This window comes from Lagenorhynchus albirostris, chromosome 8 (genome assembly GCF_949774975.1).
Source record: "Lagenorhynchus albirostris chromosome 8, mLagAlb1.1, whole genome shotgun sequence".
NCBI classification, from domain to species: Eukaryota; Metazoa; Chordata; class Mammalia; order Artiodactyla; family Delphinidae; genus Lagenorhynchus; species Lagenorhynchus albirostris.
In genome coordinates, this window is record NC_083102.1 from 49,551,470 (window position 1) to 49,623,558 (window position 72,089).

The 72,089-nt window shown below is 42.0% G+C and overlaps 1 long non-coding RNA gene across 1 annotated transcript; it reads right to left on the minus strand.

Moving 5' to 3' along the window:
* Positions 1-10,807: 10,807 nt before the first annotated feature.
* On the minus strand, positions 10,808-41,075 carry LOC132524214 (uncharacterized). The gene is made up of 3 exons (XR_009541823.1): positions 40,817-41,075; positions 11,367-11,780; positions 10,808-10,855 (listed from the first exon to the last, which is right to left on the minus strand). It is a non-coding gene; the product is annotated as an uncharacterized LOC132524214 (long non-coding RNA).
* Between the last annotated feature and the right edge of the window lie 31,014 nt (positions 41,076-72,089).

A 72,089-nucleotide genomic window follows, 5' to 3' on the forward strand; every position in this document is an offset into this window, starting at 1 on the left:
TGCATTTATTAAAAAGCATTATTTGATATTGAAATAACTATACAGACATAATAATGACAACAGCTGATATCAAGGGCTGACCATGTGCCAAGCACCATTCCAACACAACTTAGCATATGGTACTCATTTCATCCCCAGAATTGGCCTGTTATTCCCATTTTACAGATGATGATACCGACATATAGAGGGGCCAGTGGAATGCCCTAAAGTCACACTGCAGTAGCAGCTAGTAGCCATGAGGTTCAAACCTCTGACCCCTAAGCCTGCTTCATGGCACAGCCCACATACTTAACTATTAAGCTTGATTGGTTGCCCCTGGAATGGTGTTTCTCAAAGGGGTGATGTGAACCTGCCAGCATTTGCCACTGTGATTCTCTTTTCCTTAATCTATGACTGATCTACTCTTCATGAATGATGCCCTCATTCAGTCAAACTATAGAAAAAAGTATGAACAACTTACAAGGCAAAAGGGCCTAATTTGTATTTAGATATTTGTCAGCTGGTCTTAGAGAGATTCAAATGGTTCTCTACAGTGAGACATCTTTAGTTTTAACTTTATCCAACGTCAACTTTCCTGCCTTGTTTTGCCTCTGTCCACTCAAATTTGGAAATATTTAAGAGTACTGTCAGTCATACCACTCAGGAGTCTAAATCTCTGTGAACATATAAGAATATTTTATTTCATTTTAGAAAAATGAAGACAAGAAGCAAACATTGGAAGGCAAAATTTCCACAAGGATGTTTGTGACACTGGAATTTTTCGAGAGCACTTTGTATTTATGAAGTATGTGTAATGGTCACATAGGTGGCTGAAGATTCATTGATACCCAGAAGATAAACCACAGGAAGAGAGGTCAGGGACATCTCTATGCGGGCCGACTTTCCCCAGGCCCTGGGTGTCTTACCTGGAAATTTGTGCTTTGACTCAGATCCTAGTTCTGAGTGTGAAATCTCACAATAAAAGAAATTAATCATTAAAATTCTATGTGATGTTCTAGTCTTTTTTAAAAATTATTATTATTTATTTATTTATTTTTGGCTGTGTTGGGTCTTCATTTCTGTGCAAGGGCTTTCTCTAGTTGTGGCAAGCCGGGGCCACTCTTCATCGTGGTGCGCGGGTCTCTCACTATCGCGGCCTCTCTTGTTGCGGAGCACAGGCTTCAGATGCGCAGGCTCAGTAGTTGTGGCTCACGGGCCTAGTTGCTCCGTGGCATGTGGGATCTTCCCGGATCAGGGATCGAACCTGTGACCCCTGCATTGGCAGGTGGATTCTTAACCACTGTGTCACCAGGGAAGCCCGAGTCTATTAACATCTTACATATTGTGGCTACAGTGATATAATTCAGGATCTTCTTAAGAATGTGAAACTTTTGCAAGAAAAAAATATTTTTTTCTCTATCTAGTGACTGGGAACTTTCTATTTTCAATCTGATGAGGTGTCATTTGAGGTGCTATGAGCTTTACATACTCATTTACACATCCCCTGACAATTAAAACGAAAAATGTAGAGGAATTAATCAAAACACAAGGTTGATTTTTTTTTCTTCTTCTGAATGTCAGCTTTGAAAAACTCTTACTGCTAAAGGCCAGAATAAATGTTAATGATTCAAAAGAAGGAAGAAAGAGTTGACACTTTCATTAATTAGGTTGTATTTGTAGCTCTACTGTGAAAAACACTTGTTAGTTTGAGTGATATCCTTAACTTGTCACAAGTTTTTTCTCTCAAAATGCAAATATCTTTTTCTTTTTGCTAATTTTGAAAAGTGATATAGTACACTCTTTCTCAATCCTCCCAGAGTTTCAGAATCACCTTGAGAAGTAGTAAACCTAGTAGTAGATTACTAGTCCCAGAGTTTCTGATTTAGTAGGTCTGTAGTGGGACCTGAGGTTCTGGATTTCTAATAATACAAAATGATAAAGCTCCAAATGATACAAAAGAACATAAAGGAGAAGGTTATAGATCACTTAGAATACTATCTCTAAAGACAAACGTTGTTAACTGTTTGGTGTACGTTCTTTTGATACACTCCTGGGGCAGACACTGCCAGGTACCTGGTCTGTACCATTGACTGCATTCAAAACAACAACAGTGTCCAACTGAAAATCAAATCACACAGCCTCCCTTGCAGCTAATCATGTCACAACAGTAATGGACACAATTTTGGCAGTGAAGTATAAGCAGAAGTGTACATGGGGAGGACCTTCTGGAAGCACTGTCATCTTCCTTGGTTAGAAAAAGAAAGATTCAGCTGGTCTATGCTTTTCGTAATTTGCCTTTCCTTCTTCACACTGCCTGGAGCTTAGATGTGAAGCCTGGAAGGACAGCTGTCATCTTGTGACCTTACATGGAGGATGATGGTCTGGGGAGATGGAAGGTGGTTGGTTCTTTGAGCAGCTGCACCAGCTCTATACTGCCTACCCTTTGCATGTGAGAAAAATACTTTCCACGTCAATTCAACGATAACTTCTACATTTGTTTTAATGTCTACATAGTACTTTACTGTTTGGATTTACTATAACTGAATTTTTTAAACCAATCCTTCATTGATAGATATTCAAGTTCTAATTTTTTCTTGTACATATGAAAAAGAACACAGTTCCTGAGGTTTGTTCTGGGAAGAGGAAGACTTGATCATTTTCTGCCCCTTCTGCTCACAAAGATTGTCTGAGGTGTGTTCCCTTCCTGTCCCAGGATGATCAACTACAGGAACAGGGAAATATGCACCTGCAGTATATGGTCTTGCTTTTTTGGCTTGAATAAGGAAATCCCAATAATTGATTATATCTAAAAATTGTGATATACCTGAATTAGGGGAGATGTGGAGGGGGGGAAGGGTAAAATGATAAAATTCTGGGTCATTTTAAGAACAGTGTGTGTGTCCCTTGTAAATTCAGTCCAGACAAGTTTAGTCCCTTTTCACAATCTGGCATAAAGAGGTCAGAAGGATAGGCCTCCTGGCAACATCCAATCTTATCTCTCACAGGAGCAAATACTTGTACAAGAAGACAGACATCCATCCCCAAAACCAATTTTCAGAGATAGTTTATTCTAAACCCATATAGAAAGGAATTATAATTTAACAATTCTCCAATAACATGATATTACTTAAAATGAATCCAATTTCCCTCCCTAAACACACCACTTAATCGAACAGCATTCAGAGTTAATGGCAACCTCACAGGGTGTTGTTTTAAAACAATGAGTGGGTATTGCTTTACATTTGGATAAAGGGATCATTTTGGTAATTTTTACCCAAACAAAGGAAGCAGACTACAAAGGCAAATTGATCTTTTCTTCAGAGAAAAGTTTTGCCAGCAGTTAAATAGATAAAATGAAATTTCTTCAGTTTCAAAACATTTTAAGCCCCACTGGGCACCCCAGTAAACTTAAAACCTTTTCTTTTTCACTTTGGCTTCTATGAACTCAAACCAAACTTGCATCCCACTTTTGAATAATCATATGAGACTTTGTGACACAAGATTCTGTAGACTAATTAGCCCTTAACTACATGTAAGGAAAAATTTTGAGACTTTCAAATGGGCAAAAGCGATTACTGGATATCCTTTCAAAGGAACACTAAAACCTCTGGGATTATCTGATCCTATAGGAATGTATATCCCTGTTTATCTTTGACTGGGCTTATTTTACAACTCCTTAAAAATTTATAGAAAACTGATAGGAATGTGAATAATTCTTGTCCATAAAAATATAAATAGTTTGTCTGTAGAATGTAATTGATTCTTGCTCTATGGAGAAACCACTTTTTGCAAATTCATTTCAACAGTTTTTATTGCATTTGTAGTTTGTAGTTCTTTGACTTCTCCTTTGAACCAGCTGTAATATCTTACTGGTTCCCTCATTTAATTAATCTTTGACATGTGTCATTTTATATTTTTATAGGAGTCATGATTTTACCTTTTTTGGAAAATCATTTTTTAAGCTACATCAAACTACACAAACTTTCTTTTCACTTATTTTTATTTCATTTCAAAAATAAAATGTACTTTCTAAATTATAAAAGTAATACATATTATTTATTAAAAAATTGGATAATATAGAAAAGAATCCCGAAAGAAATTAGAATCATTCGTAATCATACTAGCCACATATAACCGCTACTAATATTTGAGTTATTTCCCTCTATTCTTTCTTTTTTTAAGTTAAAATTTAATTTTTATCAAAGTAACAGATATATGTGATGTTAAAAAGTCAAATAGTACTAAATGAAAAACTAGAAATTTCCTGTTTTGTCTCTCCCCAGCCCACCAGTCCCACTTCTCAGAGGAAATCACCTTCAGCTCTTTTAGCTGCATCCCCAGGTGTTTATCTCCATGTTTAGAAATAACTTGTTCTGCTTGCTATTTCTTTAATTGTCAGTTTTATATATGAACTATTGACTTTAACATCTTGGTAAATGAGGACTGAGCTCTCTCTCTCCACTCTAGTCTTACCCCTTCCCTTCTCCCTATTTCCCTAAGTCAGTAATATCACAATTTTTAGTTAGCATTTACATCATTTTGCCTATACAAATCTTATTTGCTTCTGAGCAAGCAATGACTATGACTATGTCCCCTTTCTTGTATGAATGACTATGACTTGTCCCCTTTTTTTTTTCCTGGAGTTGAAAGCTGCTTATTCTTTTGAATCTGCCTGATTTTCTGTTTTTACATTCCCTCCCTTCAATGAAAAATTGATCAGTAGTCAATCTAAGAAAGAAACGGAAAATTTCATTTGAGCCAACTTGAGGATTATAACCCGGGAGACAGTCTTTCAGAAAGCTCTGAGGACTGTTCCGCCTGTTTGAGGTCAAGGCACAGTTATATAAGTTTTCGAGACAAAGGGTTATACATCAAAGTAACATATTGACAGTTTACATAGTCCAACAAGGCAAGTAGTGGATTATTCTGACCCCTTACAGGATTGAGAAAGGAATGTTATCTCCTAAGGAGTTACCTTGCTGGCGCCAGGAGAAAATTTTGTGTGTGTGTGTGTGTGTGTGTGTGTGTGTGTGTATGAATTCCTATGTCTTCTAACGGGATCTAGTTAATGTGTAATGCAGAGGAGGGGGTTAGTGGCTCAAATGGGCAGAGAGAGATTTTATGTTTAAAAATTATTTTGTCCTGCCTAAAAAAATTTTTATTTCATCAACCACTCCCCTGAATGCTCTGTCTCTACTGCATGCTTATCAATAATATTTTCTATATACTCAATTATATCAATTCAATTTTTTCCCCTTGGGGTCTGTCTTCTAGAGCCCATATATACGGAAGGATTCTTGTTATCTCTATTTTAGAGATGGAGAATGGAGGCAAAAGAGGTCAAGTAACTTACCCAAAGTCACACAATTAATAAGTTGGGTTACATGTCCAGGTAGCTGTCTCCAGAGTTTATACTCTTAACTACACTACGTTACCTGCAGTGTCATTCTCTTTCCAATATTTTCTATGTGGCCTGTATTGTCTTTCTGGGAAAATTTAGGTCTCCTCTTTAGTTCTGGAGGTCTCAAATTGCAGAATGATGAGCCTTGGTTGTGAGTATTTCATTTGTCGTGCTAGGTTTTCAGTGGATCATTATTACCTGGAGACATGTTTCCTTCAGTTCCAGAAAAATTTCCTTGATAATTTTTATTACTGTTATTATTGCTATTTGATAATTTTCTTTCCTCCATTTCTCTTATTACTATTTGGCAACTCCTACTATGCAGATGTTAGAATTCCAAATTGATCCTTTTCTTTTCTCATCTCTTTATTTCCTTATCTCTTCTTTCCTATTTTCTAACTCTTCAAAACTTTGTTCTACTTTCTAAAAGATTTTCTTGTCTTTATCTTCTAATGTTTTGAATGAGTCTTAATTTGTTATATTTTTAATTGCCAAGAAGCCTTACTTATTCTCCAGTTGTTTTCTTTCTATCAAATTCTGTTCTTAATCTCCCTGAGGATATTAATTACTGATTTTTAAAAAATGTTTTTTGGTTCCTTTCATTTTCTCTGTTTCCTCCTGGTGCCTTTGTTTATTCATGTCATGTCCAGCTTTCATAGGTTTTCTTCTAGTGTCTGATTGTCCTTTTGTATTTAAGAGTGAGATGTTAAAATCTCACTTAAGTTCTATAAACACGGGCAAGAATTGGTGACTGGTAGGAATCACTACAGTATAGCCAGATATGAAGACAATCTTTTGTTGGGGAAACTTAAATATCATCACAAGATATTCCCCTGATGCTGTTTGGGTCTCCAAGTGTAGAATCTTCCAGCCTCCTGTCTTTGTATTTATATTTCCAGTTGCAGGTGTTCTAAGATCTGGGTAGGGGAAGGGGACTGATAGTTCACAGGGCCTATGGGCTTTCACTAATATCCCTGGTTTTAGCTCTGTGCCTACCCCCTATCCCAGCCCTCTGATAAGCCTGGTGTCCTCTGAGTTGGGCCTTTCCATCTCGATCTCTCCAAAAATAAATCTCCTGGTTCTTTTAGGAGGCTGCTTGGGAAACATGGTCATCTGGCTGTGTGGGGTGGGGAAGAGGCCCAGTGCCTCTGAATCCAGACTGTAAACCCACGTCTGTGTCAAGCATCTCGCCTGACCCCTGCCTTCCCCGGCATCTGGCACCTCCCAGTACAGGGTCTCTGGAATGCTGTGGAGTGATAAAATGCCTCACATTTTATTGGCCTTGAGTTGTAACTTCATTCTTTTCTGCCAGGTCAGTTCCCTCTCCTCTCTCTGCTATCTACCCTCCATCTCCTATCGACTGTTGTCTTCCCTGGAGCTTCTTTCTGCACATGGATAAATAACTTTTTATTTTCACTTAATTAATTTAGTGAGGTTTTAGGAGGATGAATAGATAACTGTGTGTGTTCCATCTGCTGAGAATTCCCCCATGCTTTCTTCATTTCCCTTTTTGTTATGGGTTGAATTGTATCCCCTCAAAATTTGTGTGTTGAAGTCCTAACCCTCAGTACCTCTGAATGTGATCTTATTTGGAAATAAGGTCATTGCAGATGTAATCAGTTAAGATGAAGTCATATTAGAGTAAGGTGGGTCCCTAATCCAATATGATTGATGTCCTTGTATAAAAGGGGAAATTTGGAAACAGACATGCACACCAGAAGAATGCCATGTGAAGATGGAATTATGCTGTCAAAAGCAAAGGGGCTACCAGAAATAAGGAGAGAAGCCTGGAACAGACACTTCCCAAGCTCCTTCAGAAGGAACCAACCTTGCCAAAACCTGATCTCGTACTTCTAGCCTCTGGAGCTGAGAGACAAGAAATTTCTGTTATTTAAGCCACCTAACTGGTGGTACTTTGTTATGGCAGCCCCCAGAAACTAGAACACTTTAAATATCTTATTTGATGTATGTATCTTATAGGTCACCACAAATCTTTTGTGGAAGGTGGGGAAAAAATAAATTAAAAAAAGATTGAGGCTTTGATTACATCCACCAGCAGTTTCTGCTCCTAGCTGGAGAGCGTGCCAGGTAGTGTGTCAGCTGTTTCATAGGTTAGCATGGTCCCTGGAACAAACTGTGTTCAATATATTTTAATTGCCGTTGGTGGTAGTATTGTTATTATAATTAATGTATTTGGTAGTTTTCAATTTCTTTCAAAATTTAATTTAGAGAATTGTTATAACTTCTCTGAAGGGACTATTTCATTCAACAAATATTTGAGTCTCTGGGACAAGCAGGCACTGGGCTAGATTCTTGACTATGGGAAAGGGAACTTGGGACAAATACAAATCGGGTGTGGTTCTTTCCCTTAAAAGGCTAATAAATAGCATTGTTTTCTCGTTGGTTTTGTTAAGGGCCTCAACTCATCCTGGGCTGGGTGACAGGTTTTAGGGAGACAATACAAATCAGAAAACGATAGCATGTTGCCATTTTCTCTGCTAAAGCACCCCTCAAAAGGAGAAGGTCTGGTACACTTAGACATAGAAGGTCACTCTAAAAATTCCTACATTAGAGCTGCTGTATGGTACCTAACAACTGTACACATTGGTTATTGGTGATTTCTTAATGCGTCTTTGAAACCAGCTCAGTGGTTGGGACACTTCCACAGGCAGTAATACTGGAAGCACAGGCTCTTTAGGGCAATTGTTAGGGGCAGTCTTACGAAGGCTTACTACAGTGGTGACCATCCTCTCCCCACTCAGTGGGTCTCCCCTCTGGATGGCAGCCCCCGCCCCTCTGTGAGCTGTGGGATGAGCCAGGCAGAATTTGGGTGGCAGGAACGTGTTGTGTGTCAGATGCGCTCCAGTCCTTTGCTGGGCAGCTGAGGCCATTTGCATAGGCCTGTGCTATTTATGACTGCATATTTGCTCCAAAGAACCATCTCATTTTCTGACTGCAGCTGCCCACACTGGTCTGGCTGCCGCTGGGGTTTTCCAGCAGGCCAGCATGCTGCCACGTCACTTCAGAGCGTTGGTCATGTGTCCTCTGCGGTTCTTCTGCTCTCCCAGTGTACCCAGGTTGCACCCTCGGCCCATTCATTCATTTAACCACTATGCGATGATCACCTACTGTGTGCTAGACACTGTTCGAAGCCCCGGAACTACTAAGACAAATGAGGTGCAATTCCTCCCCGAGTAGCTTGCAGCCTGCTGGCGGTGGGGAGAGGGGGGCAGGGTTGGGGGAGAGTGGAGAGTGGTAGACAGTTTATTGTGCAGTTTCTTGGCCGCAGGTGTTAGTCTCTACTATCTCTTTCCTCCGCTTTAGAGCCAGAACCTTTGCGGAAACCTGCCACCCTGAGAGCTTCTTTTTGTCTTTCCATTCATTGTCAGACTTTACAATGTGATGACACCTAGTCATTAACACAGTGTGGCTCCAGCCTAGACTAGGGCCATCCTGGTAAGATCATGAGTCACTCACCTGCTCTCCTCCCCCACCGAGGAGTCCAGTGCCTTTCCCCGGGTTTCGCTTATCTTTTGACTGCAGGTATGTGGTGTTTGACCCAGTAAAACTCCTGTTTTTCTCCATAGATGGTGCCTGCTCTGCCCTGGAAGCCTTGATTTCATACTGATTTTCCTTCTTTCTGAAGAAGAACCCAGTCATTTCCAGGTCAACATGGTCTCTCCTCTCTCATGATCATTCATTTGGCAGGTGTCCTGGTTTCTCTTGTGGCATCCTTCATATTGATGTCTTGTAGTGTTATTTTTGTTGTATCTTAATTTCGCTTTCTATGTAGATCATGCGTGATCCTTGTTCTCAGAGCTAATACCATTTGCAACCCCTTCTTGTTGAATCTGCTAGGACTGGGATTAGATTTTTTCCTTTTCTTTTTAGTTAATTGGGTAGTGTGTCGGGTCTGGCTTGTGAATCCTCAGATCCATTCCTTGCCCTTCCCTGCTCTGCATCACAGGAGGCTGATCTCTGCAGGCTGAATTTCCTAGGATCCTGTGTCAGCTGGTTTCTGGCTGGGTTAGGTCAATGGAAGGCACCATGGTGGGAGAAAGGGAGAAGCCACGGTATTTCTTCTGTCCTTCCCTGAATCCATAGATTCTTCTCTGATGGCAGCTATGGCAGCTCCTCCATGGCTCCAGTCCTCAATGGACAGGCCCACTGTGGTTCCAGCTTCCACAGGGTGATCTGGCTTCTGGCTTCTGCTAACACCACCTCCTCTTTTTGACCCTCCATTCCAGGGATAGTAGTAACTTCCTTCTGCTCCTAATTTCTGAGTTGCCTCACTACCTCTTAGTAGCTACTCAGCATTTTTGTTTCTTGAGAAGTCAGAATACTCCGAGTGCTTTCTGTTTCTTGGTTGGACCATGGCTGGTATGGTTATTCCTTCCTCTTTCTTTTCCTCCCTTCCTTCCTTCTTTCCATCTTTCCTTCTTTCACTCCTTCCTGCCTTCCCTTCTGGAAGTGGTAGAAATCATCAGGAGATTGTTCTGGGGTCTTGTGCCACAAATTGTCTTCCCAGGTGTGACTACTACTCTTTGAATCCTCCATCCTTCTTTGTCTCTCCCAACACCATCAGCAAAACATGAAGGAAACAGATGTCTATGGGTTGTTCCGGGAACCTATCAGTTTTATATTGCTTAGACGAGCACCTATACTCGACACTCTGTAATCCAAATATACAGTTGAAATTTTTGGACACAATCCATTTGTAAACGACCAACTTGCTGGGATAACAACAATCACAAGTCTGCTTTTTGGAGAACTGTTGATTATTAAAATTGGAGAGATTGTTGTGCTCTTCCTGGCTGGGTTCATTTCACCCGGGACTGACATTAAAGGAAGTGTATTGTTCACAGTACAGATACAGGCTCTTCACTGCATCTATCTGTTGGGGATGAACTAGAGCATTAAAGTCAACAAAAAGACAATATTATTTCTTTAAAGGTAACTATCCTTTTGGAAATGGTACTTAATTTTTTTTTTTTTTTTTTTTTTTTTTGCAGTACGCGGGCCTCTCACTGTTGTGGCCTCTCCCGTTGCGGAGCACAGGCTCTGGATGTGCAGGCTCAGCAGCCATGGCTTAAGGGCCCAGCCGCTCTGCGGCATGTGGGATCTTCCCAGACCGGGGCACGAACCCGTGTCCCCTGCATCGGCAGGCGGACTCTCAACCACTGCGCCACCAGGGAAGTCCCTTAATTTTTTTTTAATGTCACTGAATTGCTACTGTCATCAGTAGCGGATCTGACCTCTGGGACCTCCTCTCCTCCATACTAGTAGTCATTCCTGTGAAATGCCACCTCCTTGATTGTATTGAGTTGTGATGAGTTACATTGCATCACTCAAAGAGTAGGTGAGAAATGAAACAAACATTACAGATACCATACTTTTATTCAGGTAGAAGAGTTGGTATTATGTTTTCTTCTGAGTATTGATTATTCTCCATCTCATGGCAATTTCTACGTCTGTCTTTGAAAAGAAATAAAGCAACATAATGAGAGGGAAATGATAAGTTGTAAATGTTGATCCCTTCATAGACATTGGGATGGATTACATTCTGACATATTTGTCATAAATACGGATATGGAAGACTGCCCATTGCAAGAGTCACCCATGTGTCTGCCAAAACAAATGTAAGCACTATTTAAGATGTCTGTCTTTAGAAAGTACAGAAACATACCAGTTTTTAAAAATTGAGTTTTAAAGATTATAATCAAACCCTCTGATTTATTCTTCCTATCCCGCCAAAAGGGAATCACTTCTTACACAGTTGTCCTAGCATTTAGGGCTTGGAAGAGACATGACATTTACTGTGCTATGCTGAGGTAAGACCAACGGGAGAGGGTATAATGTTGCCTAGGGGTTTTATTAAAGAAGTTGCGTAGCTTGGAAAGTGAGCCAGAAATCCACACTCCAAGGTAATTTCATAATGATCACAGCAGGAATTTTTGTGGTAATTTTGCATAGATAACTTTCATACCTAATTTTCAGTGCTTCTGCACATGTGGTCCACATGTTTATCCCAAAGTGGTTTTTTGCCTCCAGCTGGAACATGCTCAGAAGGGACCTGTGACATTTTCACATTCACAAGCTAAAAGGACCTGTATCTATTCCTCAGTGTCCCTTTACTTCTGTGTCATTTTCTGTTCTGTTGCCATTTCACAGGAATAGGTTGAAAGGTGCCCTTAAGGTGATCTTCATGGCTCCCAGTCAAGTGCAGAAAGCCAATGTAAAGACAGAGGCCAATTGTTGGAAAAGGTCATTGCTGCTTTCATCAGCTGACACATGAACCAAGGAACAGGGACCATATCAATGAAAAAAAAAGCCACGGGCAAAATCAGCCCGCTGCATCTTCAGTTCCGTATCCTGGGCAGGCTGGAGACCAGTCTTCCTTCTAATGAGAGAGATGAAGATAGTATTTGCTTTGGCTGGAGTAGGCTTTTTTTAAAAAAACACAAAAAACGAAAAAACCCCAGGATAAAAATAGGTGGAACAGGAAGGCACGCATGCCTTATTGAAGGAAAGTATGCTGGTTGCTGAAATTTAGGGCTTTGTTTTTAAAGACTAACTTATCTTAATGGAAATACTACTCTTAGAGAGGTAATGAGGTCAGAGTCAACTGCAGTTACTGTGCATGCAGCCCTTGAGGGTAAACCATCCAATAATGATGGGCTGTGAGGTTGCTGAGCTTTGCTGAGCCTGTTCTAGACTCGTACTATTACCAGATGTCTCTAGATCCCAGCTGCAGCCCACCCTCTTACTCATACCTCCATAGAGTCCCCTAGTGTAACTGAGATCACAGAGATGCCCACCGGCGCTTCTTTGACCAAGCAGGCTTCACTAAAGATCTTTGGAAGGACTGGTTGCTCGGGGTTTTTTCTATTGCATTATAGATTTCAGTGAGAGGAAGTGTACATGAGCCAGCAAATTGGAGCCAAGCAGCAGATGTAATTTAAAACATTCGTAAAACAAACAAACCCACTACACACACACACACACACACACACACACACACACACACACCCCACACACACACACACAGATGTGTGTGTTTAAATATGTAGAAAGACTTAGCCCTCTAGACAACTGGAGTTTGCGACTGAAAAATGATATGTGTGTGAGGATTTGGGGGGTGACATTCTATTTAGTTCTTCTTTGAGCGACTTTAATTTTCCACTGTTCAAAAAGAAGATCTATGTGTTTTGTAACAGCACGCACCCTTCACAGTACTAGCACAGCACTTGCTCATCTTTTTGCAAGAAGAGTGTTTATCATTAATAATTAGCTAAGTTAGATGATTTCGCTACCTGGGTTTTGGCCCTGGTTCTGCCAGCAGGCAGTGGCTCTGTAAGCTTGTCCAGATTGCTTAACCTTTCTTGACCTTGATTTCCTGCTCTACAACGTAGGGGATTAAAGTAGATCGGTGATTCTCAAACTGTTGGCCCCAGCCCATTAGTGAATCATGAAATCAATCTAGTGAGTTGTGATCAGAATTAAAAAAATATATATATATATAATAGCATAGAAAATATTAGGGTGCATTGCATGTCATATGACTAAATATTGTTTCCAGAAAAGCTTTTTAGTTAAACTTATGTTTATATAGTTATGTGTGTACACATAAACTATAGTTTATATAAACTATATAAACCTATGTTTATATAGTTATGTGTGTACAACGTTGCAATGAGAGGTGCAATGCTTCACCTCTTACTATGAGGTGAAGTCGAAGAAGTCTGAAAACACTGAGATAGATTATCTCTAGGGTTAAAACCTAAGATTCCCTGAAACAGGCACTCCTGGTCATACTAGTATGCATACTAGTATATATCAAAGTGCTTCAAGCTTGGTTGAGAAAATGGGACTAGAAGAGCTTGTGCAGCTCTCCCCTTGGTCGGGGTAAGCCTTTAGCCTACTGAGAAGAGGACTCTCCAGAGAGAGTACACGTTGGTGGCTATCACCATTACTGGCCAAGATCAAGGAGAAAAGCAAGCAGTATTCCAAGGCATCCAGACCGTGTTGTCAGGATATTGTTGAGATCCCAGTAGGAAATGCCTCTCAGCCCCTTCTCACGCCTCTCTTCATTCCCTCTCCGCGTTCCGAAGAGTGTGCAGGAGGGAGAATAGATCAAGGGTATTTTTAGACAGTCTCAGGCACAAGAGAAAAGCACCGTTCCATTTTTCCCTCTTGTTTTCGTGGAACGCCCAAGATAGAAGACCAGGTCCAAAACAGTGAGAGGTCACTGAATAGCTGACAACCAGCAGGGCACACACTTGAAAATCATGTCTTGTCTCTAAAAAAATCTCTTTCATGCAAAATGTTGACCGGGTTCCATTTATTCTGGAAGACATTCGGTCTTTACAGGAAAACTTTCACTATTGTTAACAAGATAGTGTTATATCTCGCAATTGAACTAAGCAATGAAAAATATTGTTGTTGACGGATCCCTCTCCTATTTTGTGGTGGAAGTGTGGGCACAGGAATAGGGAAGATGAGTGTCCTCTCTGCCCTAATTTTTCTCCGGAACTTTATAAAAATACATAGTTGGTGTTATCCCATCTTTCTCTGACTCTCCCAGAGGAATGGGTGTCTTTTTCTAATTCATACAAAGGTGCCCTATGGGTTAGCAGTGATCCTGGATGTAAATTATTGATCTCAAAACACTGTGATAGGTGCTCTAGAGAGATTTGTGAAAGTGTTACTGAAGCATAAAGGAGAAAGCAACGGAATGGTGCCTGGTAATTCAAAAGAAAGTTGGAATTCCAGGCGGGAAGAGCAGGACACTGGAGCAGCTGTGTTCTGCCTCGTGTGAAAGGCTTTCCTCCACTGGTTGGAGTGTTGATGTCATTGAATCTGGCAATCAAAATCCCATCAGTGGGTAGAAATAAGCCTGAGGATCAGTGCCAGCTCCAATAGTGCAACTCATACTTAATATGCAAAATTGAATCCAGAGCAGAGTTATCCCTGCTGTATAGGTTAGTAAATTTGAATGCAGCTACATTTATAATGCCCTTATCAGCTTTTGATTTAACAAGAGATTTCTTGATCCTGAGTACATCAAACACTTTAGTGTGGCATTGACAGTGTATGGAGAAATAAAATTATAAGAGGTGAATCCTTCTGGAAGCTTAAATGAGGTTGTAACATATTCTTCTTCCTTTCCCTCTTCTTTCATTTTTTTAGAGAAACAAGCTTTCCGACTAGTTCTGAACCTTTTAGAAAGTACCGTATGATTCTGTAGCCAATAGTTTAAAGGATATTGCTTAAAAAGTCACATGTACTCTTCATATGATCTTTGGTGAAAGTGACTTTTCTCCAGAAAGATAATCAAATTACTTTAAGAGGTATATCTGGTTGTTGGTGGTTGAGGTATTCAAAGAAAGAAAAACTCATTGTTTGATAATATTACTCCATATTCTCTGTTTTACATAACAATGCTTCACATATTTGTTTAAAGATTATTTCTTTAAAAAATAAAAAAATCCCCGCAAAGAAAGTCAGGCTACACTATATGTCTGAAAGCAAAAGTCCCTTTTTTCCCTGCTTTATTGAGGGATGGGTTCAGAACGTCCTTGACAGTTTTAACACCCATTGGGTAATTCTATAACCCTTTGCCAGATATTCATCACACTGTTACATGAAAAAGTACTGGAAAAGATGTTTTATGTAAGTTTGTTCTTCACTCTCTTCATTTATATCATCCAATCTAGCCACATTTATTCATTCATTCAACAGACATTTATAGATTGCCTACAATATGTGTGTATTGGCCTCTGGGGACACAGCAATAAAAGACAAGTCCCCACCCTCAGGCGGCTTACAGTTTTGGGAGAGTGGGGAGGAAAAACATTGAGTAAACATATATTGTTAGATGATCAGAAGAAAGGTAAGAGAGGTGGGGAGCCCGAGTGTGGAGGTGGGTATGTTATTTCATAGAGTTCCAGGCATTCTTCCAGAAGGGTGGCTATATCATTATTTTATCACTAAAGGAGAAGAAAAGCTCTTTGGAGCAGAGAGAAACAGAGAAGAGGAAAGTTATAAAGGCCAGGAAAAGGGCGCTTGTCCAGACCTCTTAGCCCCAACGGAAATCTGAACAGGAAATGAGGTATCCAGTAGCCTGAAAATCAGGGGAGAGGGTTCTAAGACCTTAGAATTGGCGTCTCCTTTTACAAGTCTGTGCTCTATGGCTTTCCTGAGTCCTTGGGGTTTCTGAGGTCTCCCAGAAAGAAGGGCTTCTAGAAAAACAGTCTCTCTTATGTTAGAGCAGGAGGAACTGAATTGAGGGGAGGGAACAAAACAAGAGTAACGAACTGGGGTGCCCGGTAGGGGTCACCATGCTTTGTAGGATTGCAAGCAACTGAAGATAAGACTCTGCAAGATACCCCAGCTAAGAGAACTGATCCCCCAAATCTCTCTTCCCTTGAAAAGAAAACTCCTGAGAACCTGGAGAAAAGGAAGAACAATTCTATTAGGAATGTACTATATTTCCACAGACACAAAATTGAGAGATTTAAAGAGAGGTTGAGGGTACTTGTATGTGTGGTTTTGGTCAGGGTGGGAGGTTGATCTTCAAAAGGTGCTGTTAAGGGGGCTTATATTAGGAAGCACATGGTAGATTCCACTTTATAAGATCAGCATCTGAGGGGTAACATCCATACTGATTATGAAGTTTAAAGACTAGAGGCTGAGTTTTTTCTGACTATGGTGTTAGAAAAGTTAAATCGTTTGAGATTTCTAACAGAATTTCCCAGTGATTTGTAAACGCAAGATAACACCTGACGCCATTTGATCAAAGTTGTTTGAATTTAGGGGGAACTTTTGCCCTTCAATTTGGCTCTGCTTTCAGACCTTGGAAGTGAGGATTCTTTGTGTGCAAATAGAAAGTTAAGTGATTCACAGTCTAGTCCAGCTTCTCTACTTCCTCTACCTTGGAAATAATTATCTCTACTGAATATTTAGTTCAGAGCACTTCATTTTGCAAAGACTCTTTAGGAACGATCTTTCCCACTAATAGGTCTGTTTCAGGAGAGTCAGCAAGCAACAAGCAGGTCTGAGCTGCTTTCAGGAATAAATCGTCTCTTACAATCTCCTGTTCAATTTAACTAAGCAAACATATGGAATAAGAGACTTGCTGGGCAGGATTTTGAGCTGTGTTTCCATCTACTTTAAATTCCCCTTCTCCTTGAACTGTGATTCTTGTGTACATATAAACTCCTCACTGGAAATTTGGCGGTGGCTGCGAAGTCTGGGCTGCACGCTACACACTTTACTCATGCTGTCTGAGTCACTTGTTCACTGCCGTTACGTAAGCTGTACAAATGACGGCCACCCTTGGGGGCTTAGCTTTGGTGCTTGACCCTCTGTGGAAGCAGCCCTGGTCAGCAAGAAGGTTCCCGGGTGGGCAGATCTCTTTGGCTTTATGAGGGACACTGACGTCAGCTCCTCTTTTTCCTCTGATTGGTGACATCATCTCTAATGTGACACAGACCTAACTATTAAAATGTCCTAACTTCTTGGTTGAAAGTAGCTAAAAATGACTTCTTACCATGGAGAAAGAATCCCCTATGAAACACTGTATCAGACATCAACTACTGGATAAAGTTTATCTAATTTTCTTGTTTCTCTTTCTTCCCCTTCATTTTTGATCTACTGTACTGAGCTTTCCCCCAAGTTTATAAACCTGATTTGAATGGAATTTGTGCTTCTGATTTGACCTCAGGATCAGATTGCCTGCATAATATTCCTTCCATAAACAACCTATAGACAGGGCTTTATGTCTCTTTCTCTCGCTCTCTCTACACATATTCTACAATATGCTAATATATATGTATATTACAGATACATATATGTACAATATATGTATTAGGTTGGCCAAAAAGTTCATTTGAGTTTTTCCCTAAGAGCTTATGGAAAAACTCGAATGAACTTTTTGGCCAAGCCAATACATGTGTATATATACAATATAGTATAATATTTACATACATATACATATATTCTGGTTTAAATTCTGTACAACATTGTTTGTAACCAAACAATAGTCCCATACACATCTTCTAATGCCTACTTTAATGTCTTTAACAGTGGTGTACTTGAATTTTAACATTAGTCAATCTCTGTGTATTTTAATTAAATACCTTAAAATAGGTTGAAACCATAATTAATTGCCATTTTTGTAGGTCAAAAAGGGACAAATACTGGCAATTTGATAAGGAAAAACCTAGTATAATATCTACTCATTCCACAAATACCCAAGTGCCTAAAGTGTGCATTCCGCCAGTTGCCACGGGAGATGGAAAATGAGAATGAGAGGCTCCTCCTTGGAGCCTCTAGTCTATACACCACAACTTGAGTACTAGATAGAAAGTGATTTGTTCTTTAGGAGGGGAAGAGCAGCACACTGTCTTGGAGGAATGGACCATGCTTTCAATGGTAATTCCCTACATCCCTGCAGTACCTGGAAGTCCACAGAATCCCATGACAAAGCCCCATTTTCAAGAATCTTTGGTGCCCCAAAGCCTCCTAAGTCAAGTTCAGAGCCCTTAGTCTGGCATTCAAAGTACCTACCTGACATTATTCCCTTCCCCTTATGTTTGTACCTCTGCTCTCCTATCTGTTTCTGCTATTCCTGCCTCCTGGAAGGTTCTCTCCTCTAACCTGAGACGCAAAAGGTGTGGGCGCTAGACGGATATCGTCTGGGTTCAAATCCCAGGTCTCCACTTCTTAGCTGGGCAACCTCTGGCACGTTGTTTGATCCTGGGTACCTCAGTGTACTCTCCTGCAGAAGAGGGGTAATAGTGAAGCCTCATTGGACTGTGTATGCTACATCATTTATTATATGCAAAGCACTAGGGCAGAGCCGGATGCAGAGTAAGCACTCATTAAATGTTTATTATTATAATTTCTGCATGTCCAAATCTCACTCATTTTGTTTTCTTTTTAAAATTTTATTTATTAAACTATAGTTGATTTACAATATTGTGTTAGTTTCAGGTGTACAGCTTCAGATTCTTTTCCATGATAGGTTATTATAAGATACTGCCCTGTGCTATATGGTAGGACCTTGTTGTTTATCTATTTTATATATAGTGTTTGTCTATTAATCCCATACTTCTAATTTATCCCTCCCCTCCCCTTTCCCCTTTGGTAATCATAAGTTTGTTTTCTATGTCTGTGATTCTGTTTCTATTTTGTAAATAAGTTCATTTATATCATTTCTTTAGATTTCACATAGAAGTGATATCAAATGATACTTGTCTTTCTCTGCCTGACATACTTCACCTAGTATGATAATCTCGAGGTCTGTCCATGTTGCTGCAAACGGCAATATTTCATTCTTTTTTATGGCTGTCACTTATTTATTTATTTTTGGCTGGTTGGGTCTTCGTTGCTTCGCGCAGGCTTTTCTCTAGTTGCAGCGAGCTGGGGCTACTCTTTGATGCAGTGCGTGGGCTTCTCCTTGTGGTGGCTTCTCTTGTTGCGGAGCACGGGCTCTAGGCGCACAGGCTTCAGTAGATGTGGCTCGCAGGCTCTAGAGCACAGGCTCAGTAGTTGTGGTGCACAGGCTTAGTTGCTCTGCAGCATGTGGGATCTTCCCAAACCGGGGCTCGATCCCATGTTCCCTGCTTTGGCAGGCAGATTCTTAACCACTGCACCACCAGGGAAGCCCGAAAAGCAGCTATTCTGGTTGTCTTTAAATCCTCTCCCAAGTCTAGTACAATGCTTTGCACATAATAGACACATTTATTAAAGGAATGGGCAAAGTTGTGCTCTAGGAAGATAACTGTACGTAGGATGGGTTATAGACACCAGCTAAGGCTACGGTAATAGACCTGATGTTGTTTCATTGACCCTTTCAATACTCTGTTGATGGTGAGAATGAAGAAATAAAAACCTTACAAAAGTTAAATCCTTCTATTGCTCTCCCCACTCCCTCCGACTATAAAGTCCTGCAGTAATTCCCTGTATCTTGAATTTATCCAAGATAGTCCTCCACTGAGAAGTTAAAAGTAGTCTTAAGTGGAAGAACTCTTGCCTCTCATTTATTTAACTGATTTTAAAAAATAGCTTGCAATAATGTTGCAAAGAGAGTTGTACTCTATATTGCCATTAATAATGCATAGTAATGTTATGTTACACATCAAAGGAGAATTAAGGTAGCAGATGGAATTAAGGTTGCTAATGAGCTGACCTTAAAATAGGGAAATTATCCTGGGTTACCCGGCTGGGCTCCATGTAATCACAAGGGTTCTTAAATGTAGAAGAGGGAGACAGAAAAGTCAGTGTGGGAGTGATACAGTCTGAAAAAGACTCCACCAGCCGTTGCTGGCTTTAAAGAATAAGGAAGGGGACCATAGCCAAGCAATGCAGGCAGCCTCTAGAAGCTGGAAAAGGCAAGAAGACAAATTCTCCCTTAGAGTCTCCAGAAAGGGCCACCACCCTGTTGACATCTTGATTTTAGCCCTAGGTGATAGACAGAATAATGGCTCCAAAGTTGTCCCCATCCTAACCTCTGGAACCTGTGAATCTGTTACCTTACATGGCAGCAGGAACTTTTCAGATAATTAAGAATCTTGAGATGGAGAGAATATCCTGGATTATCCAGGTGGGCCCAGTGTAATCACAAAGATCCTTTTCAAAAGGAGGCAGGAGGGTGAGGGTCTACCGAGAGATGTGACGACAAAAGCAGAGATTGGAGTGCTGTGCTCTGAAGATGGAGGAAGGGGCCACCAGACAAGGAATGCAGGCAGCCTCTAGAAAAGGCAAGCAGACAGATTCTCCCCTTGAGCCTCCATAGGGGAGATTTTGGCCCAGTGAAAGCCATTTGGGGACTATCTCCAGAACTGTAAGATAATACATCTGTGTTGCCTTAAGCCACCAAGTTTGTGGTACCTTGTTACAGCAGCCATAGAAAACTAATATACTTAGTTTATAGCTGATCACAGCCACATGGCTAGTTAGTGATAGACAGAGATTTGTGTGGTGTGCTCCAAGGACAAAGAACAAGATAAACTCAAAGGGCCAATATTGCTGGAACAAACAGTTACAGGACTCCTATCGCTCTGTCACGATGTGACCATTGCAATGAACCAGAGCCCCCCTCCCAAGCAGCATGCCCTGTCCCTTTCCCATCCCATATAAGGAAAGACATTTGCCCTGTTTTTCTCCCGCTCAGCACACTGAAAGTATATATACTCTGCCCAGTCAGCAGATGTCTTGCAGGTTCCCTGGCTATTAAAAACAGACAAGCAACCCAAGCTCATTGTCGACCTTCCCTGGCTACCAGGAAGTCGGCCCACAGAAAGTTTCTTGCAGTGACCCTTCTCTTTAATAAACTCTATCTTCTGCCTTGTGTCTGGAAATTCTTTTCCAACCCACACTTGGACCACAACAATTTGAACTCAAGCCATCTGGCTCCTTTACCATGATGAGATATACATAGATAGAGATTTAAACAGTACATGCATTTCAATAAATGCAAATCTTTGATATTATTTTAATATCCATTCAACACCACCATATTAAATAGTTGTGTCCCACTGAATAAATACCATATTTTATCTAATACATCCCCTATTATTGGATACTTACATTGTTTCTAATGTTTCAGTATTCTAAAATTGGCAATGATAAACATCTTTCCAGTGATATTAATAATTTCTTTAGGAAAAACTCTTAGAAATGCTAGGTCAAAAGAAGTGCATTTTAAAAAATGGCCAAATTACCCTCATAAGATTGCACTGGAATATAATTTAAAAGAAAGTAAAATACACAGCTGAGAGCAGGAACGTATCTATCTTCTGTTTCTGCAACACTTCTGGTATTAGTCTATTTTTCTTATCCGTGAAATAAGAAAAATATTTTATTTTTGTTTTTGAAGGTTTTAACTATTTTATATATATATATATACTTTTTTTTTTTTCTGTAGAATCTTTGGTGTTAGAGCTAGAGAGTATTTAGAGGTCATTTAGTATAACCCTTTAATTTGTAAAGTCCCTGAGGCTCAGAGAAGTGAAAAGATTAGAAAGGCATCCCCAGTGGGCCATGTCTGGCCAGAACCCACTGGCCTGACTCTACGCCCAGCATCTTTCCACATCTGCTGCAAATGTCATGAGGATGGCCCCTAAGTTGGTACAATTATTTTTTTTTTCTTCAAATCATGCCAGAAATCTCTTGTCCTCATTAATCAAAAGCATATTTTAGGGGCTGTAGATTAATAATGATCCGTATATCCAGTATTAAAAGATGAACTCTAGTCCTTTCCTGGAGTGAGCCTGTTTTTATTTTCTCATTGTGAAATTTGGTAGGATCGAGGCAGACAATAACTTCCCCTTCTCCAATGTCTTACCGTAGGAGTTCTTAGAGCGGATAATCGGACGTTTCCATCACATTTTTGCCTAAGAACATAACTTTCTAACTTGGTTCGCATGTCACCCAACAGCACTGTTACTCTGTCCTGGAATTTGATGTACACAACGGTATGCAAATTCCTTCCTTCTCTCTGAAGCAAACAATGAAATAGGAAAACACACTGCCATTTTCTGACTGATCTCAATCGCTGAGGGTGGACCCCACATGTTACATCAGCAGGCCGGCTCCATTACACTGCCCTGCGCTGTGCTCGAGCTACTGAAATATTGATTTTTACAGAGCCGGCACGCACACACTGAAAAATCAATATTCCAGTGCACACAACAGAGCAAGCGGCAGAGCCGGGACCAACTCCGAGGCCCAGCAAGCACTGCCGGCAGGCCTTGGCCGAGGACGGGAGGCGGTGGGGGGGGGGGCGATGCTGGACGAGACAATGCCAGGGGAGAGGCCCCTGCAAACCTGGGAAGGGTCAGATAAACCAAGTGTGCAGAGCAAAGAGAATGGAGAGTGGAAAAGATCCTTGAGGATAAAACAGTTGGAAGGAGCAATGATTTATCTTTCCATGGGGGAAATGGGGAGAAGGAGAGAGTAAATTAAGAAGAGAGGATGGGAAGAATTTTACAGGTAAGAATCTTCCCATGAAAATGTATCTTTTGCTTTTCTGTATCATTCGGTCAGACTTATGATAGAAACATGATAAAGATGACACAGATATTTTATTATAGGAAGGAAAAAATAACTAGGCCAATTGTGAGAAAGATTTATATTTTTAAAAATGCAGCCCCTTTCCTTTTCCTTGGTGACTAAAAGCTGGCAGATCTTACAATAACCATCAGAGTCAGCATTTATAATATGGGGTCTACCTTTGCATTGCTGTTACTTTCTTTTCCTTGGGGAAGGGGGAGGGAAGGAAGAGGTCCTGGTCATGTGGGCCATTCATCGATTCCCTTTCTTTCTAGAAAAGCACCTTTCTTGGCATGCTTGGGGAACCACGTTAAGAATTGATTCCTTTTACGTGCCCCGTGACTTCTCACGAAATTCTGAGCTCCTCAAGTCACAGCTCCACCCAGATGTAGAGAGGAGAACGCGTCCTGTGTTCCACCCTCGGCTGCCCAGTACTCAGCAGAGGACGGGGTGGAGATGGACCGGCCTTTCGGTTAGTCCTTGTAGACGTGTTAAAAAAAAAAAATCAGGAGTGGTACTTTTACTTTTAGTATTTTGGCCTCTTTTTTATTGGGGGTGGGGTGGAAGGCAATTAAAAGGGAGTACTTTTAACCCCGATGAATTCTTGATTTTGCTTTGTCCTAGAATTCTCTTACCGGGAATCTCGCTATTAGTTCTCTCAACTCCCTGCCAAAGGAGGAAACTGCCCTCCCCCGAGGTTTCCATTTCGTTCTCTGCCCTGCAGGCAGCCTCGCTGCCTCCTCTTTCCCGGCCCAGGAGACATGAGGCCCAACAGGGCTCGGCTCGGGTCTGGTGGAAGGGACTCCGGAGGAAGCCGGCAGTGAGGGGCACCTTACAAAACCCGGCTCCTCAGGCCCTGCGGGGCGGGCTGGGGACGAGGTCCTGAAGACTCACTAGAGGTAGAAAGGGTAGGGGGTCCGGGGTGGAGTGGGGTGGCAAGGGGGGCGGGCCGGGACGCCGAGCCAGGTGGGCACCTGGAGCACCCCGCCCCTCCCGGCCCCTCCCCCGGTCCGGCCGGCGAGCCGAGGCCCCGCCCCCGCCCCGCGCGCCCCCGCCCACTCCCGCCTCCGCCCCGCCCCCAGCCCCGCGCGGCAGCTCTATTTGCATAAGGAGGTGGCTCCAGGGCCTGCCCGGGGCGCACGTGACCCCGGGGAGGCGGAGGGAACCTGCTGACATGACACGAGCCGCTGTGCGGCTCCCCTTGGCGCGGAATAGCGAGAGCAGCCGTGACCTCCGACCCCGCCCGCCGGCAGCCAATAAGAGCGCAGGTCGTCTCCAAACCCAAAATTTCCACGTCGGCAAAAGTCAAGATGGAAGGGAGCGGAGCGGAGCGCGAGGGGGGGAGCCCGCCCGGGAATGCCTGGCTGCCGGTGCTGGAGGGGCAGGCTGGGGAGCTTGCGGCGGGCGCAGGAGGGGCCACGCGGGAGGGCGCCCCGGCCCTGGGACACCGGAGCCCGACCACCCGCCCCCAGTCCCCGGCGCCTCTGGGCACCCCGCACTTCGGCAGCCGCCTGTGCACCCCACTGCCCTCCGGCCCTAAGTCTCGGGGGTCGTAGGGTAGGGGACGGTGGCGAGCGGTTGGGGGGGAAGGTGGGGAAGACACTTTCCAGACCTGTTGCACGGGTGCAACAGCTGTTCAGGTGCGGTAGGTAGGGGGAGTGGGCTGTCGGAGTTGGGAGGGAGGATGGCCGCAGAGACTGCAGGGGCAGGGGGTACAGGGCGGGGGCTCAGAACGGAGGGGTGGTGTTGGGAGCTGGGTGCAAGGGGGAAGGTTGTGTGCATACGGGGTCCGCGGGGAGCTCGCTGCCTACTGGGGCAGGGAGAATCCCACAGAGTGGGTGGGTGGAGTGGAGGGGAGAGGACTGCATAGACTCGAGTTCTGGGGCTGGGCGCGGGCTGCGGGAAGACCGGGAATAGAGTGTTGGGAATGGCTGGGGGAAGGGGAGCCGCTGTGGAGGCCCCGCACCACCTTGCTTTCCTGCGCGGTCCCGTCCGCGGGGCATTTCCCGGGCCTGTGTTCATCTCCCCCCACACACACCCCCCGCTTAACTCTTCCAGCTCCGAGAATTCGTCTTCGTGCAGCCCCCCTCCCCCACCAGCTTTCCAGATGGGAAGGTAAAAAGTTGCCACAAGTTAGATGGAGTGAGTTAGCTGCTTGCAAAAGTTTAAATAGCAGGACCGAGGAGTAGGTGGGGTTCGATCGGGAATAGGTTCTAATCTGGGATGGGTTGGAAGGCAGGGGAAGGGTGTGTGATTGCTGCAGCCAGCTTGCTGTGACATTGCGACCAGAATTTGTCGTACCGGGCTGTTAAAACACCATTTCTGTTGGGCATTTGCTCCTGCTGACTGCGGCAGTAACTTTCCATAATTAATGACCCGTTCCATTATCTGTCGCATCCTGAGCTAAATTGCTTTTAACAAGTTATTCTTCTTTGTCTTAGCTGGGGGTAGGGGGGAGCACACCTGCAGGAAGAAACTTCTGGAGGAAGACGGGCTGTTTGGTCTTTTGAGGCAAAGTTCTGAGACACTCCGACTCTGAATATGATAGAAGTCAGTGCACTACAGAACTTTGTCTCTAGAGACTGTGATCGCCGCCGCCGCCGTCACCACCACCACCACCACCCGCCGCGAGGGCGTCCGCCGACACCCGACGGGCTAGACGGGTAGCCCTGGTGGCCACGTCGCAGCGCGTTTCCCTTGGGGGAGGGGCGACACCAGAGGGGGGGGTGTCCAAGTACTGCTCGGGGAACGTGGCCAACTCCCTTGAAGCTGGTGGGTTAAACCAAAATCCGAATTTCCCTTCGTTCATCTTGCCCTGGTGGACTTCTGACTGCAGAGTTCTTGGTTTTAAAAAAAAAAAGGTTTGGGCTTTTCAAGGTTATTTAAAAGGTGCTCAAAAGATGGTCTTCACTTACTGAGCGAGGAGAGGAGAGCCACAGGTTTATAACTGGGTCTGTGGGTGCGCAGTGCCTTACAGGAATTTAAACTCTCTACCCTTGAAGAAGAAAATGTATTTGTACAAAAGCCGCGGATAATGGTCCTTTTACTCAAGTGACCTGTCAGATAAATGAGATCCTGCAAGGATTTAGTTTGGCGATCTATTCTCAATTCTGTTTCCGATTCAGGTCCAATTCACTTTTATTTTTTAAAATAGGTTTTATTAATGGAAAGGAAGCACTTTTTTCAAGAAAGAATTTTGAAGGGCAGCTGGGTGGGGGGCAAGTGGGGGAAATATTTACTCGTTGGGGCTGTAGAGACACTTTGCACTGGAGACACTGCTCTTCTCATTACTGGAATGTGGGCTTTGGTTTGGGGAGTTCCTATCAATAGCGTGCCCTTTGCACTGGGCCATTGGTTTCTAGTCCTGTTCCATTGACACTGCCCTATTTTGATTTTATGAGCTTTTGGCTGGAGAGCTGATTGCTCCAAAGAATTACAAAAACTATATTAACAAAGTCATTTATCTAACAAATATGCTTGACGTGCTTGCTGGGTGCCGGGCACAGGGTGGTGAGTAAAAAGGAAACGGTTCCTGTGCCTTGTTGCTGACAGTCAAGTGAAGGAGGGACTCACTTTTGATGTAGGATTCTCCAGAAGCCTGGGGGGTTGCCTGTTTGTGTCTCTGAGAGGTCCTTGATTTTATAAAAGCCACCATCTTTTTACCTGTGTGTATTCCATCAGGAGAGGGTGACAATGGAGGGAGGATCAGTGGGGGTTGGGGGGTGGGAAGTATTCAGTTGCTTGGTATCAGAGCTTAATGGTAGGACTTAGTACTTGCTTTTCACAGGAATGATGTGTCCTGATCCTAAGACATCCTGGATTCTCTTTTACATGGCTGTTAGCCATCCTCTCACCCACCTTTCCATCATCAGTGACCGTTTTACTTCAGTTTCTCAATCCTTTACACAAAAGATGGCTGAATTATATCTGTGCAGTAAAATAAAGTGTTTCGAACTCATGTACTTGTATTCATTTGAGATGTAAGATGTGCTTACTTGTAAAAAGGATTCTTGCCCCTGTTTTTGTGTCTGAATATGTCCACGAGATATTCTGAAAGTACTAACCTCCAACAAAACTTAAACCAACCTTGCAGGAGAATGCAGGTGGCTCTTTGAGGGTGGGGTTGTGGAGTGGTTGACTGGGAGAGCAGTCATCCTAGCAAAGAGATGAGATCAGGGTCTCCCCTCCAAAGAAGTGTAAGGTTTGGAGTCCCCTGATGGGATTATGTCTGCTTTCACTTTATGCTTAAATGATTTGCTTAGGAATCTTTTGCCTTGTCTCCTGCCTGTGATTCTCGGTGAGTTAAAGGACTGAGTAGACAGGAGGGCTGTGGTATACTCTGGTGATGACGTTGATGGGGTAGGAACAGGAAAACTGGCATTCTGGGGGTTCTGACCATAAACTTGGCGTTTTCTCATTGACCTTGGTCATTCAGCAACCTGTGTCTTATCACCTCCTGAGTATCAGGTGTTATTCTAGATGCTAAGCATTGGGCAGTGAACAAAATAAGCCAGAATCCCAGATCTCTTGGAGGTTATCCTCGTGCCAGAAGCAGACAATAAAAATATAAAGTAAAACGAGAGAAAGCATGCCAGGAAAGGGAGAACAGGGAGCGCTGGGGAGGCAGGGTGCTAGTGGAACCTGGGTCGCCAGGCTGAAGAATGCCACCACCGGCAGCCTACTTGGCATGGCCCAGGCCTCCCGTCTTTATTTTCAATTTTCAAGTGAATGAACCAAACAAGAGGTGCAACAGAAACTGTATATTATTAAACATTGGTACCTTTCACTTTTTTAAAGAGCATTTTACTTTCAAGTGCAAAGGTTGGGAAATGTGAGGGTGCTAGAAAATCTTCCCATGAGGAGCTGGGGAAACACAACACTAGGCCACACCGATTCCACACCTGAATGTGGTATCTAACCCCATCTTCCAGCAGCAGAAGTCTAGGATTCTAGGTAACCTTGCATTTCTAAGAATATGTATTCCAAAGAACTCCTAAGTGCTCCCCCAACATGCTTCGAATAGTGGCGGGGAGGGGTGGGGGGTGGACACGTTTTTTGGGATCCCCAGGAGCCAGAGGAGTCTACCATCTAGGCCACAGGAGATTTCAGGAGTGACGCTTGCTAAACTTCTGTTACTTGACTTAGATTTTTCTTATTCATGTGGGCAGTACATACAGGGTGCTTCCATGGCATAACTGCTACAGACACAGAGAAACCTTACACAAACAAAAGCTGTGGACAGGAAAAGAAAAAGGCAGAACTCATTGTTCACACTGCTATATGTGATGTGTCAGGAATAGAAACCTGTGTCGCTTTGGTCACCTTGGTGGAACCAGATGGAAGGACGGTGTGTCTTCAGCAGACCCCTGGCAATATTAGACACACGTCTCATGATTCTGACCTGTGACTTAATTAAGTGGGCGCTAGGAAAGCTAGCTTTGACTTCAGCACAGCAAAAAGCCACTCTTGAAATGATTTGTCTGCTTTGCTCCTCAGACATGCCTCTATTTTTGCCATTTAATAGGGAAAATCTAGTAGTTAAATAGTACTTCATTTGTGCCAGGTGCTATTATAAACATTCGCATATGTTAGATCATTTACTCTGAGGTCAATTCTGTTAATATCATTCCCATCTTACAGATAAGGAAACTAAGGCACAAAGAGATTAGATAACATGCCCATGGCACAAAGTCAGTGGCTGAAGCAACGCCCAGGCCCAGGCAGTCTAGATCAGAGCCTATAATCTTAGCAGCGGTGCTGTACTGAGTATCATTCAGTTGCCTAATTGGTTGCAGCATAGGACAAAGCCTGGGCGTCTAGGTTCAAAGTTAGAAGCATTGAATATAATCAGGGTTTATAGCTCAATGCAAATCTTCCGGTCTGTCTTTAGCATGTGAGGTCGGTTCCCAGGGCTCTGTGGTAGCACTGCTTTGAGGATTATTTTACAGTCTTCTGGTCACTTTTGCCACTGGGCAGAACTGAATGCTGAAGAAAAGAGAATGGTAGTTTCTTCAAAGTGTGCTGGGTGATACAGTACAAAATAAAAAATTGAAAATAACTAAGCTGTATTAATGCATTCATTTAACAACTTTGAGTTCCTACCATGAGTCAACCCCTGGATGCGAGCAGCTTCAGTGTAGTGTGAAATGCACAGAGTGCTGGGAACCACTGCTCACTAACCTGGAACATCCAGGAAGGCCTCCCAGAGGAGGTGATAACTTAGCTGAATGGTGTAGGGTAAGTAGGAGGTAGCTGAATGAAGGGAGGGAAGGGCATTCTAGTTCAAAGGCACAGCAAGTACAGACTCATGGACGTGTGCAACAGTATGATGTGTTTAGGAATCTGTTAAGTCCTTATGTGTGGCAGGCATAAATGTCATGTGTGAGTGACAGGAAATGAGGCTAAGGAGATTGGCAGGGTAGACCATGAAGGGCCTTGTGTGGTATGTTTAAATTTTTGAACTTCAGCCTGAAAACCATGAAGCAACTAAAGGATCTTAGGCCTGATGAGCTCTGCTTTCTTAGATAGATTCTGGAAGCAAAGGGAAGAGGGTGGATTGTGTAGACATAGATGAGCCAGTTAGTAAGCTATGAGAGTAGTGCAGGAGACAGAGTGAGAGCCAGTGGGATGCACAGGAGGGGCGTGCATGGGTTTAGGATGAGAGCAGGAAGGCCAGCTGACCTGGGGCAACCGTCCAAGGCAGGCTGCTCCTGAGGCCCTTGCATACATTTTGTTGGTCGTACTTACCCAGGGAATAAAATTGGCACTAAACTGCACTGTGTGTGATATTTCGAAATATTGAATTGCTTGGCTATAATCTCAAGTAAATTCCGGAAGTGTAATATTAGAAACATCTCTTTAACCCTTTATGGCATATTGGAAATTTTACCCTAGTTCAGCAAATCTGAGAAGTCAACAATTTCAAGACGCACCATCATTTACGTGTCACTAAGAAAGAAAAAGTGCTGCCAGTTAAACTGACACAGTGCTTATGTAACGCTTAGATTTTCAAAGAAATTTTAAAAGTCTCTTTTAGATTAAGATATAGATTAAAAAAAAAACAACCCCAGCCAGAAACAAAGAGCACCCTCAAAAGGTGGGGGACTATAGAGGGTTTGATGAAAAGAATACTTACAAGGGATATGGGCAGGGTTAGGGGAAGCCAGTAGGGAAGAGTGAAGCGGCCTGGGGCTGGTAGTGGTGGAAAGCAGGTACCAACCACTCCCAGGCCGCAAGGGGTGAAGGACAGATCCTGGAGAGGGCTGAGGCTCTAGCAGACAGCTGCCCCACAGGAGCTGGGGCCTTTGGTGAAGGAACGCAGCTATTACCAACACACAGCCCAGCAGGGAGGGAGCCAGGAGAGTAAATACTCAGAATTAGGAGTCAGTCCATAGAGGTCAGCCTCCCACGGGTAGGAAAGGGTGGAGAGTGCATCTGTGGGGTCAAATAGGGAATTTGCCAGAACAAAGTTTTGTTGTCTCATGTCCTCCTGTGCATACATAACAAAAAAAACTATCAGAGAGATAAATTGCTTAAAGTGTTCCTGGAACTTCCTACTCAGGGTCCTCAGTGGCTAATGTTTTCACACAGTCTCATCCTCTGTGCCAATAAGAGCACAAATCAAGATGCAGTGTTTCTGAGAACGGTGCCCCACTGTGGTCTCTGCATCCAAGCCGCCGATACCCTTTGTGCAAGGTTGATGCTGGGCCTTTAAAAATGTTTTTTTTAATTTAAATAACACGAAATTTACCATTTCATTTTCAGTACACATTTTTAAGTGTACGCTTCAGTGGCATTAAATACATTCACACTGTTTTGCCACTATCACCACCATCTGTCTCTAGAACTTTTCATCACCCCAAACTGAAAATCTCTTCCCATTTAACAGTAACTTCCCATGATGCTGGGGTTTTCCTGACCTTACCAGAAGGGGCCAAAAGAAGATTTTCAGATTGAATTTGTGCAAAGGTAGAAAATGCCAATGAAATGATGCCTGCTGCTTGGCTGACAGTGCTTATAACGTGTTACCAGTTGTCAGATGCATCTTAATTTCAGAGATAAAATGTGAAAAAATATGTTGCTTAGAATCAATGAAATATGATGAACCTCTCTAGAGTATTACTCACAACCAGTGTTCCATGAGTGGGTTTCAAGTGGGCCAAATACTGTTCTCCTCTGCCCTCAGGGACGCCAGGCAGCTGGAACCCCTAGCCTGGAAACTTGGCTGTGAGCAGCGTTATCCATTTACCCCCCTGTGCCCTAAAATATTATCATTTACTGTATGCAATATTATGTGAAAAAGGCTAGGAAGCACAGCTCTGGAAGGTTCCTATCTTTAGTCTGGCCAGATTTCTGATTTTATTTTTATGACAGTATCATCTGTGTGCATAAGAAGGCAGGGGATACTGATGGAAGAGCTGTTCAAATACGCTTGGATGAATGTAGCGGTAAAGCTCCCCTTCTAGAGGACGGAAGATGCACCCAAGACAATGAGGTCCTTTCCGTATTTTTGCTATGAAAAGCTTAAACAGAAATGACTTTAGGGTACTTATCAGAATGAAACCCCTTTCATACCCTTTCAACCAGCAATCCCATTTGCATTGGTTAAGATAGTTTGGGCTCTAAGTATTACAAACCCAAACTCAAGTGGCTGAAAGGAAAAATAACTTCTCTCACTTGACAAGAAGCCCAGAAGGAGGGAGGCTTCAGGGGTGGTTAATTCAGCAGCTAAACAGTGCATTAAGGATTTGGGTTTTTTCATCTTTCCCCTCTGCCATTCTCAGCTCCTTTGCCTCATTCTCAGACTAGGTCCTCTCATGGCTGTGTGAAGGCTACAGCAACTCTGGATGTGACCAGAGAATGTCCCTGAGCCCCTTGTTTTCTCAAAGGCCCAGCCACTTTCTGCTGTTTCCCATTGGGCAGAATCTAGTTGGATGCCCAGCCATTAACCAATGACTGCCAGTGGGAATGGGACCATGTGACTGGCCTGGACCAATCAGGACTTAATTCGGACTCAGGAGGAGTTGAGGTGGACCCTGATCCAAATCTATTCCGTTAGCAAAGAAAAGATGGGGGAGGGTGTGTCTCTTGGGTAGGCAAATGAAAGTGTCTGTTGAACCATTTTTAGGGAGCAGTCTTACAAAGCTGCAACTCCATGGTGAGTGTACACTTGTTGCAATATTATTTTTAAAGGCAAAAATTTAGAATTAACCAAAATGTCCATCAGTAGAGGACCTGATAAACTACGGTATCGGCGTACAATGGAACAGCTATTAGGAGAGAGTAAGGTAGATATGCATGCAATCAACATGGAGGGATCAATGAGATGTAGTTTTCAGCAAAGAAAATGTTATAGAACAATAAAGGGAATTGATTCTATTTTGATCCTTCTAGGTGCACTCATCTACATATACACTCAAAATAGGCATAGAGTTGGTATGTTCTGGTCTGAAGGGGATTAGAATGGGAGAGGTGGAGGTGGTGGAGAGAGGAACTTTCACTTAATAGGTTTTGATTTTTTAACTTTTTTAACACAATATAATGCTTTTGTGATTAAACATTAATTTGCCACGTGATAAGAAGGCAAATAGAATATGACCATGGCAATAGTATATTGCTAGTAATGAGATCATACTCTCCCACATCACAGCCACATGTATAAATAAATTAATCACTATTTTATTACTATCTTTTTTGAAGTCTCATGCCCACACTGGATGTACCTAATCTTTGGTAGTTTACAGTGTAGCCTCTTGAGCTGGGCTGTCCAACACAGTAGCAACTACTCACGTGTGGCTATTTAAATTTAGATTAACTAAAATGAAAGAAAATAAAAAATTCACTTCCTCAGTCACACTAGCCACATTTCAAGTGCTCAGCGGCCACACGTGGCCAGTGGCTGCCGTGTTGGACAGCTTGGGTTATAGAACATTTCAATCATCGCAGGAAGGTCCATCGGACTGTACCGCTCGAAGCCTGGCCGCTGGAGTTCAAGTGTAGGCTTAGCCTCTTAGTTCTGTGGCTCTGGGAACGTTCTTTAACATCCTTGTTCCTTAGCTTTCTAGTCATTAAAACAGGGCTAATAATAGTACTTACCTCACAGAACTGTTGAATAGATTAAAATTCTTAGCGCCTGGTATATGGTAAATCATCAATAAGGTTACGCATTCTTATGAGATTTGTTGTTAGGAACATTTCTACCCACAGTGATTGAGCACTTGCTGAGTGCTGGGCACTGTCCTCACACCATCATTTTATGGATAAAACTGTGGTTTGACAAGTGAAGTAAAGCTAGCCTGTCTATCCAGTAGAGGCAGGGCAGAGTCTGAGCCAGGTCACATACCAAAGCTTGTGCTCCTAGGTGTTTAATATGTAAATGACTTCTTTTTAGGGGGGTGGGGACGACTGAGTAGTTAACCCTGCCTCTGGCATCCTTGCCCCCCTCCTGCCCTCCTTCTCCCTTTCTGAACAAGAGCTGACTGATTCCAAAGGACTATAAGATTTTAGATTTGTGATTAGCTTTTTTATTCTTTCTACTTTTTTGATGGCGTAAGGCTTGGAGATGAGAGAACAGTGAAATTTATTAGCAGCTGAGTACCTATTTTCTGTGGTGTGTGAATATTCTGTTTCTTCTTGTGGGTTTTCCAAAAGTCAAACAGTTCTTTTAAAAGGAAACCACTTTGTGACCAAATTAAAGAAGGGGAGATCTTGTTAGAGGATGAAACAGGAAGAGACAATTATCTTCAAGAGCTCCTAATCAAAGTTTAAAATCATCATCTATGTCTGCTTGAAGGTTCAGTTACACATCCCTTGCTTGGGGATGGGAGGTCTATAGAAAAGAACGTGGATCATGCAGACATTTATTATGAAGACTCACGAGAAGCGGCTAGAGGTGTCGTTTTCACTTCATTTGGGAGGGGACTTGTGTCTGTCACAACTTCTTGGGCTGGACCTGGGTTCACCTTCATTGGTGAAAATGGCACCCTTAATTAGAGGACCTTTAGAATTGTTTTCCTGATTATGCTGCATGCTGTCAAAAAGATGTGTTCATCTCAATGGTGAGGATAAACCCCTGTAAGCAGCACAAAAAAGAACTAGTATCTGCAGATAAGGTCTTGCTTTTTATTTCATTTCTTAAGCTACAATTCCAGTTGGCTACTGTTTCCCTGTGAGTCAACATTTATATTGAAGTTATTACCATGAGCTGAAGTGCTATGGAAAATACGCCTTCAGTTTTTTCAGTCTTCCTAAGCTGTGTGTATGTGTGTGTGTGTGTGTGTGTGAGAGAGAGAGAGAGAGAGAGAAAGAGAGAGAGAGAGAGAGAGAGAGAGAGAGAGAGAGAGAGAGTGTGTGTGTGTGTGTGTGTGTGTGTGTTACGGGAGAGGAAAGACAACTAATGCAGTTTTGAAAGGCCATTGAGAATTGGTTTCTTAGGGTGTCATGATGTTGTCTGGGGATTAGAGAAAAGGAAGAAGATGGTTTAGCAAGACCAGCTCAGGCTGTTAAACCATCTGATGTTAACAGATTTATCTGTACCCTGTGAAAACTGAAAATTGAATTCAGTTCATCTTTCTAGCTTCCAAACAGTGAATTTGAAATTATCTGAGGCACTTCACTGTATAATGAATTGTAAATAATTTATCTTGAAAAACTGAATTTGAATAGAAAGGCAAGAAATAGTAGAAAACTTTTACTCTCTTATTTTATTTCTTCCTCCCCAATGCAAATCATGAGTTTTCTTTTTGTTTCTGAAATATGATTTATTGAAAACAAATTATAGCACAATGCCTAGAACATTGGCTACATTGGCTTTGATTCTAAGCTCCATGAGGGCGGGGCCATTTGTGCTTGATTTGTTGCTACATCCCAACACCTATCACTGTCCCTGGCCACTCCATAGAGATTTGAATGTGTGAATGAGTTTGTGCATCTTAACCTTATGTATGTGTGTGTTTTAGTATCTTGAGAGTTAACATAATTTCAATTTATCTTCACTGATGTGGGCTCCTTAGATGTTTGATATGATCATAGGTGAGATAACCACATCCTTCCATATATTTGCTTTCCAAGGTTTTCTTTTGTGGAATTAGTGAAAGCATACATTTCTCTTCCAACATTTCTTTTTAGGTTGACCCTGGATTCGGAAGTTTCCAGCCTGAAATGATTATAATCGAAAGAAGCTTTTCTCCTTATTCTTCTTGATGCCAACACACCCACTTCTCTCTTTTAAAACAATAGCATGACATCTTTGATTAATATTATGAAGCCCAGAGATCTTCAGACTGGGTCCTGCATATCCAGGGAGGTATATGAAGACTTTGTAGGGGTTACTTGGGAACTGAAATGTCAATGGAATCGATTCTGTGTCCTCAGCTTCCCTATTGATGATTTTCTGAAACTGACCTGCTCATCTGGGTTCTGGGTGATTTATCCTCTCCTATATCTCCTATTCCCAGCATCCTTCTCCCACTCTACAAAAGAAGGGCACTTTCTTTCTTTTTCCTTTACCCCAAATCTTACTGAAGTGCATTGCCTATGGTATAAAAACCTCTGAGGCATCAAACAAAAAAACAATTTCCTTTGACAACATATATTTATTGAATACCTACTATGTGCCGGGCACAGTTCTAGATGGAACAAACCAGTAAAGAGTCTTTCCTCATGGGGCTTCCATTCTAGCAGGAAGAGATGGCCAAGGAGCACAAAAGTGTCACCTGGGTTGCTTCCTTTAATCAAGGCCCTACAACTTTCTGCCTAACCTCATTGAAGAAATGGCTTCCAGAAAACGTTTGCTTCTTATGTTTAATAATTAATAATCAAAACTTATGTTTAGGGCTTCCCTGGTGGCACAGTGGTTGAGAGTCCACCTGCCGATGCAGGGGACATGGGTTTGTGCCCCGGTCCGGGAAGATCCCACATGCCGCGGAGCGGCTGGGGCCCATGAGCCGTGGCCGCTGAGCCTGCGTGTCCGGAGCCTGTGCTCCGCAACGGGAGAGGCCACAACAGTGAGAGGCCCGCGTACCGCAAACAAAAACAAAAACAAAAACAACTTATGTTTACATTAGTTTTGTACTCATAATAATTGTAATGAAGGCTCAATCTAGAAAAAATATTTAACACTTGGAAAGTCATGGACATGGGAAATTAAAACCAATTTAAATCACAATTCATATATGCATCTTAATTGCTGAGAAGTATGACAGGATAATCAATAAAAATGTAAAAAATTAAATCAGAAAAATTCTTTGGGGAAAGTGTTATTAATTACAGTTTCAAAAAGAACAGTATAAATATTCTAATTATTAAATAAGAGGTTGTTCATATATTTTTCAAATGGGTAATTTGTTGGTATCAAATTGCTATGACTTTTAAGTTTCATTGGATACATATAAAAGAGTAATGTCACACTTTAAAAAAACCTCAGTATTTCCAATGACCAGAAATTACATCCTTTGTAGTTACAAAGTTTAAATTGTTGTTTAAACTTATGAAAAATGTTAAGCATCTACTTAAATTTGTGCTTGGGGCACATAGTTTTTCAAAGTTCTTGAGGTGAAAGGGGGTCGGGGGGATATATAAATAAACTTGTGAAGACCAAACTATAGGTTATGTTTTTTGGAAAGGGAGCTGGAGGTGGAATGGCACAATATATACATGACAATATTGCCTGGTTGTAACTGATGCTTCGTAGAATCATACTAAAACTTTTCCTGGAGGGCTAGAAAAAAAACGTTCAGATCACTTACAAAATATTGACTTAATAATCACTGGTTTTAAGTGACCAACATATAAATATGAATATTTACATTTTACAGTCACTTTGGACTGTCAAGTCTAGAGGCCAGAAAGTGGTGATAACGTAATTAAGATACTGTTCTTGCTTGATGAACCACTCTGAGGCTATGATCCTAAAACAGTTCATACTCAGGCACTAGCATCGGTGGATGCAGGGTACCCTTCACAAGAAGCTTGCACAAACAAAGTTAAATTTCACAGAAACTTGCTGTAGGAACAGTGTGCTGGTTATGGACTGCCCCCTATGTTGTGCAACATGGTTGTCCTGTTATCCTTCATGCCTGGAACAAGTATTTATTGAGCACCTACTACGTGCCAGGCATTGTGCTAAGGGATAGTAATATACTGGTGAGTTAAGGGATGTGACCTGTCCTTGGCTGGGCTCAGTGTCAAATTCCTGGGGAGGATCCAGGGAGCTTTGCTGGGGAAAAGATAGGCAAGGAGAAACTTCCAGACTAGCATGAATGCCAGCATAGAGCTAGCATGCAGTAAATGTCAGTTGTTTTTAATTAGTAAAAAGTAATGCTGCTGCTATTGCTTACTAGTACTACTAGCATTAACTGTAACCCTCGTTACTGCCACCAATATTACTACCTAGGTCCTGTATATCTTACTTGTAAAAAGCTCTGTTGGAAAGAGCACCACCCTGAAGGCTTCCTTTTTCATGTGACAGGTGTTGTTTTAAACACTTTACAGACTTGCCTCATTTATTCCTTGAAACAACCTGATATTACATCCCTTTTACAGCTGAGGTAACTGAGGCACAGAGAAGTTGAATAACTCGCTCGAGGGCAGACAGGTATGAAAGAGTGGAACTAGGGTCTGACCCCAGGCAGTCTGCTCCATAATACTGACTCTTCTCTCTTAATCATAAAAGAATTAAACGTTAACATTTATGGAGCACTTAATGTGGACCAGGCCTTGTGCTAGCCACTTTACATAAATTATCTAATTTAATTTTCACAATAAAGTAACTCTGGTGTATTGTCTCCACATTATAAGGAAACGGAGGCATAAAGCAGTGGAGTAACTTGGCCAACCTTGCAAAGCTGGTAAATGGCAAAGCCATGATGGGGAGCCAGGATTCCAATCCAGAGCCCCCAAAGACCACTTTGTCAAGCTCCATTGCAGCTGGTCTCCATGGGTGCTTCTGTACCTGATGACATCACTTAAGGGCTCCTTCCTGAGAGCCTCCCTGACCACCTTTCATCCCCTTGCTTACCCACCATCAGAAGCTGTCACAGGGTCTTAACACACCATTTAAATAACTTCAAATGCCTCACCCTAGTGTCACTTTACTCAATGGATTGAAAGAGTGCCAAAGACTGCTCAGGGCAGGAGGCGCAGAATTCACCTGGAATCTGAATCTTACTAGCTGATATCACAAACCTCTGTATGTTGGTGTTTTCACATCGGTACATTTCAGGGTGGGGTCACCATTAAACCTCATGGTAAAATCTAAAGCTGGATCTTGCATCCACAAGGGTCATAATTTGACTGTGAAATGGTAAGAAATGGTGGCTTGTTTTACAAATGAGCGCTCAGAAGGAAATGGATGTGCCCCCCAAATAGCTGTCTCTTGGGTCAGGCTGCCTGAGTAGTGCACAGCACAGTTCAAGCAGAGATTCTGGCCAAAGAATCAGCCAGCTGGCGCTCAAGAGCAAAAAGACACACGAGTGCAGGCGTGCTTGTGTGCCGCAGGGGCTCCAAGCTCAGGGAGAGTCTCCCCATCAGCAAAGGATTTGTTTAGTTAATAGACGTTTACTGAAGACCTGTTATTCACTAGATGCTGTCAAGCACTGGTTCCACAAAGATAAGTAAGATGCAATTCTTGTCCTACAGAAACTCAGAACCTGATAGTAGAGAGAAATGTGTAATCAAATCCCTGGGCCATACTGTGGCAGATGGGTATTTATAAGGTTGGGATGGCAACAAGAGAGCAGTGATCATCTAGTTCCAGAAGTGAGGGTCCAGGAACACTTCCCAAAGATGGTTCTATAGACTGAATGTTTGTGTCCTCTCAAAATTCATATGTTGAAACCTAACCTTGGGGTATTAGGAGGTAGAGCCTTTGGGAGAAGATTAGGTCATGAGGGCAGAGCGACATGAATGTGACCGTGTGAGGGCACAGCACAAAGATGACTGTCTATAAACCATGAAGGTGGCTCTCTCTAGGCACTGAATCCGCCAGTACCTTAATCTTGGACTTCCCAGCCTCCAGAATTGTGAGAAATAAATGTCTGTCATTTATAAGCCACTCAGTCTATAGTATTCTGTTATAGCAGTCCAAACAGGCTAAGACAGATGGATACTCTAGATCTGGGTCTTGAAGGATGAATAGGAGCCCAAATGGAGAGAAAGGAGAAGGGCACTCCCGATAACACAACATGCAGAAATGCATGGAGTCACTGAACTGCATGGTGGGTTTGAGACCTCATGTAGCTGTTGTGCAATAGTATGGGCTTGTAAGTGTAGGAGACAGACGACAAGGCAAGAGAGACAGATACGGACCACACATCATGGGTGGCCTAATATTCAATGCCAGGATATTTGGACTTTATGCTGAAAGCCAAGAGGAGCCCCTGAAGGGCTATAGGCAGGAAGAGACATGGTGAGCATTTTGAAAAATAGCTCCTGCTGCAGAGAGAAGTATGATCTGGAATAGGTTTGTGGAATATTGAGCAAGGGGTACGGGCAGTAAGTCTGGAAGATGGTAGACGCAATAGGAAGTTATGGTAGTAGTAACTCTTTTTTAAAAAATTTATTTTATTGAAGTATATTTGATTTACAATGTTGTGCTAATTTCTGCTGTACAGAAAATGATTGTTATACATATATATACGTTGTTTTCCGTATTCTTTTCCATTATGGTTTATCACAGGATATTGAATAGAGTTCCCTGTGCTATATATACAGTCGGACCTTGTTGTTTATCCATTCTATGCATAATGGTTTGCAACTGCTAGTCCCGCATTCCCAATTCATCCCTCCCCCACGGCAACCACAAGTCTGTTCTCTCTGTGAGCCTGTTTCTGTTTCATAGATAAGTTCATTTGTGTCGTATTTTAGATTCCACATATAAGTGATATCATATGGTATTTGCCTTTCTCTGTCTGACTTACTTCACTTAGTATGACAATCTCTAGGTCCATCCGTGTTGCTGCCAATGGCATTATTTCATTCTTTTTTATGGCTGAGTAGCATTCCGTTGTATATATGTACCACATCTTCTTTATCCATTCATCTGTTGATGGACATTTAGGCTGCTTCCATGTCTTGGCTGTTGTAAATACTGCTGCAACGAACATTGGGGTGCATGTATCTTTCTGAATTAGAGTTTTCTCTGGATATATGCCCAACAGTGGGATCGCTGGATCATATGGCAACTCTAGTTTTAGTTTTTTTGAGGAACCTCCATACTATTTTCCACAGTGCTGCACCAATTTACATTTTCATATGGTAGTAACTCTTATGTGAAATTGCTCAAGAGACATTTAGGAGGTATGAGAAGCCAAACTTACTTTTGGCCTGAATGTGGAGAATAAAAGAAAAAAAATGAAGCTTAGGCTGACACTCAGATTTCTGGCTTGAGAAGTCTCTGGACTACCACTTTTGGAGGTGTTGGTGATGGCATAAAAGAGAAGGGAATTTGGAAGGATAGGTGGCAGAAATTCAATACAGAATGCTGGGATGAGGACCATTAGTTCTCTCCTAAGTCCAATCTTCTCTTCTTCTGGAGCAGTAGAGACTCTGATTTTTAGTTGAGCTAAATAATTACATTGTTCAGGTTTCTTTGTATCTAGGTATGGCCACGTGACTAAGTTCTTGCCAACAAGGATAAAACTGAAGTGTCATGTGGTAAATCTGGGAATCATCTTTGAAAGACAGCTGATACACACTTCTTACTCTCTTATTACTTTTTAAGAAATATTTATTTACTTCTCTCTAGTTGTGGCACCCTGTGGCATGTGGGATCTTAGTCCCCCGATCAGGGATCAAACACACATCCCCTGCATTACAAGGTGGATTTTAAGCCACTGGACCACCAGGTAAGTCCCTTACTCTCTTATTTTTGTTCCCTCCTCCATCCTGCTGCCTGAAACATGGGGACCAAAAGAGGATCTTGGGATAGCTCAGCCTGAGCTCAGATGAGCCTGGATCCCTGAGGACTCAGTGGAGAATGCCATAGCCGCCCCGGACTGCCTGCTTCTAGATTTCACTTACATGAAAAAGACGAAGCTTTTTACATTGTTTAGGCCGCTGTTAAGTTGATTGTGAGCCAAACCTAACTCTAATGAATTCACAACCAAGGGGGGAAGCGGGGGTGGGGTGGTGGTGGTGATGGTGGTGGTATGAACTGGGAGATTGGGATTGACATGTATACACTGATGTGTATAAAATAGATAACTAATAAGAACCTGCTGGCTTCCGGGAAGATGGCGGAAGAGTAAGACGCGGAGATCACCTTCCTCCCCACAGACACACCAGAAATACATCTACATGTGGAACAACTCCTACAGAACACCTACTGAACGCTGGCAGAAGACCTCAGACCTCCCAAAAGGCAAGAAACCCCCCACGTACCTGGTGCGCGAGGAGAGGGGATTGAGAACGCTGCTTAAAGGAGCTCCAGAGACGGGCGAGGGCCGCGGCTAAAAGCGCGGACCCCAGAGACAGGCATGAGACGCTAAGGCTGCTGCTGCCGCCACCAAGAAACCTGTGTGCGAGCACAGGTTACTATCCACACCCCCATTCCGGGGAGCCTGTGCAGCCTGCCACTGCCAGGGTCCCGGGATCCAGGGACAACCTCCTCGGGAGAACTCACGGCGCGCCTCAGGCTGGTGCGGCGTCACGCCAGCCTCTGCTGCCGCGGGCTCGCCCCGCCCTCCGTGCCCCTCCCGCCTCCGTGGCCTGAGTGAGACAGAGCCCGCCAATCAGCTGCTCCTTTGGCCCCGTCCTGTCTGAGCGGGGAACGGACGCCCTCCGGCGACCTGAACGCAGAGGCGGGGCCAAATCCAAAGCTGAGCCCCTGGGAGCTGTGAGAACAAAGAAGAGAAAGGGAAATCTCTCCCAGCAGCCTCAGGTGCAGCGGATTAAAGCTCCACAATCAACTTGATGTAACCTGCATCTGTGGAATACATGAATAGACAACGAATCATCCCAAATTAAGGAGGTGGACTTTGAGAGCAAGATTTATGATTTTTTCCCCTTTTCCTCTTTTTGTGAGTGTGCATGTGTATGCTTCTGTGTGAGATTTTGTCTGTATAGCTTTGCTTCCACCATTTGTCCTAGAGCTCTACCCGTCCGTTTTTTTGTTTCTCTTAATAATTATTTTTAAATTTTAATAACGTTATTATAATTTACCTTACTTTATTTTATTTTACTTTATCTTCTTTCTCTCTTTTTCCTTCCTTCCCTCCTTCCTCCCTCCCTCCCTCCCTCCCTTCTTTCTTTCTTTCTTTCTTTTTCTTCTTCTACTAATTATTTCTACTTTTTCTCCCTTTTATTCTGAGCTGAGTGGATGAAAGGCTCTTGGTGCTGCAGCCAGGAGTCAGTGCTGTGCCTCTGAGGTGGGAGAGCCAACTTCAGGACACTGGTCCACAAGAGACCTCCCAGCTACACATAATATCAAACAGCGAAAATCTCCCAGAGATCTCCATCTCAACACCAGCACCCAGCTTCACTCAACGACCAGCAGGCTACAGTGCTGTACATCCTATGCCAAACAACTAGCAAGACAGGAACACAACCCCACCCATTAGCAGAGAGGCTGCCTAAAATCATAATAAGTCCACAGACCCCCCAAAACACACCACCAGACGTGGACCTGCCCACCAGAAAGACAAGATCCAGCCTCATCCACCAGAACACAGGCACTAGTCCCCTCCACCAGGAAGCCTACACAACCCACTGAACCAACCTTAGCCACTGGGGACAGACACCAAAAACAATGGGAACTACGAACCTGCAGCCTGCAAAAAGGAGACCCCAAACACAGTAAGATAAGCAAAATGAGAAGACAGAAAAACACACAGCAGATGAAGGAGCAAGATAAAAACCCACCAGACCTAACAAATGAAGAGGAAATAGGCAGTCTACCTGAAAAAGAATTCAGAATAATGATAGTAAAGACGATCCAAAATCTTGGAAATAGAATAGACAAAATGCAAGAAACATTTAACAAGGACCTAGAAGAACTAAAGATGAAACAAGCAACGACGAACAACACAATAAATGAAATTAAAAATACTCTAGATTGGATCAATAGCAGAATAACTGAGGCAGAAGAACGGATAAGTGACCTGGAAGATAAAATAGTGGAAATAACTACTGCAGAGCAGAATAAAGAAAAAAGAATGAAAAGAACTGAGGACAATCTCAGAGACCTCTGGGACAACATTAAACGCACCAACATTCGAATTATAGGGGTTCTAGAAGAAGAAGAGAAAAAGAAAGGGACTGAGAGAATATTTGAAGAGACTGTAGTTGAAAACTTCCCTAACATGGGAAAGGAAATAGTTAATCAAGTCCAGGAAGCACAGAGAGTCCCATACAGGATAAATCCAAGGAGAAATATGCCAAGACACATATTAAACTGTCAAAAATTAAATACAAAGAAAACATATTAAAAGCAGCAAGGGAAAAACAACAAATAACACACAAGGGAATCCCCATAAGGTTAACAGCTGATCTTTCAGCAGAAACTCTGCAAGCCAGAAGGGACTGGCAGGACATATTTAAAGTGATGAAGGAGAAAAACCTGCAACCAAGATTACTCTACCCAGGAAGGATCTCATTCAGAACCTTAACAAACTGAAGGAGAAAATACATATGATCATCTCAATAGATGCAGAGAAAGCTTTTGACAAAATTCAACACCCATTTATGATAATAACCCTGCAGAAAGTAGGCATAGAGGGAACTTCCCTCAACATAATAAAGGCCATATATGACAAACCCACAGCCAACATCATCCTCAATGGTGAAAAACTGAAAGCATTTCCACTAAGATCAGGAACAAGACAAGGTTGCACACTCTCACCACTATTATTCAACATAGTTTTGGAAGTTTTAGCCACAGCAATCAGAGAAGAAAAGGAAATAAAAGGAATCCAAATCGGAAAAGAAGAAGTAAAGCTGTCACTGGTTGCAGGTGACATGATCCTATACATAGAGAATCCTAAAGATGCTACCAGAAAACTACTAGAGCTAATCAATGAATTTGGTAAAGTAGCAGGATACACTTTTAATGCACAGAAATCTCTTGCATTCCTATACACTAATGATGAAAAATCTGAAAGTGAAATCAAGAAAACACTCCCATTTACCATTGCAACAAAAAGAATAAAATATCTAGGAATAAACCTACCTAAGGAGACAAAAGACCTGTATGCAGAAAATTATAAGACACTGATGAAAGAAATTAAAGATGATACAAATAGATGGAAAGATATACCATGTTCTTGGATTGGAAGAATCAACATTGTGAAAATGACTCTACTACCCAAAGCAATCTACAGATTCAATACAATCCCTATCAAACTACCACTGGCATTTTTCACAGAACTAGAACAAAAAATTTCACAATTTGTATGGAAAGAGAAAAGACCCCAAATAGCCAAAGCAATCTTGAGAAAGAAAAATGGAGCTGGAGGAATCAGGCTCCCTGACTTCAGACTATACTGCAAAGCTACAGTAATCAAGACAGTATGGTACTGGCACAAAAACAGAAAGATAGATCAATGGAAAAGGATAGAAAGCCCAGAGATAAACCCACGCACATATTGTCACCTTATCTTTGATAAAGGAGGCAGGAATGTACAGTGGAGAAAGGACAGCCTCTTCAATAAGTGGTGCTGGGAAAACTGGACAGCTACATGTAAAAATATGAGATTAGATCACTCCCTAACACCATACACAAAAATAAGCTCAAAATGGATTAAAGACTTAAATGTAAGGCCAGAAACTATCAAACTCTTAGAGGAAAACATAGGCAGGACACTCTATGACATAAATCACAGTAAGATCCTTTTTGACCCACTGGAAATAAAAACAAAAGAGAGAACTGGAAATAAAAACAAAAATAAACAAATGGGACCTAATGAAACTTCAAAGCTTTTGCACAGCAAAGGAAAACATAAACAAGATGAAAAGACAACCCTTAGAATGGGAGAAAATATTTGCAAATGAAGCAACTGACAAAGGATTAATCTCCAACTTTTATAAGCAGCTCATGCAGCTTAATAACAAAAAAAACAGACTACCCAATCCAAAAATGGGCAGAAGACCTAAATAAACATTTCTCCAAAGAAGATATACAGACTGCCAACAAACACATGAAAGAATGCTCAACATCACTAATCATTAGAGAAATGCAAATCAAAACTACAATGACATATCATCTCACACCAGTCAGAATGGCCATCATCAAAAAATCTAGAAACAATAAATGCTGAAGAGGGTGTGGAGAAAAGGGAACCCTCTTGCACTGTTGGTGGGAATGTAAATTGATACAGCCACTGTGGAGAACAGAATGGAGGTTCCTTAGAAAACTAAAAATAGAACTACCATATGACCCATCAATCCCACTACTGGGCATATACCTTGAGAAAACCATAATTCAAAAAGAGTCATGTACCAAAATGTTCATTGCAGCTCTATTTACAGTAGCCTGGAGATGGAAACAACCTAAATGTCCATCATCGGATGAATGAATAAAGAATATGTGGCACATATATACAATGGAATATTACTCAGCCATAAAAAGAAACGAAATTGAGCTATTTGTAATGAGGTGGATAGACCTAGAGTCTGTCATACAGAGTGAAGTAAGTCAGAAAGAGAAAGACAAATACCGTATGCTAACACATCTATATGGAATTTAAGAAAAAACAAAATGTCATGAAGAACCTAGGGGTAAGACGGGAATAAAGACACAGACCTGCTAGAGAATGGACTTGAGGATATCGGAGGGGGAAGGGTAAGCTGGGAGAAAGTGAGAGTGGCATGGACATATATACACTACCAAACGTAAAATAGATAGCTAGGGGGAAGTAGCCGCATAGCACAGGGAGATCAGCTCCGTGCTTTGTGATCGCTTGGAGGGGTGGGACAGGGAGGGTGGGAGGGAGGGAGACGTAAGAGGGAAGATATATGCGAACATATGTATATGTATAACTGATTCTCTTTGTTATAAAGCAGAAAGTAAAACACCATTGTAAAGCAATTATTGTCTAATAAAGATGTTAAAAAAAAAGAACCTGCTGCATAAAAAAATAAATAAAATTTAAAAAAATTCACAGCACATTTATGGAAATGACTGATACATACTCTACTTTGAAGACTTCCACGTATTATCAGCTCAAATGAAAGGTTTTATTGTTATTCAGTGAAAAGTCTTAGACAAGTAGGATTTCATTTCTATGCTTCAATTTTCATTTCTACGAAATTCTCAGAGTCTTCCTGGGTTCAGGAGAAGTGAGGGGGTGAAATGCATGTTTGGACCTTACCTCTCACTTCCTGTTTAGTTCCAGAGAATTACAGTTGGTATGTCTATTAGTCATGTCTTTTTATTCCGCATTTTTGGTCTTTGACATCTTGGAGCTTTGTTGACCCTGGAGAGGCTGCCCTTCCCAGAGCCAGCTAATGCTATCGCTGGTGTAGCGACAGCAAACACCTCACCTGCGAGCCTGCCTTTCATACGCAAACCGACCAATCCAGAGACCCCATCCCCAAACAAGGCCTCTACTGAGTTCTTACTCACTGAGCCCCTCTTCCCCTGCCCTCATCACCGCAGAGCCAGACAACTAGGGACAGCCCTACACCCTCGAGACCACTGAAATTATTCAAACTAGCCCATACTAAACCTGCTTACCTTGTCTTGTCCATTTCTTCCTGCAGAAACCACAATAAAGGCTCTTGCCCATGTTTTTCCCTCTCTGTGCTTCCTACTGACCTTTTTGTGTGGGTGTGTGGTGGGGGATAAATTCTTTATCGATACATAGGTTACAGTGAAATAAATAGAGTGATGGTGTTTAGGGGAATAAAAATAGTAGTATCTCAATCTCTCTCCACCACGCCTCTAGCTCTCGGCTTCTGCCTTCTTACTGGCCACCTGGGATGATTAGGACTTGGTGGGAATGCCAGGCCTTCTCAGGCCCTTGGGGGCCTCTGCCTTCCTGGCCAGTGGTACAGGCGCCATCTTGGATGCAACACCCTCAGGAGAAGCAGGGTCCTTGGCTTTTGGCCGCTCCCTGGCACCCTGGGCAGCAGCCTCTTTGTTCTCCATCTTCTTTTTGGCTGGGGAAACAGCACCATTCTTGCCCTTGGCTTCCCCACGTGGCCCTGTATGGCATGCTATGCCTCCTGTTTCTAAGGCTCTGTAAGTATAAAAACCTTCTTCCTTTATGGCAGTCTTTTCTGTGTCTGCCTGCCTTACCATACTTGATGGTATGGTAATCCCAGGTGCCCGTAAAACAATGTGTGCCTCGATTTACCCCGCTGAAAGACCAGTGTACAATTCTTCAGCAGGACACACTGATAAAATGTTTTGGAAAGAGAAAGATGCAAGAGGGAGAGGACTCAATAAAATGATGTACATTCATTCATTCATATTTATAACATTTGCTTTACTGAAATGTTGATTCAGTCTGGCTGAGAATTTGTGTTTTAGATGTGATGCATAATTAGTTATTAATAAAGGAATGTTATTGAATCCTTAGAGTAAGTACATAATCTTTTAGGTGCTTACTGGGTTTTTTTGTCTGAATATTTGTTCTGTTAATTCATGTTTACGTAGCACTTATAAACTGCATGTCATACTTTTACACAGGTAAGTTATATGCTTAATAAGAAATAAAATATCTGTCCCTGGGAACCAGTAGTTAAGAAAACTATGTTATTTGAAATTAATGTAATATACTAGGTGGTTATAACTAAGATGGCCTTTCGTTTAAACAGGTGGAAATCCTCTTCTTGAGGACCACAATGGAGTGTGTTAGAATCCTGAGTGAGTCATTGCCACACATGGCTGGAGGCCCGATCCACTGCCTTCCTTCTTAATCCCAATTGCTGCTGTCAATGCAATCATGCATTGATAACAGCAGTTCGTTAGCTGAAGTTGAGGAATAAATCACTCCTGGGGCCCCTTCAGTTCAAGTATATATATAGTTCAAGCAAACCCAAAATATAAAAATCTGTATTTACACAACAGATAGATTAAGGATAATAATTCACTTTCCAAAGGATTTACTGCTGCAGGTTCTTTTAAAATGAACTAACCCTATATATTTAAAATGTGATTTGATTTTCAAAATATCCCTTCTATAGGCAATTTTGGAGGAAGTATCTATCGTGTAAATGAAGGCAGTCAGGGGTGATAGGACTTATAAGCTAGCCATGGAATGTGGCAGGTTGTTTTTTAGTTCCTTTGTGAGTTTATCTCCATGCTCTGTCAACTTCAAAGTTGAGACATTCTTTAGAAAGTGTAGTGGTGTACAGAGATGGAGGCGTGAATGCAAACTATTAAAAGATTAATTGAATATATAAAGTTCTAGCATTCCTTAATGTAATGTGAATGCTAACAGTTTTTGCAAAGGTCTAAATAACTCTGCCTTCAGTAGAGCAGTTTATAATTGAGCACATTATATGCATTATCTTATTAGCTCTTCAAGCAATGCTATGGGGTAGAAGGCAGGGTGATGTTTTCATCTCCATTTCACTGATCAGAGTCCAAAATCAGATGGATCAGAAGAGGTGGAGCTGGGTGGTGAACACAAATGTTCTTTTCCTAGTCTATGTCATGTTGCATTACCCTAGGAGTACCCCCTCTAACTGTGGTTGGTTTTAGAGTGAGCCAATGGCCCCTGATTTATCATTTTAACTCCTTGATTTCATAAATTCTCATCATCTCTGCAAGAAAACCAGTCCTCCTTACTGCTTCATTGGTGTGTCTTAATCAGCTCTGCAATGCAGATTTAATGATTTCTGGATTGCATTTGTGACTGTAGTTATTGATAGTGGAAAATATTTATTCCTGAAGCCCTAAGGGAAAGTAACATGAGTTGCACTGCTTTCCTGCCAAATACTCATTAGCTTCTTCAAAGTAAGGAGAAATGTTGAGAGATCCCTTTATTTTTTTGTGGTGATGAATGTTTATATAAGATGAGAATTTGAAAACTACTTGGATAATAATCCAAATTTTTAGAGAAATTATATTAATAGTGTTCTCTTTAGTAGTACATGGCAAATACTTTCATGAGAATGGAAAATTCGATGCAATCATTATAAAATAATTCTGCTGCAATAAAACTTATTTTCAAAAGAAAGACTTTTAAAAAGTCAGATACAGTTATTGTCCAATAAATGCACAAGTTAGGACAGGCACCTTGGGAAGGTCAACTTTGCCTAGAGTAAGATCTTTGGGAAGAACCATCTTCACATCCTCAACTCAGAAGGAAATTCTCCTCAGAGTAATGAACAGGTACTGAATTCAAATCAGTTTGACTCAAGTACAGATAACAGCAATTACCCATTGGTAGCAAGAACCCTCTGGCGTTTCTCTTTTTAGACAAGAAATGGTTCCCTGGGACCCAGCAGTTGAATGCTGACAATAGAAGGAGCATCATGTCCTACTTGACTGCAGGGGGAAAAATTGTTGATATCATGATGATTCTCAGAACAAGAACTTCTCTGAACCCATCAGAAGTTTTCAAGACAAACAATTATGTGTCATATGTGACCTTCCTACTGACTAAATTTTGTTGAGCTTTATGCATAAAACAGCCTTGGAATTTGTGGCCAATATCCCTTTGATTTCTGTTTTTTGACTTTGTAAACATTCTTAATTTTTTGAACAATCTCTTGACTTCTTGACCAAATATACTCTAAATGTAAAATGAGACAATAAAGTAGTACCTATTCTGTAATTAATTAGCATAATGCAGTGGCAATACAATGTGGTAGAAAGGCCATAGGTGTTCAAATCCTCACTTTGCTTCTTTCTAACCATGTGATCTTGGATAGATTATATAGATATTTATGTCACATTTTCCTCGTCTTAAACAGGAATAAAGATACCTGATTTGCTAGATTTTTGTGAATAGTACATGTGGCAAATATATGTGGTGTTAATGTCAACTTGGCATATAGAAGGTGCTCAAAAATGTAAGTTTGTAAAAGCTAGAAGTAAGCTTCAGCATGAGAAGATTCAGCCTTGATCTATCTACATATTCTAGCTTTAAACCATAAACTCCTGAGAGCTGACAATGAGAAAGCTTTTGTTTGCTGTATATTCGACATGGTTTAGCCAAACCATGCAAAAAAGCTGTTCCCTCAGACAGGGATGTGAAACTTGTTTTATCTAATGTGCCCTCCCAATCCATTGGTATACCTGTCTGGGAACTGTGAAAAGGGTACTGAGGCCTTGTGTGGCCTCAGAGGGAAACAGTGCTATCATTGATTAGTCATGCCTGCTGTGGAGTTGGGAGTAGGGAGTGGTGGCATGTGTGCAGGCATTTTCTGTGCCTGGCCCAAGATGCTTTTCCTCATGTCTTTGCCCAACAACAGAGAGAAAAATACCTAGTTCTACTACTGCTGAACTGCATGCAAGATGCCCAGAGGTAACCCTTCATTATATTGGAAAGGCAGAGAGCAGGAAACCTGTCTCACTGGCTTCATGCCTCCACACTCCATGCCATCCACCTAGTGATTCAGCCACATTGAAATGTCTCCGATTTCCCAGGATGGACCCTGCCCTTTCACAGCTAAATACCTTGGCACCTGCTGTTTCTACTTTTAAGAAAACTTTTCCCCATCTTTTGCAACTTGGCAAATTCTACTTATCCTTCAAGATCTAGCTCAAGTGTAGCTTCTTGTAAGGAAAACTGATAGATTCAATCCCTGATTTTCCTTGTATCCTGATGCCCAGCTCATAATTGTCACTCAATAAATGTTTATTGAATAAGGTACACGGATATAAAGAGGAAGATGTTGATGTGTTAGAGGTCAGGAATTTTCCTGAGAAAATAATCCAGGTTTGGGGACTATATTGTTTCTGTCTGGAGTTTGTATAAACATCTTGTTTGGGCTCCTCCATATTTTAAAGGAGTACTAGCTCTGATTAAGGGTCAAGACAAAAAACAAAGTAAATATTTGAAATGGACTTATTGAATTACGATGATTGAGTCTTATAGGAACTAAGACTTGATTTGAAGCTTTAAAAAATTGTGATAAAATACACCTAACATAAAATTTACCATCTTAGCTATTTTAAGTATACAGTTCAGTGGCATTTACGTAGTTACACAACTATCACCACTATCCATCTCCAGAAATCTTTTTCTCTTGCAAAACTGAAACTTTGTATCCATTAAACAGTAACTCTCCATTCCCCTACCTCTAGCCCCTGGCAACCACCATTCTACTTTCTGTCTATAAGAATTTTATTACTCTAATAACTCTTATGTCTCCTTGTGATTGGCTTATTTTGCTTAGCATAGTGTCCTCAAGGTTCATCCATATTGTAGCATGCATCCAAGTTTCCTTCCTTTTTAAAGCTGAATAATATTCTATTATATGTGTATTTCATATTTTATTTATCTATTCATCTGTCCATGGACACTGGGACTGCTGCTACTCCTTGGCTATTGTGTATAATGCTTCTATGAACATGGGTGTACAAATATCTCTTCAATATCCAGTTTTCCCAACACCATTTGTAGAAAAGAATGCCCTTTCTCCATTGAAATGTCTTGGTATCCTTGTTGAAAATCATTTGGCCATAAATGTTAGAGTTTATCTCTGGGTTCTCTATACATCTCTATATGTCTGTCTTTATGCAAGTACCACAATTTTTTGAGTACTGTCACTTTGCAGTAAATTTTGAAATCAAGAATTTTTTTTTTAAGATTGTTTTGACTATTCAGGGTCCCTTGAAATTCCATATGAATTTTAAGATGGATTTTTCTATTTCTATTGGAATTTTGATAGGGATTGCACTGAATCTATCTTTGGATACTATTGAATCTTAATAATATTAGGTTTTCCAATCCACGAACATAGTTTGTCTTTCCATTTATCGGTGTCTTCTTTAATTCCTTTCAGTAATGTTTTGTAGTTTTCAGTATACAAGTCTTTTACCTCCTTAAGTTTATTCCTAAGTATTTTATTGTTTTTGATGCCATTGTAAATGGAATTGTTTTTTTAATTTCCTTTTCCAGTTGTTTACTGTAGGCATTTAGAAACAACTGGTTTTTTGAATGTTGATTTTGTATCCTGAAATTTTTTGGAACTTATTTATTAGTTAAAACAGGTTTCTGGTCCCAAACTTTTCTTTGTTGGGAGTTTTTTTGATTACAGTTTCAATTTCCTTAGTAATTATAGGTCTGTTCAGATTTTCTATTTCTTCATAATTCAGTCTTGGTAGCTTTTTTGTTTCTAGGAATTTAATCTAGGTTATCTAATTTGTTGGCCTACAAATGTTTAAAGTACTCTCTTATAATCTTTTATATTTCTATAGAATCAGCTGTACTGTCTCTTGTTTCATTTCTGGTTTTGGCTGAGTCATCTCTCTTATTCTTAGTCAATTTGGCTAAAGTTTTGTCAATTTTGTTGAATTTTCGAAGAACAAACTCTTGATTTAGTTGATTTTTCTATTCTTTATTTTGTTTATCTCTACTCTTTATTATTTTCTTCCTTCTGCTAGCTTAAATTTTAGTTTATTCTTTTTATAGTTCTTTCTGGTATAAATTTACGTTGTTAGATCTTTCTTCCTTTTAATGTAAGTGTTTTGTACATGTTTAAATAGCACTATTGACATTTATTTATTCTGGTAATTTTGCAGGAAAAAGTAGTGAGCTGTTGGCATCATTTCACCCCAGGTGTGATACCATCAGTAAACACTTTCCCACTACTTGTATTTCAGTTTCAGACTTCCATGCAACTTTTGCATCTAAGACTTTGGAGGGACTCTTCCTGTCTATGTAACTCCATCAAGTTTGCACTAATCAATTTTATTTTAGACCTAAGTGATTTTATTTTATTGTGATTATGTCTATATTTAACAATGGACTCATTTTGTTTGAAACAGCACTTAGAGGAAATGAGTCTACTTTTGCTTCTAAAATATTAAATATGAAGTGCTACCTTAACTTCGTTAAGAACAGATCAACTGCAGTAGTATTTAAACAACAGTAAAAATAGTAACTCTTCAGGGAAATAGGTGGCTTAGAGTTTTATTGGCTCTCCCAATTTATAACCCGGAGGAGAAATGTGTTTGTCTTGTATCCATTTGCTTGGGAGGGCAAGTAAATCCATCACACCAAGGGCTGGAACACTCCTTCGTGGCAAGAACATGGATGGGAGGGGTATGTAGATTAGCATGTTTTTGCTGCATTTAACAGAAAGGCAGACTCAAAATGACTTAAGTAATAGAGGAAAAGGATACAGTCTGGATTACCTCATGGTCCTAAGGTGGCTGCCAGCAACCACAGGGGTGATATGTTTTCTTATCATAGCCTGGAATACCCCCTTCTGTCCATCCCATTTTAAAACATGGGATTAAAGTCCTACCCTCTAGCCTTATACTGTCCATTATGGTAGTAGTAACCACATGTGGCTATTAAATACCTGAAATATGACTATTCCAAATTGACATTTGCTATAAGTGTAAAAAGCACGCTAAATTTTGAAGACTTTGTATGAAATAAAGGAATGTAAAGTATCTCAATAATTTTTATATTGATTATGTGTTTGAATGATAATATTTTGGATATATTGGGTTACATAAATATATTTTAAAAATTAATTTCACCTGTTTCTTTTCACTTTTTAAGATGTGTCTACTGGAAAACTTAAAATTACATTTGTGGCATGCTTTATGTTTCTACTGTACAACACTGAGTCTAGTCTTTCTTTTTTTTGGCCGTGCCACGTGGCTTGTGGGATCTTAGTTACCCGACCAAGGATCAAACCCGGGCAGTGAAAGCACGGAGTCCTAACCACTGGACTACCAGGAAATTTCCTGCACTGCTCTAGTCTTATGGGAAAAACTTTGGACACAATTTGGGCTGGACAGGAATGCCATGTATTAAGTGGCTGAGGGGATGAGTGGCCTGGGGGTGAGTGGCTATTGGTAAGAGTCAATCACAATGTCCTGCACAAAGAGAGAGGAATGGGGGGGGCAACTATGTGTCTCTGTGCTCATCCAGTTCTGGGAGAGATGAAAAACCACTTTTCCGTACATTGAGTGTGTTCTGGGATGTGAAACAATGCCAATCCTCCCAACTCAACTTGTCTTTTCCTTCTTTCAGGCCTGTTTTCTAGTCTACAGGGAGCCATTCTCTACTCTGGTCATAGAGAGGATAAGATGGATTAAAGAGTGACGGGAAGAGGAGGGTGGAGTGAGGGTGCTGGCAGCAGAGGGTTAGCTGCACAAATAGCTAAGGTTCCATCACAGGTGAAAAGACACATTGGAAATGCCATGTTAAAACTGCTTTGCATTAAGGTTGTCATTTCCCCCTTCATATGACGGAACATTCCAACAGATACGGATTTTCTGCTGGCTGTGTTTGGCTGGCTTGAAAAAGCACATAGAAGGACTTGGTTAGTGGGAAGGAGGTGGTCACTGGATTCTTTCCTGGTGCGCTGTCTGCGAGTGGGAAGAAGCTGGGGCTGGTGGAGCTGCACTAATTTCCTGTACAATCCCTGAGTTCTGATTGCTTCCCAGGGTTGCCATCTTAATGCTTTCTATTTCTTTTCTACTCTCTTAGCCCTATACGTACTAACCATTCTTACCCACCACATTCTTTACTATGGAGTTTCTCCAAATGCTCTCTGGCTTCCTCTCCATATAAAACCTAGTGTGTGTTACTCACCATCACATGTTCTCTACCATTTCTGTCTAGTCTAGTCAACTGGTTTTTCGAAGTGTCATCCAGACTGCCTGCTTCAGAATCATCTGCGGAGCTTGTTTAAAATCAGCTCATCAAAGCTACTGGATTAGGATCTCTGGTGGGGCTGCGGGGATGGGGGTGGGGGACAGAAACTTCCATTTCTAACAGACTCTCCAGGCAAATTCCATCCTTGCCAAAGTGCAAGAGCTTCAGAGACTCTTATGGAGAGAGTGGGTGCAGGCAGATGTGGAAAGGATTGTTTTCCAGTGTGGACCCTTGTGAGGGTTAAGACCTAATTTCGTGATATGGGCATCTCTGGATTTCTGTCAGGAAAGCAGGGCTAGCATCTGGTGGACTGAGGGGCAATGGTGCCCAGTAGTGTGGCCGAGAAACTGTGCTCTCTTGGGGGCACAACAACCGAGGCCAGGAGGCAGCTCGTCTCTCTAGTGGCTCAAGGGCTCCCACAAGGATGCCACACCCTGGAAAACCCAGGTGTGTTTGTTTCTGAGAAAATGGGACACTAATTGGGGATTTTCAGAAATAACTATGGAGGTAGGGGAGGACGTGAGGCCCTTCAGTTGGGCAGGTAAGTTTTCACAGGGTTTCTGGGCTCGGTAAAAATTGTAACCTGCAGTCAAAGTAGTAAGGCTGGACCACAGTTAAGTCGCAATCAAAAAATTTTGCAAAATAGCAGGAAAGCATCACTCATAATGCGTCTCCCCCGGCACTTCTGTGGCTTCAATCTACACATTTGGAGCCACATCTGTCTGGTAGATGTGGGTAGAAACATTCATGCTTGTTTTCCCAGCTCTGCTCAGATCTCTGTGCCCCGCTTTCCACTATACATTAGAGGACTCAACCTTTTCCTTTGAAGGGAGGGCCAGAGCTCCCCAAAGCTGGCAGAGACATTGGAGTTGTCCCCAGAAGGGAGTATCCTGGCATTTCCTGCTTCCAGGAGAGGCTGGAGAAGCAGCAGGCATCGGAGTCAACTGCCTGTCCTGGAGCCAACATAGGCCTCACCTCTGTACTTCGCTGCTGCAGCTTTTGGGGAGAGACCCAGAAGAACTGGGAGCCACAGGCCACACTGTGAACATTTCACCATTCCCAGAGAGCCCAAGATCTGAGTCTGCTCCTTGGGGTGGAGGTGAGCAAAGACAGAAGCAGCCTGGCAACTTCCCTTCCATGTGTGCAAAGGAATCTCCTCTGCGTCAGCAGGAGGATTCGGCCTCTAATCTTCAGGCTTCTCCCTTGTAACTCCTCCACCCAAGAAGCCTTTGAAATTGCCACAGTACCATCCAGTAAACTGAAGTTTCAGAGCTTCGGACTTCCAAAAACTGGAGGCTCCTGGAAAACCAAGTCCACAGATGGGGATGCCTATGTGTGAAGGGAAGGCTGTTGTGGGGTAGGAAGCACCATGAGGTTTGGAACTCTGGGTGGCCCAGTGCAGGTCATTCCCTATTGAAACAACATTTCTGTCCAGTCTAGTCAACTGTCTTTGGATACATACATTTTGGCCTTTGACAACATGAATTATTAGAAATACTCCTGCCTATTCTCTATTGATCTTACCTGTGTATAACACTTTTTATTATATTAAAATTCAATTGCTAGAGAACACGTTGGTATCCTCTAGATATAAAATGCAGGAGCTGCTTCTGTTTGGGTGTTTAAGGCAGTTGAGGTCACCATTCTATGCAGGCTACATCCGATGAAACGTATGGGATTTATTCTGCCACTGGAATGTCTAAGAGTTATTACTTTTCCCACAGAGCACGTTTATTTCTTTTTGACAGTATTTGAGGTTATGGACTCTATTTCTATCTGTAGAAAGGAAACAGTACACAATAAAATCTTGTGACATTAGACTAGGTAAAACCAAAGGCACTGATTTTTTTTAGATGAGGACACCCATTGCAATAACTGAAGGAACTGAGAATGTTTAACATTCTGAGAACATACTAAGCTGAATTTAAATGAAAGATGATCCCTGCTTCTTTCGTTCTTGCTTTAAAAATCAACTACATAATTAAATGGATACAGATACTTCTCTTGTGGGGAGGAAAACAGCAGTCAAGATTTTTTGCATTCATGCCAACAGGGCAGGAGTTTTCCTAACCCTTTGGCAAAATAGAGAATCAATACCAATCAGAAAAAATGCTAACAAAAGGCAAAAATCTCACGGGAGCCTCAGGCGATAAAAGATTTAAAATGTGAATAAAACATCATAGGTCAGCATTAAAACAGACAATACATTTCTCTGCCCAGGCGAAGTATCCAGCCGATAACTAGTAGCGTAGAATGGACCTAACCACACTGAGAGGCCAAAGAGAAAGCCCTAGAACATCCACTTCACTTCCCCCTCATTTCCATGCAGAAAGATGTCCCTTTTCAGGGGGAGAGAGTTACTCCATAAGCAGCATTTGGGGTCAGATGTTTTTCCCCCCAAGGTAAAAATCTCTGGAAATATAAACCTTGCCCATGCATAATTTCTAAGATTTGAGAGCAAAGAAACCAGACTTGCTTTCAAAATGAAAAGATGATTACCTATTGGTTAGTTTTGCGAATAAATAGGACGCTTTAAAACACTTACTGGGGAAATGATGAAGTTAAAAAATGGTCCATTATAGACAGGCTGACTTCTGACTAAAAGGAAATTGAAGCCATCTCTAATTGGAAGGGTTTTATGGACTCGGTGGAGAGGAACTCTCAGTTGTTGGTAATTATTCAGGATCATCCGTTCTTACTGAGTGGCCTCTTAGCATGGGAATTTCCATATTTCAAAGTCAAATCCTTAAAAAAACAAAACAAAACAGAAAACACTGTTTTGGCATCTAGCCATTATCAAGGGAATGCATTTGGCAAATATAAATCAACTCTATTATTTTTTGCCAAATCACGGAGAGTGCATCTGTATCTTCACCATTTGAAAGAATGCAGTCAACTTCCAATCAGAGGCAGCCTATCAGGGGTGGCCCAGGTGACCTTGGTCTCATGTCCCTCCAAGTCACTGGCCTAACTGCACCCATGCCTAAAGGTCTCAGCTCCACGATAAGTCTGGCCATGACAAATTAAATATCTATTTTAGTGACTAAAATCTAAGCTAGAAACTTGCACACAGATTCATAGTACTTCAGAATTTAGAATGTTTTCAAAGTGGTTTGTAGAACCCAGTTTACATCCTTGTGTTAAAATGACTACAGAGTTTATCACAGAGGCATAATAAAAACATCTAGTTCCTACTCCTGTTTCTCAACTAGCCACGTGGCTTTTCTTAATCTCTTGAAGTTCATGTAATGATGGCTAACACTCACTGAGCACACACAAATATGCTAGGCACTATGCTAAACCCTTTATTTACACTGGTTTTTGCATTCAATTCTCAGAGCATCCCTAAGAGGTACAAGATGTTATTAGAGCCACTTTAGAGATGTAGAGACCGAGGGCTGGTGAACTTGGCCAAGGCCACCCAGCTCTACCACTAAAATGAAGCCAAGGCATTTTGATTCGAGCGTGGGCTTTTAACAGGCACTTCATGCTGCTTCCCTGAGTTCAGGCAGTGTGGACTGTGTCAATATTCACATGCATCTCACCTCATTATTCAGCTAATATCCCTGCTCTGGAACTGCCACTATTTTCAGTCCTGATGAAGCTTGTCCAATTTTCTTCATTTTAGTTTCACCCATTTATTTCCTGTTTCCAGAATTGTCTTCCATGATATGTAGTTATCTAGAAACGCTTGTTTTCCCGGTGTTAAATGAAACTAATGTTGTTGTTTGATGTATTGTTCTTGCTGTTCTAGCTGGCCCAGCTTCGGTGATATAGTTTTTACTTCAATTTAGAGGCAGCCTGCAGAGGAAATAACTCGACATCTCTTACGTATATATTGACGAGTGAGATCTACAAATAATAAGGGTGGCATCTGGTAATGCAGTATCTGTACTGCCCCCCCCTTTTTTTTTTTGGCTGTGTCACGCGGCTTGCGGGATCTCAGTTCCCCAACCAGGGATTGAACACAGGTCAGCAGGGAAAGCCCGGGATCCTAACCACTAGGCCACCAGGGAACTCCCAGTACTGCTGTTTTCTTAATTCTTTCTAAAATGGTGACACAAACCATTATCACCTGGCTTGATGTTTTCCTGGAGCAATCCAATATTTGTAGAAAGATCTACAATGCAGGGTTTCTTTCTTTGTTCAAAATTATGGCTATTCTTCCTTCAGATGAAGTTGTTGTATAGCTGGTCTCCAATTGGGAACATTCTAATTAGGAAACAGAAGAAGAACTTAATGGTGCAAAATATATTTGTGAACAATGAAGTAAAAATAGTAATGTTTCAAGTTTCAAGTTCATTATAGCACTAGTTATAATAATTGAAAATTGAGAATAATGTAAATTCTAAATTTACATTAGATTTAGTGCCTAAATAAGTGATTGGTTAAATAAATTGTCATCCATATTTTAGAATATCATGCTGCCCTGAAAAACCATATTTTAGAACATATTTTAAAGGTATATGAGAAATGTTTATGATAGATTATTAAGTGACAAAAGCAAATGATAAAGTCATATGAGTTATTCTTTAATCCAAGAATTATTTAGGTGTCTATTTTTTCCTTTCCCAAAATAGGTCTTTTATTTTTGTTCTCATGTTTATTATTGGTTTATAATTTTTACATTATTGCGGACAGACAACACTGTCTCTATGATATCAGTTCTTTGGAATTTGTTGAAATTTTCTTCTGGTTTGGTACAGACCTTAGGGGCAGCCAATTTTTATACTGGTGTATTGGCTGGATTTTCATGTCACATGATAACTCAAAATTAACTTCTATACACAAAACTGGGCTTGGCGCCCCTATCTTTCTCAGATATCTCCCAGGTATACCTGGTATTAATATTTGTGCTAGATTTTTGTCTGGATTTTGGAACATAAAGACACATCTTTGGCCAGTTCTGGTATGCAATTCAGAGCCTACGGGATTAATCATTTTCTTTTCTCAGTTTGATATTTTATAATGTAAATATTAATCAACAAATGATGATCAATTTATTGGTTGACCTTGGCTATAGATCAGGATTTCTTATCTTCAGTACCACTGACATTTTGAGAATGTCTAGCAGCATCCTTGGCCCCTAGATGCCAGTAGAAAGGCCCCCCCTCTCCAGCTGTGACAATTTAAAATATCCCCTAGGGGGCAAAATCACCCCCAGTTGAGAACCACTACTGTAGAGAAATGGCAGTTCCCTTTTAAAACTAGTGACTAAGTGTGAGTTTCACTGAGTCAATAAGCACATTTATCGAGTCTTTAATGTGTACAAGGCACGGTGCTTTTATAGAAGCAGTTTTATTTAGGCATGGAGAAAGGAAGCTATGGTCTGCCTTATTCTCATTAAGCCATTTGTGGGGCACAAGGACATTGTAACACCAGGCTTCACTCCGTACAAAGAAGGCGACAATTCTGTCCTCTTAGAGCCCTTGGGAGAACGTGTGCACAAGGGCCAAAGCCTGCTGGGACGTACTGTCACTCAACAAATTGCAGCTTTTACTATAATTATTATTATTCAAGCTGACTTCATGCAGATAGACCAGGGCCATCAACCAGCTTGAGTAGTCTGCCCCTTCAGCTGATGATACACACCACACCCACACGTCTTTCCTAATTGTTTTTACCAAAATAACCTCAGCATCCATGAGCAAACAAGCAAACAAATGCGTTAAAAAACAATCATGTGAAGCAGCGAAGTGTTTGGCCAATAGTTAAAAGTTCACTCTCCAAAGTCCCTCTGTGCATCGGAAGAACCGTGGTCTCTGCATCCGCGTATGACCCACGCGCCCTGTTTCTGTCTTGGGTGGCGCATAGATTCAACTGCTGGGGGAATGAATGGTTGTTCGGAGGTTTCTTTAGCCTGGTTCATTATCTGTTTCAAACTATCAGGGCTCCATCTGAGCGGGCCAACAGGAAGCCTGCTTTTGATTTAACAGTGCTCTGAACAAGCTCCTTCTATGGCTTTCCAAGAATTAATTACAGAGCTTAGTAAAGGCGCCGGCCGCAAAGTCCCGCGGATGCCTTTATGAGCAATTACAGCAGCGGCATTGATGCCAGCAGAATAAGAATTTCCTTGGAGGACTGCTTGGAAAGAGAGGACTGGCTTGTGGAAATATAGACACACGGTGTTCCCATCTATAGCTTACAGGGGAATTTAAATTCACAAAGCGAGAAGAGATTGGTTCATTGGCACACAACCTTCGGGTTATTGGACACTTGTAGACCTAGGCTTGTGTAATTTAACCAAAGAAAAAGAGATATCATTTTGATATGTAGCAACTGGAGCACTATAGAGGGAAGGAAACACCAAAGTGCTCACCAGGGAAGGGTTCAAAGCTTAAGAACGCTGGGATCTAATTGCACCGCCCTGCAGCGCGGAATCCTTGACCGCTCGGTTTACAGCTCTGGGGATAAAGCAAATCCATACGGTGGCTCTTAACCAACTGCAGCAAACGAGTGGGTACTGAGAGCACGTTTACTTTAGGAGGGTAAACTGAATATTGCTGAATTCCTTGCCCAAAAGTTTCCGTTGTTTGTGTCGGCAGCATGGGACGGCAGGATGCAGAGGTGAAACCAGTGGGAAGACGATTGAGAGAAGGTTGTTCCTTTGCTGAGCAAATAATTGTACGAGGCGTCCAGGGGCAGGTGCCAGCTATCTCTTACAGGGCAGGCTCACTTCTCCAGTGTTGGTGGATGGAGCTGAAATGGCTTTCCATAGCTACTTAGTGAACGAATGAAGTGATGAATGACTCCACACTGGTCACTCCACAATCCAGCCACTTTCACCATTTGGAGGAGATTAGGAGAGTGGGAGGGCCTTGGTCTCCTATTCACGTTGGTAACAATGGTAGATTTTAAAAGGGCAGACGTTGTAACATAAATATCCACCTGTGCAGTAGTTACATGGGCTTTAATTAGGTGTCCCACTCATCAAGGACCTGTGTGTCCCCTCTCTCCTCGTGTCTGGGGCTGTTGGATGCTGGGCCAGCTGTGCAGATGTGCAACTTAGTCTCCCAGTAATTGAAGAGTGTGGCCTCTGGGACTCTACCGCACTTTCTGGTTTTGCCTGGTGCCAGTGTTTTCATGTACACAAGAAATTCCACACTTGCTTCTTGCCTACACATTTGTGAGTTTTCTGTAGAGGCCTGGGTCCCCTGGCCAAAATCTGTTACCATAACTGAGAAAAATAAATTTAAAAATTAAATTTGCTCCCACGATTTTGTTTTCCTTTGGGGGGCTGTTCAGAAAAATAAATCATTGTCAAACAATCCTGTTGCTCTTAATCATTTCTCCCTGTTCTTACAAGTTTGGGGAAATGAAATTCTCCAAAGAATGGTAAACCAGCCTTTACCAGACAGCATAAGCTCCTTAGTGATCTCGTCCAGTCCTGCGGTTTTGGTAGAATGTAACACCCAAATTCACATCTCCAGCCCAGCCTTTCCTCCTAAGACAGGCTCATGTCTCTAACACAACCACACCCAACTCCTGAATTCACTGCTGCAAATCTGTGCCACCTGGTCTTCCCGAGGAGATGACAAGTTCAGCCTTCCAGCTGCTCAGGTTAAAAACTTTGGCATCCGTATAAAAGAATGAAATATTGCCATTTGCAGCAACATGGATGGGCCTAGAGATGATCATACTGAGTGAAGTAAGTCAGACAGAGAAAGCTGAATATTATAGATAGATAGATAGATAGATAGATAGATATCACTTCCATGTGGAATCTAAAAAAATAATACAAATGAATCTATACATAAAATAGAAACAGACTCACAGACATAGAAAACAAACTTACCGTTACCAAAGGAGTTACCAGGATAAATTAGGAGTATGGGATTAACAGATACACAGTACTATATATAAAATAAACAACAAGGATTTACTGTATAGCACAGAGAACTATAGTCGATATCTTGTAATAACCTATAATGGAAAATAATCTGAAAAAGAATACATATATATATAATTGAATCACTTTGCTATACACCTGAAACTAACACAATATTGTAAATCAACTACACTTCAATAAAAAACAAAAAACCAAAAACACTTTGGCATCTTCCTGGACTCTTTTCTTTTTTCTTTTTTTTTTTTTTTTTTTTTGTGTGTGTGGTACACGGGCCTCTCACTGTTGTGGCCTCTCCCGTTGTGGAGCACAGGCTCCGGAAGCGCAGGCTCAGCGGCCATGGCTCACGGGCCCAGCCGCTCCGCGGCATGTGGGATCTTCCCGGACCGGGGCACGAACCCGTGTTCCCTGCATCGGCAGGCGGACTCTCAACCACTGCGCCACCAGGGAAGCCCCTTGGACTCTTTTCTTTTGCTCACCTCCCCTACACCACACCGTCTAATCTGCTAGGAAACTCTGTGACTCCTTCTTCAAAAATCTATTCAGAATCCAACCATTTCTCCCACCTCCTCTGCTACCACCCAGGTCTAGGCCACCTTTGTCTCTCACCCGGATTACTTCAGTTAGTGAAGATTCTGGACCCAGTTCCAATGTGTGTGTGGGGTGAGGTGGCGTGAGTTTCTCCACATATCCAACAAGAACTCTGCTTCGTCAGCTGCGTGTCCTACAATTCATTTCAATTCTGACACTGCCTACCCAGAGATAGCATCAGATTCCACAGGTTAAGGGCTCAGTCCTACAAGACTGTCCCCCTCCCCATTCAGAGGCCAGTCTCAAGTTCTGGTTGTCACCTGTGCTTCTGACCGACCTAAAGATAGCAGCTTCCAATGCCCTCCAATGCCCTCCTTGGGTTTGATTAATTTGTAAGAGCAGCCCATAAACCTCAGAGAAACGTTTTACTTACTAGATACTGGCTTACTCTAAAAGGATGTAACTCAGGAACAGTCAGATGGAAGAGATGCTTAGGGCAAGGTATAAGGAAAGTGCAGGGACCTTCCATGTCCTCTCTGGGTGCACCAGTCTCCCCAAATCTGCATGTGTGTACCAATCCAGAAGCAATCTGAACCCTGTCCTTTTGGGCATTTATGGAAGCTTCATAGTGAAGTCATGTAGTATAGCCATGATTGATTAAATCATTGGCCATTGGTGATTGATTCAACGTACAGTTCCTCTCCCCTCCTGGGAGGTCTGGGGTGGGGAGAGGGGGTTGGAACCGAAAGTTCCAACCCTCTAATCACCTGGTTGGGTCCCCTGGTGACCAGCCCCCATCCTTATGTGACCCAGGGACTTGCCAAAAGTCACCTCATTCAAAGATACCTGTACTGCTCTCCTCACTTAAGAAATTCCAAGGGTTTTAGGAACTCTGTGCCAAGAAGAGGTCGAAAAACAAATATATATTTCTTATTATAAATCACAAGATCACAATTAGAGATTTAGTGTCTCCTAACCAGTCTCCTTGCGTCTACCCTTGCCCCTAAAGTTTTTCTCAACAAAGCAGCCAGAGCGGTCCTTTTATTATTATTATTATTTTTTTGCGGTACGCGGGCCTCTCACTGTTGTGGCCTCTCCCGTTGCGGAGCACAGGCTCCGGAGGCACAGGCTCAGCGGCCATGGCTCACGGGCCCAGCCGCTCCGCGGCACGTGGGATCTTCCCGGACCGGGGCACAAACCAGTGTCCCCTGCATCGGCAGGCAGACTCTCAACCACTGCGCCACCAGGGAAGCCCCAGAGCGGTCCTTTTAAAACCTGAGTCTCATCATATCACTCCTCAGTCCACAATCCCTAGGGATGCCCCATCTCATTTAGAGTAAAGCCAGGTCCTTCCAGTGGACCACGAGGCCGTGCCTGATAGCAACACTCACCCCCTTATCTCTCTGAGATCTTTCCTCCTCTCTCCCTCTTGCTCATTCTGCTTCAGCAGCACGGGCCTGCTTAAAGCTCCTAGCTATCTCCTTGCACTGACTGTTGACCTTGCTGGAATGTTCTTTCCCCAGAAATCCACAAGGCTAACTGACTCACGTTCAATCAAACTCAGATATTCTCTGCGAGGCCTGCTCTCGCTGTCCTCTTTAAAACTGCAATCTGCCCCACTGCCCCTCCGAATTCCAAACTCCTCTTATCCTTCGATATTTCTGTTTTTCTCTAACCCACATCACCTTCTAATATAATATATAATTTCCTTATTCATTGTGGTACTTGTTCATTGCCTGTTTCTCCCAATTAAGATGTAATCTCTGTGAGGGCAGATATTTCTGACTTTTTTGTTTAGCGATGCATTCCAACTGCCTAGAAGTTTCCTTGTAAAAATATCTGTACAAGGAAACGCCTTCCTTCACCGTATGTAAAAATGTACCAGATACTATAGAAATAGGTACAGGGTTCAAGTATTGAAAGGGTACTATTATAGAAATCAACAGTTTGAATCAACTTCACTTTTTTTTCTCTTTACCCACGGTGTATGATAAAAGAGTCAAATTCATCAAATTTTAGATTCATCAGGCTGAAAACTGCTTGTGTAGGCAGGGACCAATCAGCCCAGTCTGGCACTGTATTCTGACCCTGACCTTGAGCTCTGCACTTGGTAGGTGCTCCAAATTGTGAGTTGAATGAACAATGAACGAATTTAGGGCTTGGTCTTTCCACCCACACAAAGGTATATGACAGACTGCTATTCTAGATCATTGAAACAATTTAAACCATTTACCTATTTTTTTTTTTTTTTTACTAAGAGGTAAATTCACTAATGTGAGTTATTTTTTAAAATGAGAGGTGGGGTAGGGTAGGGGGATGTTATGGTGGAAGAGGTAGACTTGGGAGTTCGAAATCCTGGATACAGGTTCCGGTCCCAACATACCGTGTTTGGGTTTTACTTATTCAAGGTACTACATAACATTGTGAATGCCATTTCACTTGTCTGAGTATCTCTTTCCTTTTCTAAAAAGTGTGGAAAGTAGCTGGAAAATCTGGAGAGTTGTTTCCAGCTCTAAACATTCTTTCTTTCTAAGAAAAAGAAGCAGCAGTAGATTTTGTTCACTTCCCTTTCCTTCCTTCTTCCATCTTTCCCGTTCCCTTCCTCACCAGCTAAAGGATGAGGCTATATATATTAAAAAAGACATATTAGGGCTTCCCTGGTGGCACAGTGGTTGAGAGTCCGCCTGCTGATGCAGGGGACACGGGTTCGTGTCCCGGTCCGGGAAGATCCCACATGCCGCGGAGCGGCTGGGCTCGTGAGCCATGGCCGCTGAGCCTGCGCCTCCGGAGCCTGTGCTCCACAACGGGAGAGGCCACAACGGTGAGAGGCCCGCGTACCGCAAAAAAAAAAAAAAGACATATTAGTGCTGGAGTCGCTGGACCAGGTTTGAATCCAGGATCCCCTTCCTACCAGCTGTATGACTTGGGGTAAATTATTTAACTTTGCTGAGCATCTTTTCCTCATCTGGAAAATGGGATGACTACTTCCTGCCTTACAGGATTGTATCATATGGATTATAGGAGATGATGTTCACTGCACTGTACAAAATCTGGCACCAAGGAAGCATTGGGTAAATGGTAGCTGTGTGAGAGGATGCGTGAGAAGGAAAGAGGGCACATCTGGCATTTGAGAAGTGGAATAACTCAGAGGTGGGAGCCTCTTGTGAATAGAGTTTGAGGGGTTTGCAAACTGACCTGCAGGGCGGAGTTTCTCAAACGCATTTATTTTATGACACACATAGAAAATGACAGAAGAGTTCTATAATTACATTTTTGTAAAAAAAAAAAAATTGCCACTGCCTTTTCCCTTCTTATGTCATAATTATGGAGAAGAATGTGGCCTCTCCATGGTGGGTGGATATATTCGACCGAAGGCTCTCTTTCCTGCCCTAGAGAACAAAATGCCCATCTGCATCGGAAAGTGAATGCGTGCCCCTTGAGACTGACCTGGGCTCGGTAATATAAGGCTATGATTTTCTAAGGCAAAGTAAGTTATTTAAAAAAAAAAAGAAAGGAAGAAAGAAAAAGAAGCCCAACGGAGTGTTTTTCCCCTAAAGCAGAATTCATGAGCAAAACTGATGGCCTGAAGGCTGTATCATTCATGTCTCCTCTTTTTATATAGGCCATAATTAACATCTGTCGGATCCGAATCCCGATGTGTCTAATTAGATTTAATTTTTGGAGATGAAGGAAAAATGATTAAATTATCCAGACTCCAGAAAAACAAAAGATCTTTATTTCAGCCATCCACCAGGGCTTGACATCTAGAGTGTTGCATGCTATAATTCAAATGAAAATATTTCACCTAAAAGTATAGTGTCCCTGTCCACGATATCATTAAGGGAAATCATTAAGCATTTATGCAGCACTTTGTGCTGGAAAAGCGCTTTACAGTTATTTTTATTGCTCACCAAAACCCTCTGAGGAAGGTCCTTCTCTACTTAAACCAAAGCAGAGAGAAGAGATTAAATTACTTAGGGTCTGAGAGAGAAAGAAATGACTGGATCAGAATGAGATCGCTGAGTGCCAAAGTCAGCTGTTTTATTTTATCCACTAAACCATTCTTTTAGAAGTTTATTCACTGTATAAAGCATTATCTGATTTGGGGTTGACTGTTTTTTCTTTAATACCTAGATCATCGATGATGTAGTCCTAGTGCAAGAATCACTCCATTTACAATCACTTCCTTCCATCATGAGCATCTCTGAAGAGCACTGACGCTATGTTCTGGAAGAGATTTAATTAAAAAAATAATCAATGTATTTTAAAAGATAGGCTTTATTATGCTCTGGCATTAAGTGAACACTGGACTCTTTGTGACTTAGCCCTTATACTAATGTTTGCCTTCCAGGTTGGAGGGCACTCCTTCATCAAGTGACTCAGGGATCCAGGCTCCCTCCATCTCAATGCCTGGTTTCCAGGGTCACTGAAGCAGGAAGTAGGCAACGGTCAGGGGACTCATTCCTGTTCCTAAGTCCTCTGGACCAGAGTGCTACACAGTCCATCAGCCCTTCTGCTTGTAGTCTTTTGGTCAGAGCCAGTCACACAGCCCCTGCTAACAGCAACAGAGGCTGGAAATGTCGGGGAGCACATGGACCATTTGCAAAGCGCTAAGGCCTCTTTTGCAGACTGATTTTGATTGGATTCTAATTCTCTCTTTTGAACTTTGAATTCAAAATGTTAGTAATAGCATTTATTCAACTTTTGCCTGAAATCAGTGACATGACACCTCTTGCAATACTTCTTTTATGGCCTCACATTTTCTCACACTTTATCACTTTCAAAGTCCTTTCCCATGTTTCATCTCATTTGATTGCAGCAGAATGTCTGATAGTCAAGGAGACTGCTGGACTTCCTTTCCATTTTCTCAGGTTCAACAACTGTGGTACCTGGGAAGCAACGTCTACAAGCTTACGGAGGGTGTATCTTGTTAGCTCAACCTCTGGAACTGGTCTATCATCACATAGGATTATAGTCGGAAGCAGTACTTCTTTCATGACTGGAACAACATCTTGGTAGACTGTTACCTCGTCTTTTGTTCACTATTAGTGACATGCGTGACGGGCTCAGCCTCATCCAGCTTGTGTCTGTGGAAGCTGAGACGATTGGAGGAAGGACTGGAGGGAGGTGGAGGGATGGGATGGTGCGACTGAGGCTGGGAGCCAGGGTAAACGTACACCGCTCCCCGAACCGTGCAAAGCCAGGGCTTGGAAGCTGTTTACAGCCTTACCAAGTATCTCTGTTTCAGTAATTATGACAAAAAGTTCTGAGGTGATTCTAAAATTAAAAGAGAGCTAAAATGGAAATGAAGTGTGAAATGGCATGTACACAATTACACAAGTAATTGAAAGTTCTGGGTTGTGGAATGATTTCCTCTGGCAGTGGTGCGGGCAAACTTAGAGTTCAACTTTTGCTCCTGATATGTTTTCTAAGAAAATTATTGTCAGTAGAGCAGGTAGAGCCCATGGACTGGTTTCTGAAGAAGGTCAGTGATGAATTTGTTTACAGACTGGCTGGTCAGTATTCTGACTTTAGCGTCTAGGTCCTCCACTAACGTTGACAATTTTGACCTAATTTTGGGAGGCGATTATATCTGGCTGGGTGGCGGAGCTCTTTCTCAGAACCTCCTCTCTGGACAGTTGCCAACAGCTCTTTTTGTAACTGTGTTGTAAAGTCTGAGGAAAGTTGTCTTGGGTCATTGCCCAGGACCTAATGCCCCAATTGTAGACATACATGGTTGCAATCTTTATATTCCATTAGAGCTGCAACCGGGCATCACCAGCTTCCTCCCACACTTCTCAATAACTAGAAAGGTTTTCTGAACTCCACCCGTTGCTTGATGGGAGGCGAAGAATCTCACTTCTCTATTATGGGAACAACACCCCACTCCTGCACAGTCCTTTCCGATGCTTTGAAAACCAGTATTCTCTCTTGTAACTCACACAAGATTTCAAGCTTAATGTGCTGGAAAGGCTGGTACAGCTCCCTTACCTCCATTCTGTCCTTTGACTTGAATAATTTGGGTAGCTTTCTGTTTCTTGCAATCACACATTGCTTAACTAAGCCTCTGGAAATTGGAATGTATCTAGAATTGTCAATAAAACATCATCAAGTTTCATCTCTCCAAAATGTGAGTAGGATATTGTTGTCCTCAGAACATTAATATTTCTTTGGGAATCATAATGATTATACCGAAATGCAGCCTTTTTTTTTTTTTTTTTTTGCGGTACGCAGGCTTCTCACTCTTGTGGCCTCTCCCGTTGCGGAGCACAGGCTCCGGACGCGCAGGCTCAGCGGCCATGGCTCACGGGCCCAGCCGCTCCGCGGCATGTGGGATCTTCCCGGACCCGGGCACGAACTCGTGTGCCCTGCATCGGCAGGCGGACTCTCAGCCACTGTGCCACCAGGGAAGCCCAGCAGCCTTTTCTTTCGTTTTGTTTAAAAAGAGAAAAAAAGTGACGTTTGATCAGAAAGAAGATATATATTTAGCAAGGAAGGTGGAGGGTGACTCAGGAAGAATAGGGTGAGGAAAAAAATGAAAGAACAAAACTGTCCACATTAGCCTTTGCCTCTGGGCTGTGAGCTATTCTTATCCTGTTGGCGCAATTAATGAGGGAAAAATAATCCCCAGAAGAAACGTGGCAGGAGGTACTGACCTGCCCTCCATCCCCCTCACACCAAGAGGGACAAAAATCTAGAGAAAGTTTCCCCAGTGGAGTTACTGGGAAAGTGACTCCTGGCCCTGGGTAAAAGCTTCTCTCTTTATCAACCTCAAGGGCAAGTTAATTTAGGGCCGAGAGTGCGCCAAAGCAGAGGAAGAATCTCTCTCCTCAAATCGTTTAAGGTGTATCTGGGGAGGAAATATTTACACACTAGAAATGATGAAAGGACCTCACAAAGCAGTGGGTAATCCGGAGCTGGCTTGTGAGGTTCACAGGTAAGAAACCTGCGAAGGGTACGCTTTCACTCTGGGGCACCTGGGAAAGACTTCAGGAGAAAGGCGGTCCTGGGTAAACCTTAAAGGAAATACAGCTACAGACGGATGGGGAGGAGGAAAGAATATGGACGCAGGGTCCTGCGTTGGAATAATGGGAACAGAGCAGCCTGATCAGACGGATGGCTTTCAGCTGTGTTGCGGCAGTGACCATTGAAAAATTTCTTGAGTTTCTGCCACCTCCAACTAAATGACAATTACATTTGAATCCACTTTCCATAAAAGTGTTAACTATTGGTTTAGTTTGCGTAACCCAAGACAACTCCAACTTTATTTCATACATTACAGTAGGCTCATCTGAGATTTCAGATACCGCCTAATTTTTGTGTGTATGTGTGAGCTCAGAAAGAGATGTGAGAAATTATGCTAAGAAAGTCACCTTCTCTTAGTTTTAAAAAGGAACCTTAAATCAGTATTTCATCTTTTATTTATAATTTGTATACTCAAGTCCTAATTTGTCTTAGGTACTATTAGCAATGGGTAGGTGCCTTGCAGTAAGTAATAAAAAAACCTTACGTTTTACATTTACAAAGCGTTTTTATTCATTATCTCACGTGGGCAGCCATTACTGTTCCAACTTTTCATCCTTCCTGCTAAGGGTTTTCCACAGAGTCGCAGAGCTAACTGACGGAAGAGCCTAAATTCAAGCCCAGGTCTCCTGACTCCCAGCCTACAGCCCTCCTCACCCCTGGGCCACACCACCTGTTTCAACACCAGAAGTATCTATTGTATTGACCAAGGTAGGAAAACAGCACTCCTCCACGTGGATGAGAACACGGCTAACTGGGGCATCTCAGTCACTGCTGGTGGAAGCACAAATGGATAAGCATTCCTTGGAAAAAAGAGTTTGGCAAAATGTATTAACACTGCTCCTACACTTTGACCCAGTAATTTTACTTCTAGGAATCTATCCTAAGGAATTAATACTTAGGATATGTGGCCAAAGATTTACATAGAAATATGATTACTGGAATGCTACTTATAATATCCAACAATAGGAGAACGGTTAAAAACATTATGATACATTCCAATGATGGAATAGTATCGAAGTCATTAAAAATCTCATTTTTGAAGATTATTGATAGTAAATAAATATTGAGAAGATACTTATGATATAAGATGGAATGAAAAAAATCAGCATGCAGACAGTGTAGCTACCAGAGGAAAGAAAGAATATACGGAAATGTTAACAACACTGAACCGTGGGTGATGAAATTACAAATAATATTTTTAAAATTTTATACTCATTTCTCATGTTCCCTATAGAGAAGGTAGTAATTTTATGGTTAGGAAAAGATTATATTTAACTTTTTAAACATGGTAAAAACAGTTAGAGTAAACGCTAAAAATCAATAGTGATTAAGGGATTGAAAAGCATCATCTTACCTAGATTGGTCTATTAACTGTGTATGTCTCATGTAAAGAGAAAAACAAACCAACAAATGTAGGGCTAATTTGTTATGTTTCCAAGGAGACGATGATGGATTTATGATATAAGATTTGCAATAGAGCATGTGGCAAATGTTTAAAGCTAGAGAAGTTTGGCTCGAAACAGTTGACTCTCTTCCATGAGCCAAGCCAGTTTCACTAAATGTGCAGGAGCTGGGCTCTAGGAAGCCTTGCTACAAGAAGTTCTTGAAACTTCCTCTACCACGTAGTCATTTGGCTTCTTCCTTCACTGTCTTTGGCCCTGGCTTGTTCTGCGGGATCAAGAGAAGCAGACTCATCCACAGCAAGCAAAAACCAGAGATATTCGGGGACTTTCTAGGTAGGAGAGAAAGAAGTAGAGACCCGGAGGGAAAAGCAGCCGAAGGACTCAGGGTTAACATTCTGCTTTTGGAGGAGACTTTAGTCCTTGGAGGGCTTCCAGTCTGAGCCTGGAGAATTCATCAACAGGAAAACAAATAGCTGGCATGCTCTGTATTTACTTTGCCTTTCTCAAGGTTGCAACATAAATTTCCCAACTTTGCAAGCTCTTAAAACTGAGGAGACATTCTGCGAGTTCGGAGCCTTTCCTCCAGTCTGTGTGACCCACGTGGAGCCCCGTTTGGGGAAGATCTAGGCCCCAGCCCTCAGGATGCTGGGAGAGATGGCGCAGGCACTCTCGGACTCTCCTGGGGCAGACAGTGTTGGGGGAATCGAGGGCCGGAGAACCTGAATTCTCCAAATGAGAGCTGCTGGGCTGCTTAGGAAAAAAAAAAATCCACTTATGCTACAGGAGCGAAAGCCCTGAGACCTTCTCGCTGAATTTATGGTAGGCTGGCCGTGCAAAATACCCAATGGTGTTTTAGTGAAGTGGTGTCCGAGCTGTGATACAGCTGAATCAATTCCTGAAGCAACCTTTTCCCACACCACAGGAATATTTGTGTTCTCACTCCCCACATTTCCAATTAGCAGAGCAGCTAATGCTGAAAACCACCACATATAACCCAGAAAAATCTGTCAACGTAACATTATAAAAATTGAATGTGTGTCAGAAGTGGATTTAGATTCTTCGGTTAATATTATTTTTGCTATTAGGTAATGAACTGACATTAATTTACTTGCGCT